Raw genomic sequence first — 72,089 nt, forward strand, 5'->3', positions numbered from 1 at the left:
TGCAAATCAAATAAAGGCATGATATATGACAAGTCTGGAGAATCAATATGAAGATTTGAAGAATCATTCAGGCGAATCAAATTAGAATATTGAAGGTTATATAGTTTTTAATTATAGAGATATTCTTGGGAACAAACAGAATGAAGACCTTGATAGTAGCAGAAGTTACTACTATATTGAAACAGCAAATTTGCTGAGATTGAAGACTCTGATCTAGTTGGGTATAGGTTATAAATAGAATACTTTGTAACCTAGAAAGGGTGACAACCACCGAGCATAAAATATGTAGTCATTAGGGCTTGTCAAGGTAATCCTCCCGGCCTATGGGAAGGTTAGCTATGTGATCCTCGAAGCCTGTATGCAAGAGAAGTATTGTTCTTGGAGGAAGCTTTGAAGTAACTCCAGATTCATGGTTATAGTCAAGGTTCTTAGCTAGGGATTGTCATGGAAGTATGTCTTCCAAACTTTTAGATATTTGGAATTAGAAGGAGATGGATATTAGGCCGTTGCTACAACTCCTGGGACTGGAGAACTGTACAACATCATTGTGATGATTGGAATTGGGATGGGGGTATTCCATTTCTAGGGAGGACCTAGATAGAAGGGTCATTGGGTAGGGATTAAATGAGGAGTTAGCTTGGGACTAGTTTAACTCTGAATTAATACTATTGATAGTGGACTTCATTCCTGGCTTGATATGCCCCCATAGTAGGTGTGATTTCACCGAACTGGGTCAACAATTTCTTATGTCTTTTATATTTCACTTTGGTATATTTCCGTATATTCTTTACTGATTCCTTTTTAGAGATCATTTGTCTTCACATCTTTATCGACATTTGGATCTATCACGCCATAATTTCAATTTGTACCAGAGCAGGCATCATGTTCTATCTCTGGATGATAGTTCTTTGATTTGAGTTCTACATACCTGTTGCACCCCAAAATTTTCCCACTTATTTATACCCAATTGGCTGTCATATAACATTCATGTGCATATCTCATATAGGTCATTCATCTAATACATTCATTTATGTCATAGTTACTGTTCAAGAAAATTGATAAGAAAAGAGCTTCTGTGTGGGAGATGTCTTTGACCAAAAGTTAATCAGGAATTAATTTTGAGCGTAAAGTATGGTTGCTTTGAAGAAATATATTCATTGAAGCTTCTTTGGTGGAAAACTGATTGAGAGGTGAATCAGAAGAGGATTAATTGGGAAATTCATCTGGAATCGGAAAAATCAGGGAAAAGCCGACCTTTTGATCAAAGTCAAAGTCAACTGTCAAATGTTGACTTTTGGTGGAGAAATCGGTCAAAGAAAAGTCAAGGAAATAAATAAAATCAAATTTGTACTAAAGATTACCATTTTGGGAAAGTTGGTTAAAATGGGAAATTTCTAAAAGTGGCAAGTTCTAATACTTAGAAAAATATTTGAGGGTTCTAAACATGGTTGATCAGCTGACTTTGAGTCCCTGTTACACAAGCTTCCAGGTATTATTTTAAGACAAGCTCAACATGAAGATTGTTCATCTCATGTTCCTCTACAACTTTGTAGTTGGGAGGATTTTCATTTGAAGGCTAGATTAAGAGATATGAAGCTAAGAAGTTGGAAGAATCTCATATTTTCAGGCCAGGCTGCTGGGCATTATTCCAGGGCACGCGCGAGACGTTTCGTCGAGCACGTGGTGGGCCAATTTAAAGGCTCATTTTAGGACATTTCAGGAACAATAAAACCTCAAACTTGGTACCTATCTCTTCCTCTCCATATTCTCTATCTAACAAGACAAACATCAGAGAATTTGGTTAAGTATTGAACAAATTATAAGAGCCCCAAGTCACGCCCTAACCGAGTTACATTTTGACAAGGATATGGTCATGGATTTGAAGCTCGCACGCAACATTTCTACGAATAGGTGGTGGGCAAATCTCAGATCCAATTTTAAGGAGCTAAAGGCGTTTGTTATATCTCATTCCACTTGCATCATGTTCTCCCCCATGCCCTCTATCTAATGGTCTCATAATCTTGAGATTCAGTTGTCTGTAGAGAAAGATATAGAGCTTCAAACTCAGGCGCTCGGGCTTGGCATTGTGACGGGCATCAGGCAGACTTCGTGCACGCGCGTCTTCAGTTGTGACACAAGGAATTTGTGGTCATTTTCGTCACACTTGCAGCCACTATATCATGAACTCTCCAACACCAATACTCATCCATCCAATGCCTCCTTTACATTAAGTACAAGTTTGAGTTGAATGGTGGTCTATGATCAGAGATATACATATATGAAGCTGGCACCGTGAGTGTTATTTTCCTGGCAAGACCTCTCAAAATTCTGCAGCATAAAACGCATAAGGACAAACCCCAATGCGTTACTCCAATTGCCTATGCAGTGTTCTGAAGTCATGAAAGAAAAAGAGAACTTACTCTAAATGCCAATCTTGTTCATTAAGTTTGATGAGAAAAAGCTATGATGCTACACCCCATACCATAGGCTACCATACACTACCTCCATATAAACTCCCACTTCACAAATCTCTTCTCTCTCTCATAACTATTCTTCTCTCATCATCCCTCACTCTTTTCTCTCTCACCCTCGAACGACTCTCTCTCACTTCAACCACCACCACCAACCACCACAACAAACTTTTCAACCACCATCACCACCACCATAACCGTTCAATCTACACCATAACAACCTCACTCTCATCTCAACAACCTTCAAACCTCCATTCATTCATTAGTGCCATAGCTCTTGAATTCTCATAACCATGGCATGACCTCCACTATCGAAGCATCATCATCATGTCACCATCATCATTCTTATCAAAAGCGTGAAAGCATCATCATCACCATCACCGCTTAGGAACTTCAAGATTCGTGGAACTCTCTTTCATTTCTTTGAATCAAGATTCGCAACAAGTAAGCTCTACTCCTTTGCATTTAGAAGCATATAGGCCTGGAACCCGTCATCAGGGATTGGGTTAGGATTTATACCACCATGTTTTCATTGAAGATGTTGCATATTGTGTATGGATTCGTTTTTATTGAACATGAATTCGGTTTGTGTAATATAGTTCTCATATGAATGTATGGATTGCGTAGTTGAATGCCTTGTGTCATGAGGATTGCTTTGGTACTTACTTTGTGTGATTTAGGGAGAGTCTTGAATGTTAGGGTTCACATAACTTGTTTCGGTTTGAATGATAGAGAGAGAATTGTAAGAAAATAATCGCAGATCCGCGATCAGCGTGAAAAATCAAGTCGGAAGGTGGCGCCTTTTTAAAATTCTGGGCATTCTGGTTAAGCTCCGGCGGCGGAGTGGTTGGGGAAGACGACCGGAACAGTGTTCCGGCGTCTGGTTCAAAGTGCATGTTTTCTTTTCCGTCGGCTTACGTGGCACTGGTCCATTTGCCTATTTTCCAAGCTTTTTGGTTTTTTTGTCTTATCCACATGATTGCTTAATGAGATGACGCATTCTGATTGGTGGCTTCTGTTTTTTTGTCCTATATGACTTAATATTGTATAGCACCAATTGATATTATGTTGTGTTCATGTTATTCACGTTACACTTAGAAAATAAAAACCCTTAAAGAAAATAAAGAGTGTCACATGCTGTAAATAAATATCATGCTGAAAAATGGAAAAATGGAATAATAAAATGTTAACGGGCCACACGTGTTGATTGGGCCTTAACGCCATTGTTTTCTGCACCCTCTCTTGTCTGGGCCTTAGCGCCAATGAATAGAATTAGCATTTGTTGAGTTTACTTTCTCACCCCCAGTTTCAGGTAGATTCTCATTTACTTAATTTTGTTTTCCCTCTAATTTTTGACTTGTAATTCAATTTCCACTGGAATAAAAAATAAATAAAAATATGTTTTAAATAGAATAATGTGTGTAGAAATTTTTTATATTTTTGTTAGATTTTTAGAACTTAGTTTGTTGTTTTTAATAAATCATTTTCTTTAGTGTGTTCATTGTGTTTTTTAAGTTCAATCGGTTTTGCAAATTAATTTTGTTTAATACCTTAGGAGTAGAATTTGATTGCCATTTTTTGTGTGATATCAGTAGACTCATATACCATATTGTGTGAAAAAAATAAAAGTTTAATTCTATGTTTTGGTTAGGTTTTCATTAGATTTTCTATACCCGATTTATGTACGTTCCTAAACGGATAACCATGTGAATTTGACCTATAATTTGCTTTGCATTTATGCAATTGACTTAGTTTCTTTTTGTACATATAAGTAGGGATGTTTAGAGGACCTAAGAACTGGAGTTGAATTTTTCAAGACATGTTTTCTTATTTTACTTGATTTGTCTTTCTTACATGTACATAACTTACCTTTGGTTAACGATTGCACTATAACTTGTCCGAATGACCTATAATTTTGTATGAAACTTCTTGACTTGTTTTGTGATTGCTTAGACACCTTTTAGAGGTCATTAGCTACTGACTTCCATCATTTGATTGCATTCTTCTAACTTCACTCCTAATTTGAATTCTATTAACTAGTTTTGACCTAGTTTTGTATAGTTTTGTTAGAACTTTGTTTGTTTCAAGTTAATTGACTAACATAGATTGGTATAAGGTCTTGGACCTATAAATGAACTAATTGCTACTGACTTTAAGCTTTGTTCATGTTTTCATTTGCTTTTTGTTTCGGTTAATTGATGTTTGTTCACTAATTGTTAAGTAGCGATTCAAGCGATACTTTGGTAACTCTTTGTGAATATTTTCGTATAGTGCCATATGGCTTTTGTGTTTGATTTAGGACATTTATTTCCTTGATTTGCTACTTCCCTCTCTTCTCATCTTGTTGGAGTTGTAACTCCATTCTTTTGCCATGTTCCCTTAGACTCTTCCTTCTTTGTTAAGAGGAATTGAGATAGGTTAGGACAGTTATCCTTGACCTTAGGGCCATTAGACTTAGATTAGAATAACTTAGATTAGAGAATAGGTTAGTTCCCTTTTTCATTCTTTTTCTTTTTTCAACTTTAAAACATTAATAAATAAAGAGGCGAATCACATTAAGAAAGTGATAGAGAAATGAGTGGGATTTATTCCCTAATCTGTTTCTCAATCACTTAGTGGCATAGAAATGAGTGGGATTTATTCCCTAATCTGTTTCTCGGTCACTACTTAATGGGAGAGAAATGAGTGGGATTCATTCCCTAATCTGTTTCTCAAACATTAATTAATGGGAGAGAAATGAGTGGGATTCATTCCCTAATCTGTTTCTCGAACATTATATAATGGGATAGAAGTGAGTGGGATTCATTCCCTAATCTGCTTCTCGATCATTATACAATTTTATGTGATTCGAATCGCAAAGTAATTTCCCTTAAAAAATACCCAACCAAAAACATTTAAAACACTTAATAAAGGCTCGAATTAAAACAAAGTGACGAAGTGGTGCGAAACCTTGTATTGGGTTTTGTTCATCATGTAGTTACATAAAAAACACAAACCCAAGTTCATTTTCTTTTGCCTTGTTAGGCACCTAAGAACAAGTTAAGTCCTTTCCAAAATTAGGCGTATAAGTCTCCAAAGGTCGAGCATCGTGGATCGTGACCTTAACCGCTGTTCAACTAAAAAACACAAAACAAATGGAAACTATGGAGCCGAACTACGGTCGTTCTGATTCCTGAAAAGGATACGTAGGCATTGGGTCGCGGGGCCTAAGCGAACACAGTTGTAAATAATTCCTTCTTTTCCCCGTGTTTATTTTGCATGCATTCGCATTTAGGTTTTAGACATTAGACACCCTTTAGATAGAAACAAACATAGGTGGATACCATCGAGTACGATGGGCGTGAGGGGTGCTAGCACCTTCCCCTTGCGTAACCGACTCCCGTGCCCTGTTCTCTGGTCGAAAGACCTTGTTCTTGTTCTGAGTTAGGTTTCTGATATTCCTTTCCCGCGATGGGATGAATATATTAGTGGCGACTCTGATTCCATTTTTCGCGGTAGCGACAGCTGGCGACTCTGCTGGGGATGTTGCTAGACCTGTTGCTGGTCCATCCTTAGTGAGTCGATCCTAGCCTATCCGTTTGTTTGTTTATTTACTGGGTGTTTATTTGTTTTTATGTGTATACCTTGTATATATGTTTGCATGTTTACTTTTCTGCTTGCATATCATGTTTATTTCTGTTTGCACATCATGCATATGGATTATATTCTGTGTTCCTTGGGGTCTTCTGTTCTGTTTTGCAGGTTGGGTGGGATGTTCTATGAGGTAAAAGGCCCAATACCCAGGCCAGAGTTGACACATAGGATACCTAGGATAGAGTGGATAGTCATGACGCCAACAGAATGTCAGGTTCTGTTGATTGCGATCATGAGACCCACGACCAGCTGAGACTCGAATGGGATACCGTTGTTGGCATGTATTTGCAACAATGATGGTGTTTCAGGAGAGTTGCTAACGCTGGAGACCTTTTGACCTACCTTGACCTAGATTCACCTGTGAGTGGGGTGGGATATTCATGACAGGTACCGTTGGTGACTGTTCTGTTATGTTGGTGACTATGGTTCTCATGGGTTTGCGGTATCTATGCCGGATTTTGGTCCTGCGACATCCAATCCTGTTCAGAAGAAACATACACTTCTCCTATGTGGGGAGGAGCTTTCATTGCATCATAATCATCATAGCATGTTTAATTTCAAAAAAAAAGAAAGAAAAAAAAGAGAAAAAAAAAAAGAAAGAAAGAAAAAAGAGAAAAGAGATTAACATTCATATGCATGCCATTTTTCAGGTATCCAAAGTCAACACTTCTCATCAAGAATGGCTAACAGTGTGACCGTCAACAAAAAGACTACAAAGCATACCTTCTCTTGCAGTTTCTACCGTGAGGATATAACACCTTTGGTCCGATTGAGCACCCGAGTTACTGGGCAAAATTTGGATGAATTCAGAAAGACTTATGGCCACATTCTGCTTATGTTAACTACTCGTATTGATGAGTGGGGTCTCTACACTCTTCTTCAGTTTTATGATTCTGAGCTGCGTTGCTTTACCTTTCAAGATTACCAACTAGCCCCTACCCTCGAAGAGTATGCACACATTCTTCAAATAAAAGTTCAACATAAGGTTCCTTTTGTGTGTGCACCCGAGAAGCCCAAAATGGATCGCATTGCTGGTGCTCTTTATTTGAGCATGAAGGACGTTAAGGATAACTGGAAGCCTAATGGTGGGACCCATGGATTCTATGTGAAATTTCTGATGAGGGAAGCTGAAACCCTTGCTGATAAGGAAAAGTGGAAAGAATTCAATGCTCTCCTGGCCGTCATGATCTATGGATTAGTGATGTTCCCGAATATTCCAAATTTTGTTGATCTCACTGCCATTTGTCTCTTCATGGATCAAAATCCTGTACCCACTCTGTTGGCCGACACTTATTATGCCATCCATTCTAGGTATGGAAAAAAGGGATCAGTTGGGGGTTGTTTGCCAATACTGTACGAATGGTTTTCTTCACATTTGCCTAAAAGCGGAGCGTTTGTCACTACAAGAGATTCACAGAAGTGGCCCCAAAGGATTATGGGACTTACCGCAAATGATATTGTTTGGTATCACCTCCGAACGGACATTGAGCAAGTTATAACCAGATGTGGAAGTTTTGGCAATGTTCCTCTCATAGGGACAAAAGGAGTTATCAACTATAATCCGAAGCTAGCACTGCGCCAGTTGGGTTTTGTACTGAAGGACAAGCCGTTGGATAAAGAGATATTCGAGTCCGTTTGCTTTGAAAAAGGAACCGATCCAGATGGTTTGGAGAAAGTAAGGAGTGCGTGGAACAAAATTCATACAGAAGACCGAACTACCTTGGGGGAAAGAATGCTATTGCTAAGAAAGCTTATACTGAATGGGTTGAAGAAAGAGTTAAGGAGCGCCTGCTGCCTTTCCCGAAGGTTAGCCCTCTATATGAACAACCACCTGAGATTTTAACTGCCACTGTACCAGCTGAGGAGTACAACCAAGTACATGTAGAGAATATCAGGTTGCGAGAAAAAGGGGAAGACGCTAAAATAAAGTACTTCTTGGTGGATCAGAAAAGGGCTGAATTAGCACATGAGGTTAAAATGCTGAAAGGAGGATCTTCCAGAGTTCAAAAAAGGGCCAGAACTGAAAAGGGGGAAAGAGCTACCACTGTTCGTATTGAGGACCATCAAAGGGTTATAGAAGAAGCGGTGAAGAAAGCAGAAGAAAAGCTCAAGCGAGAGTACAGAGAAGACTTAAGGGCTCACAAGCTCAGAGTAGAGAAAGAGGCTAGGGCCGAGGTAAAGGGTTTGAAAAAGAAGCTTGAAGAGGAAACCACTCAGAGGGTAGCAATCAAGAAGAAGCTTGAAGAGGAAATTACTCAAAGGTTAGCCGTGGAGACACAACTCAAAGGTAGTCATCTCCGTTCCGCTCGACTAACAGAAGAGAATGCAAAGCTCAGAAACCAGATAGCAGAAATGGAAAGTACATCTGAAAAGAATACCCTCCCTGATTGCAAAGGATGTGAGAGCTTGGTGGCCCACTGTGATATGTTAGATGGGGAGTTGTTTCGCAAAGATGTGGTGATTCAAAGTTTTGTCAAAGGAAGAGATCGAGAAGTGACTAAGAAGATGTTTGATGAAACTAAGAAGTGGAGCGACGAGCACTTCAAACAAGGAGGACCTTTGTTTTACACCAAGATGGATTAGTGTTTGAGCTTGTATTTCATGACCACCACCAGGCTTGTTAGATGGGGTCCTTTGTCTTTTCTGTTGTTTGAACTATCTTGTCAATGTATGGGTATGCCCAAACTCAAAAAGAGATTATTAATGAAATTTGGGTCTTTTGTTTCCTCTTGATGTTTATCTTTTGTCACATTGTTAAACATTCTTGATTAATATTAAATATTTTGGATACTCTGAAAATGGCACCTCACATCATATGCACACATGCACCTCATGCACATCATGCACAAACAGGTACATCAGATGGTGTTCTTATCTGACTGATCAGGTTTTCTCTTTCAGCAATTGCACCTCCGCCTACACATCGCTACTACACAAGGGCTAATCACTCACTGCAAATGGATCAGTTAAGGGACGATCTTATCCAGATGAGAACTCAGGTTACTGCTCAGATGGCTCAGTTCATGGAAGTCATGCAAAACATGGCTGATCGCCAAGAAGAACTCAGAATCAGGATGGACACAGTTGCTCAGGTTGTTGCGGACCTCCGCAAAGAAATCCTGCTGATATTCGTGTTAATGGTGAACCTGTGATCGGAGGACCTGGTGTAATTCCTCCTGCTGCTAATCAAGGTAATCCCCGTGGGCCTCCCCAGCCTACTCTTGAAGGACAAACCACACAACAAATCAGAAGGGCTGCTGCTATCCCCGTGTTGGAAGAGGACCGACACGAGGATTTGTTTCCTGAAAGTGAATGGGGGTTTCCACCGGATGCTGGAAGGATGTTTAGAGGTCTGGAGGAAAGGATGAGGGCGATGGAAGGCCAAGGATTGGGTATGGATATCAATGACTTTGGTTTAGTTCCTGGCGTCCGTGTACCACCGAAATTCAAGGTACCCGACTTCGAGAAATACAAGGGGAATACTTGTCCTAAGACACATGTCCGAGCTTACTATCGCAAAATGCATGTGTACTCTGAGGATGAAGGATTGTTGATGCACTTCTTCCAAGATAGCCTGACTGGGGCATCCTTGGAATGGTATATGAGATTGGAGAGAGCTAATATCCGAAGTTGGAGGGACCTAGTTGATGCTTTCATAAAGCAGTATCAGTATAATGTTGACATGGCACCAAATCGCACTCAGTTACAGAATCTATCCCAGAAAGCTAATGAGTCCTTCAAAGAATATGCACAGAAATGGCGCGAGTTGGCAGCTAGAGTCCAGCCACCTATGTTGGAAAGAGAAATGATGGATTTGTTCACCAACACTCTGGAGGGCCAATACTACTCCGCCTGCTCTGCATCCTCAAGTTTTGCCGAGTTGGTTATGATTGGTGAGCGAATTGAAAGTGGGATTAAGGCTGGTAGAATACAGAATCCAAGTGCTGCTAGTTCCTCTTCTGGGGCAGGAGGGAAGAAACCATATAACGGATTTGCTAAGAAGAGAGAAGGTGAAACAAGTGCTACTTACTATGGTAAAGGTAAAGGCCATGTTTATCAACAGGTATCCGCTGTTACTATACCGAGTACTCCTCTTCAACAACAACCACAACAACAGCAAAGGCATCCCCCACGTCAGTATCAGCAAAAGTCGAGGCCACCAAGAATTTTTGATCCCATACCTATGACATATGCACAATTACTCGCTCATCTCTTACATGGGGACTTGGTGCAACTTCGTACCATGGGCCCTCCACCTGCTAAGCTTCCTCCTAACTATGATGCTAATGCCCACTGTGAGTTTCATTCTGGGGCTGCTGGGCATGATATTGAACATTGCATAGGATTCATGCATAAAGTACAGGATCTGCTCGATTCAAAAGCTATTGAGTTCACCCCTACTCAAGGACCTAACGTTGTACAGAATCCTATGCCTTCCCATGGAACTCATGCCGCAAATGCCATCGATATTGTTGAAGACATTTACTTGGTCAAGGATGTTATCAAATTGGGATCGTTGTTGCCATTATTGAAAAAGGAATTATCGAGGATGAGACTATACGCTGGTTGTGGAGAATTCTGTACTGATTGAATGGTCACCTCCTCAGTTTGTGACAAGGTGAAAGATGGGATTCAATAGTTGATAGATAGTGGGTATCTACAGTTTGAGCATGTGCGACATCCAAAGTCAGTCAAGAATGAAATCAATGTGCTATCCATCCCGTATACTCCTACTAAGATCCCGATCCCTGCCAGAGCGCCGCCTTTGGTCATCACGTTGCCTGGTCCCATCCCATATACTAGTGAGAAAGCAATCCCATGGAATTATGGCGGAGAAGTTTTCTACCAAGGGGCCAAGTATGAGATTAAAGCACCGGTTGAGAAGGAAGATGTTGATAATGTTGTTGGCATTGGAAGAATGACAAGAAGTGGTCGTATTTTCAATCCTCCCCAGAATACTCGCGATGACAATGCAGAAGCTCTAGCTCAAGCAAAAGGGAAAAGAGTGGTAGAAGATACGGTAGATCCGGGGCAAAGCTCTAACTCAGAAGATACTGTGGCCAAAGAGATGGAAGAGTTCCTAAAGATCATCAAGAAAAGTGAGTATAAAGTGGTTGACCAGCTGAGTCAAACTCAATCTAAGATCTCGATCTTACAGTTGCTCTTATGCTCCGAGACGCATCGAAATGCTTTATTGAGACTCCTAGGCACTGCCTTTGTCCCTCCTGAGATCTCAGTGAATCAACTTGAAGGGGTGGTGTCAAACATCAATGCTGGTAATGGATTGGGATTCACTGATGCAGACTTGCCCTCCGAAGGTAGAAACCATAATAGAGCTTTGCATATATCAGTGGAATGTAAAGGGACTATGTTATCTCGTGTTCTCGTGGATAATGGATCTTCTCTGAATGTATTACCGAAGTCGTCTTTGATGAGGCTGGACTACTCTGGTGTCGAGATAAGGCCGAGTGAATTGACAGTGCGAGCCTTTGGGGAGGTTGACTTGCCAATAATGATAGGCCCTCAGCTTTTCACTATTACCTTCTTTGTGATGGATATCCACCCGTATTACAGTTGTCTCCTGGGACGTCCATGGATCCATGCTGCTGGGGCCGTGACTTCCACATTGCATCAGAAACTCAAATTTGCCACTCAGGGGAAGATAGTCACGGTATGTGGGGAGGAAGAGCATGTGGTAAGCCATCTTGCGTCTTTCAAATATATTGATGTGGAAGGGGAGGTCCACGAAACACCTTGTCAAGCGTTTGAGGCTGTCCAGACTATCAAGATCCCTTATGTTGAAAAGAAGAAGTTGGAGGCTCCTATGTCTTCACTAAAGGAAGCCAAAGCTGTGGTTGAATCTGGTCATCCTGAAGGATGGGGCCGAGTCTTGGATCTACCAATCAAGCAGGATAAGTGTGGGATTGGATATCAGTTGGGGCAAAGTTCTTCTGATGGGTCCTTCAAGAAGCCCGGAACCTTCGTTCCGATCAAGTTCTCTAGTGCTGGCATTGTTAAGGATCATGTTTGCGCTGCTGATGATGAGGTGGATAGTGATTATGACATTGAAGAATGGATCAAGCCGTGTGTCCCGGGACAGAAGCTTCTCAACTGGTCATCCGAAGACATCATCTCAATTGCTCTTGATCAAAAGTAATAATGTTTGTTTTTGTTTATCATGCAATAATTCCTGTGTTCTGCCCAAGACACAGTGAACATATGTAGGGCCTCATTTGTTGTTTTTCAATGTTAAAATCATTAATAAAAAGACGTTTTTGCATTCAAATATTTTGTTCCCTGTCTTTCGTTTTTACTTTTATATTTATAATTAATCAAAAAAATGGCAACGTTTCTTATTCATCATCATCCCCCCTTCTAAAATAAAGCATAAATCATAATCCATGCAGATCCACTTCTCCTCCAGATTCTATTGACAACGATCTTGCTATGCCTCGTCATGACTTTGACAAACCTATCTACGCCGCTGAAGAAGGGGATGAAGAAGATTGTGAATTGCCCGATGAGTTGGCCAGATTGTTGAAACAAGAAGAGAAAGTGATCGAGCCACATCAAGAGCCTATTGAGACGGTGAATCTTGGCACCGAAGAGACGAGAAGGGAGGTTAAAATAGGGGCTTCTTTGAATGAGAATGTGAAAGAAAAGTTGATTGGAATGTTGAAGGAGTATTCTGATATCTTCGCATGGTCTTACGAAGATATGCCTGGATTAGATACTGATATTGTGGTGCACAGGCTACCCCTTAAAGAAAATTCTCCGCCCGTCAAACAGAAACTCAGGAGAACACGTCCTGATATGTCCAAGAAAATCCAAGAAGAGGTTCAGAAGCAGTTTGATGCAGGTTTTCTTGCTGTAACAGTTTATCCACCATGGGTCGCCAACATTGTACCTGTACCTAAAAAAGATGGGAAGGTACGAATGTGTGTCGACTATCGAGATCTGAATAGGGCGAGCCCGAAGGATGATTTCCCGCTTCCTCACATTGATGTATTGGTAGATAATACTGCTCAGTTCTCAGTTTTCTCCTTCATGGACGGTTTTTCTGGTTACAATCAAATAAAGATGGCGCCCGAGGACATGGAAAAGACAACATTCATTACGCCTTGGGGCACCTTTTGTTACAAGGTCATGCCGTTTGGATTAAAGAATGCTGGGGCAACCTATCAAAGAGCTATGGTGACTTTGTTTCACGACATGATTCATAAAGAGATTGAGGTCTATGTGGACGACATGATTGCAAAGTCCCATACCGAAGAAGAGCACCTGGTTCATCTGAAGAAATTGTTTGAAAGGTTAAGAAAGTTCAGGTTAAGGTTGAATCCCAATAAATGCACCTTCGGAGTGAGATCAGGAAAGTTGCTTGGTTTCATCGTAAGTGAAAGGGGTATCGAGGTCGATCCCGCCAAGGTAAAAGCTATACAAGAGATGCCTGAGCCGAGAACTGAGAAACAGGTTCGTGGATTCTTGGGAAGGTTAAATTATATTGCAAGGTTCATCTCACACCTTACCGCCACGTGTGAACCTATCTTCAAGCTATTGAGAAAGAATCAGGCAATAAAGTGGGATGACAATTGTCAAAAGGCATTTGATAAGGTTAAAGAGTATTTGCAAGAGCCTCCAATCCTCATGCCTCCAGTGGAGGGTAGACCGTTGATTATGTACCTGACGGTTCTCGAGAATTCAATGGGGTGTGTGCTGGGTCAGCATGACGAGTCTGGTCGAAAAGAGCACGCAATTTATTACCTTAGCAAAAAGTTTACCGATTGTGAATCAAGATACTCACTACTCGAGAAAACTTGCTGTGCTTTGGCATGGGCTGCTCGCCGGCTGAGACAGTATATGTTGACTCACACCACTTTATTGATTTCAAAGATGGACCCAATCAAATATATATTTGAGAAACCGGCATTGACAGGGAGGATTGCCCGTTGGCAAATGATCTTGACAGAATATGACATACAATACACTACTCAGAAGGCCATTAAAAGTAGTGTAATTGCTGATTATCTTGCGCATCAACCTGTGGACGATTACCAGTCTATGTACTTTGAGTTTCCTGATGAAGATATAATGTGCGTGGCAGAAACTTCCAAAAGTCAAGATCAAGAGGAAGGACCTGAACCAGGAGCGCGATGGACGCTCGTGTTCGATGGTGCCTCTAATGCATTGGGTAATGGTATTGGGGTTGTGCTTACTTCTCCAACAGGTTTTCATATTCCATTTACGGCCAGGATTTGTTTTGATTGTACTAATAATGTGGCTGAATACGAGGCTTGCATATATGGTATTGAGGCGGCCATTGATTTGAGGATTAAAAATCTCGCAGTTTATGGAGATTCTGCTTTGGTGATTAGTCAGATCAACGGAGATTGGGAAACACGCCATCCCAACTTGATTCCCTATAGAGAACATGTGGTGAAATTGGCTCAATACTTTGATGAGATCACCTTCGATCACATCCCTCGAGAGGAAAATCACTTGGCTGATGCTTTGGCCACTTTAGCATCCATGTTCAAAGTCAAATGGGACAATGAAGCGCCGTCAATTGTGATCAAAAGGTTGGATGAACCTGCATTCTGTGGCGTCATTGATAATGTGCCTAATGAGAAACCATGGTTTTATGACATTAGGAAATTTCTGGAAACCCAAGAGTATCCTGAGGGTGCTTCCCTCACAGATAGGAAAACTCTGAAGAGACTATCTGCCAAGTCTTCATTGCTGGAGGTGTGTTGTACAAAAGGAACTTCGATTCTGTGTTGCTCAGATGCGTGGATAGACACGAAGCAGCAAAGATCATGCAAGAGGTACACGAAGGATCCTTTGGTACACATGCAAGTGGGCACACCATGGCTAGGAAAATATTGAGAGCAGGTTATTATTGGTCGACCTTGGAACACGATTGTTTCAACCATGTGGTGGTATGTTACAAATGTCAAGTGTATGCAGATAGGGTTCACGTACCTCCAGTTCCTCTGAATGTGTTGACATCTCCTTGGCCATTTGCTATGTGGGGCATCGATATGATTGGGGAAATTAAGCCCACCGCCTCTAATGGACATCGTTTCATCCTCGTTGCTATTGACTACTTCACCAAGTGGGTTGAAGCTGCGTCTTATGCAAATGTCTCCAAGCAAGTAGTGACTCGCTTCATCAAGCACCATATAATTTGTCGTTATGGGGTTCCTGAGAGAATTATCACTGATAATGGATCCAACCTCAATAACAAGATGATGAAGGAATTATGCGAGAATTTCAAGATTACGCATCATAACTCCTCCCCGTACCGGCCAAAGATGAATGGCGCAGTTGAGGCGGCCAATAAAAACATCAAGAAGATTGTGCAAAAGATGGTGGTCACTTATAAGGATTGGCATGAGATGTTGCCCTTTGCTTTACATGGTTATCGTACCTCGGTGCGCACTTCCACAGGGGCAACTCCTTTCTCGTTGGTATATGGCATGGAAGCGATTCTTCCGGTGGAGGTTGAGATTCCTTCATTAAGGGTATTAACAGATGTGAAGCTCAGTGAAGCTGATTGGGTCCAGACCAGATTTGATCAATTGAACCTTATTGATGAAAAGAGACTAGCAGCCATATGCCACGGGCAAGCCTATCAAAAGAAGATGAAGAGAGCCTTCGACAAGAAGAGTCGACCTCGACACTTTCATGTTGGTGACCTTGTGCTCAAGAAGATCCTGCCTATTCACAACGATCCTAGGGGAAAGTGGACTCCGAATTACGAAGGGCCTTATGTCGTAAAGAAAGTCTTCTCAGGTGGCGCCATGATCCTCTCAACTATGGATGGCGAAGACTTCCCACTTCCCGTGAATGCTGACGCAGTTAAAAAATACTTCGCATAAACCTGATCAAAAAATAAAAATAAAAGAAAAGGAAAAGATCAGGAAAAAGAATGAAAAAGAAATAAAGTACACCCGCTAAGTTGAAAACCCGAAAGGGCGACTTAGGCAAAAAAGGGGTCCTGGTGGATTGAAAACCCGAAAGGGCGGTCCAGGCAAAAGAGGGACGAAAAGCGAATGACTGCGTCGTGCATTAGATCCTCGAGCATAGTTAGTCACCATAATTGGAGGGCTCACAAGGGCAAAGGATCAATCCACTCATCCATTTCAGAAAGCAAAGCAGAAGGAATATCGAAGATCTGCAGGGCATAGCAAGATTGGAACCCAATGGAATCTTTTCTTACGTTGCCATGTTTGTAAAAGCTGTTTGTTTTCCTTTTTGGTGGCCACCTCCTTAAGGGGCCGCTTCCTGGTGTACTCGCCTATGTTAGGCATTTCTTTTCATTAATAAAATAAGATATTTCACTCAAAAATTCCTACATCGTTTTATTTTTACTGTTTTGCTTACAAAAGCGTCCAATTATTTTGGTAAGCATTGCATTTCTAACATCGAAGTCCTACAAAAAGAACATGAGCTAAAACAAATAGAATTGTTTAAAGATTTTGAGTACTTGGGATGGTGGACGAGGTAGAATCATCATACCTGGGGCATATTTGCTTGATTTGTTTTGCAGGAATCTCCGATCATTCAGCACAGTCGGATGCCAGTACCCACGCTTCAAGAGGTATCAACCAAACAGCTCTGTCGATATGGAACCCAAAGGTCTCCTTTCCCACAAATACCAGAGTTTATTTCTCTGGGGAACTCTCATCCAAGGCTCAAATGCTCCGCAGTGTTGATTAGATTCCCTTATTCTTCGACAAAGATGTGGAAGTTCAAAAAGGGGAGGTGCAAACTTCAAAGTTTCCAAGCAAGATGACGATACGGCCCCTCTAGTGTAAGTCCTCCCCCACAGAAGTGACATACTGGGGGTCGTCCAAGAAACCATCTGATGGCCTCACAAAGTCAAAAAGTCAAAAAGAATCCCCACAGAGTTCATCAGATAAAAGACTTTCTCCGGTGTTCACACGAATGCCTTTATTTGGCACTTTGCATATAGTAATCATTGCATTCACACTGCATCCTCAAAAGCGTAGCGTTCCCATGAATAGGGAGCATTACGCCATGGAAAAATTCAAACATGCATCAATGCATGAGCCAAGTTTGTATGTGATTCCAAGGCACAAAGTAGCATATCCCCAAAAGAAATCTTTCTTTCTCCCTCCAGTGCGGACTGGATACAAAGTCTTTCTTTGTCAAGATCATTACCTTCTTTGGTTATTTCCCGTTTGCAGAGCTCAATCGTTTGGATAACCCACACTTTGTGTGTGGCAATTCGAATGATTGTCACTCTTGAAGAGTTACACCCCGCCTTTTGGCCTGTGGGATTCAGTCAAGTCCAATAATTATTGGCATCTCTTTCAAAAGTCCCATGGTTATGGGCATCCTTCAAATTCTGGTTGTTACCAGCAAAAGTCCTGTTGTTACAGGCATCTTTCAAAATCTGGTTGTTACCAGTAAAAGTCCTATGGTTATAGGCATCCTTTGGTTGAGTCTAGTGGTTACTAGCCTTTTCCTTACAGTCCTGTGGTTACAGGCATCCTTCGGTCAGGTCTGATTGTTATTGGTCCTTTCCTTCAAAGTCTGGTTGTTACCAGCAAAAGTCCTGTTGTTACAGGCATCCTTTGGTCAGTTCTAGTTGTTACTAGTCTATTCCTTTAAAGTCCTGTTGTTACAGGCACCTTTGGGCAGCTCTAGTTGTTACTAGCCTGTTCCTTTAAAGTCCTGTGGTCACAGGCATCCTTCAAAATCTGGTTGTTACCAGCAAAAGTCCTATTGTTATAGGCATCCATTGGTCAGTTCTAGTTGTTACTAGTCTGTTCCTTTAAAGTCCTGTGGTCACAGGCATCCTTCAAAATCTGGTTGTTACCAGCAAAAGTCCTATTGTTATAGGCGGCCTTCGGTCAGTCCTAGTTGTTACTAGTCTGTTCCTTAAAGTCCTGTGGTTACAGGCATCCTTTGGTCAGGTCTGATTGTTATTAGTCCTTTCTTTCAAAGCCCGGTTGTTATCGGCAAAGGTCCAGTAGTTGACTGGCATTTCTTGTCTTATCAAGCATTTAATAGTATCCCTTGTTTGGAATCAGTAGTGGCTGGTGTCCTTTCTCAAAATCAAAATTACAAATATCACCTCAGAGTTGTTACTCCTGAACGCAAATTTTTGGGTTCTTTGGTATTCAATCCACTTACACCTCAAATGTCCAGAATTTGTATCGTTCGTACATTCAGGTCCAAGCAGATTGAATAGGGGCAGCTGTTGCACCCCAAAATTTTCCCACTTATTTATACCCAATTGGCTGTCATATCACATTCATGTGCATATCTCATATAGGTCATTCATCTAATACATTCATTTATGTCATAGTTACTGTTCAAGAAAATTGATAAGAAAAGAGCTTCTGTGTGGGAGATGTCTTTGACCAAAAGTTAATCAGGAATTAATTTTGAGCGTAAAGTATGGTTGCTTTGAAGAAATATATTCATTGAAGCTTCTTTGGTGGAAAACTGATTGAGAGGTGAATCAGAAGAGGATTAATTGGGAAATTCATCTGGAATCGGAAAAATCAGGGAAAAGCCGACCTTTTGATCAAAGTCAAAGTCAACTGTCAAATGTTGACTTTTGGTGGAGAAATCGGTCAAAGAAAAGTCAAGGAAATAAATAAAATCAAATTTGTACTAAAGATTACCATTTTGGGAAAGTTGGTTAAAATGGGAAATTTCTAAAAGTGGCAAGTTCTAATACTTAGAAAAATATTTGAGGGTTCTAAACATGGTTGATCAGCTGACTTTGAGTCCCTGTTACACAAGCTTCCAGGTATTATTTTAAGACAAGCTCAACATGAAGATTGTTCATCTCATGTTCCTCTACAACTTTGTAGTTGGGAGGATTTTCATTTGAAGGCTAGATTAAGAGATATGAAGCTAAGAAGTTGGAAGAATCTCATATTTTCAGGCCAGGCTGCTGGGCATTATTCCAGGGCACGCGCGAGACGTTTCGTCGAGCACGTGGTGGGCCAATTTAAAGGCTCATTTTAGGACATTTCAGGAACAATAAAACCTCAAACTTGGTACCTATCTCTTCCTCTCCATATTCTCTATCTAACAAGACAAACATCAGAGAATTTGGTTAAGTATTGAACAAATTATAAGAGCCCCAAGTCACGCCCTAACCGAGTTACATTTTGACAAGGATATGGTCATGGATTTGAAGCTCGCACGCAACATTTCTACGAATAGGTGGTGGGCAAATCTCAGATCCAATTTTAAGGAGCTAAAGGCGTTTGTTATATCTCATTCCACTTGCATCATGTTCTCCCCCATGCCCTCTATCTAATGGTCTCATAATCTTGAGATTCAGTTGTCTGTAGAGAAAGATATAGAGCTTCAAACTCAGGCGCTCGGGCTTGGCATTGTGACGGGCATCAGGCAGACTTCGTGCACGCGCGTCTTCAGTTGTGACACAAGGAATTTGTGGTCATTTTCGTCACACTTGCAGCCACTATATCATGAACTCTCCAACACCAATACTCATCCATCCAATGCCTCCTTTACATTAAGTACAAGTTTGAGTTGAATGGTGGTCTATGATCAGAGATATACATATATGAAGCTGGCACCGTGAGTGTTATTTTCCTGGCAAGACCTCTCAAAATTCTGTAGCATAAAACGCATAAGGACAAACCCCAATGCGTTACTCCAATTGCCTATGCAGTGTTCTGAAGTCATGAAAGAAAAAGAGAACTTACTCTAAATGCCAATCTTGTTCATTAAGTTTGATGAGAAAAAGCTATGATGCTACACCCCATACCATAGGCTACCATACACTACCTCCATATAAACTCCCACTTCACAAATCTCTTCTCTCTCTCATAACTATTCTTCTCTCATCATCCCTCACTCTTTTCTCTCTCACCCTCGAACGACTCTCTCTCACTTCAACCACCACCACCAACCACCACAACAAACTTTTCAACCACCATCACCACCACCATAACCGTTCAATCTACACCATAACAACCTCACTCTCATCTCAACAACCTTCAAACCTCCATTCATTCATTAGTGCCATAGCTCTTGAATTCTCATAACCATGGCATGACCTCCACTATCGAAGCATCATCATCATGTCACCATCATCATTCTTATCAAAAGCGTGAAAGCATCATCATCATCATCACCATCACCGCTTAGGAACTTCAAGATTCGTGGAACTCTCTTTCATTTCTTTGAATCAAGATTCGCAACAAGTAAGCTCTACTCCTTTGCATTTAGAAGCATATAGGCCTGGAACCCGTCATCAGGGATTGGGTTAGGATTTATACCACCATGTTTTCATTGAAGATGTTGCATATTGTGTATGGATTCGTTTTTATTGAACATGAATTCGGTTTGTGTAATATAGTTCTCATATGAATGTATGGATTGCGTAGTTGAATGCCTTGTGTCATGAGGATTGCTTTGGTACTTACTTTGTGTGATTTAGGGAGAGTCTTGAATGTTAGGGTTCACATAACTTGTTTCGGTTTGAATGATAGAGAGAGAATTGTAAGAAAATAATCGCAGATCCGCGATCAGCGTGAAAAATCAAGTCGGAAGGTGGCGCCTTTTTAAAATTCTGGGCATTCTGGTTAAGCTCCGGCGGCGGAGTGGTTGGGGAAGACGGCCGGAACAGTGTTCCGGCGTCTGGTTCAAAGTGCATGTTTTCTTTTCCGTCGGCTTACGTGGCACTGGTCCATTTGCCTATTTTCCAAGCTTTTTGGTTTTTTTGTCTTATCCACATGATTGCTTAATGAGATGACGCATTCTGATTGGTGGCTTCTGTTTTTTTGTCCTATATGACTTAATATTGTATAGCACCAATTGATATTATGTTGTGTTCATGTTATTCACGTTACACTTAGAAAATAAAAACCCTTAAAGAAAATAAAGAGTGTCACATGCTGTAAATAAATATCATGCTGAAAAATGGAAAAATGGAATAATAAAATGTTAACGGGCCACACGTGTTGATTGGGCCTTAACGCCATTGTTTTCTGCACCCTCTCTTGTCTGGGCCTTAGCGCCAATGAATAGAATTAGCATTTGTTGAGTTTACTTTCTCACCCCCAGTTTCAGGTAGATTCTCATTTACTTAATTTTGTTTTCCCTCTAATTTTTGACTTGTAATTCAATTTCCACTGGAATAAAAAATAAATAAAAATATGTTTTAAATAGAATAATGTGTGTAGAAATTTTTGATATTTTTGTTAGATTTTTAGAACTTAGTTTGTTGTTTTTAATAAATCATTTTCTTTAGTGTGTTCATTGTGTTTTTTAAGTTCAATCGGTTTTGCAAATTAATTTTGTTTAATACCTTAGGAGTAGAATTTGATTGCCATTTTTTGTGTGATATCAGTAGACTCATATACCATATTGTGTGAAAAAAATAAAAGTTTAATTCTATGTTTTGGTTAGGTTTTCATTAGATTTTCTATACCCGATTTATGTACGTTCCTAAACGGATAACCATGTGAATTTGACCTATAATTTGCTTTGCATTTATGCAATTGACTTAGTTTCTTTTTGTACATATAAGTAGGGATGTTTAGAGGACCTAAGACCTGGAGTTGAATTTTTCAAGACATGTTTTCTTATTTTACTTGATTTGTCTTTCTTACATGTACATAACTTACCTTTGGTTAACGATTGCACTATAACTTGTCCGAATGACCTATAATTTTGTATGAAACTTCTTGACTTGTTTTGTGATTGCTTAGACACCTTTTAGAGGTCATTAGCTACTGACTTCCATCATTTGATTGCATTCTTCTAACTTCACTCCTAATTTGAATTCTATTAACTAGTTTTGACCTAGTTTTGTATAGTTTTGTTAGAACTTTGTTTGTTTCAAGTTAATTGACTAACATAGATTGGTATAAGGTCTTGGACCTATAAATGAACTAATTGCTACTGACTTTAAGCTTTGTTCATGTTTTCATTTGCTTTTTGTTTTGGTTAATTGATGTTTGTTCACTAATTGTTAAGTAGCGATTCAAGCGATACTTTGGTAACTCTTTGTGAATATTTTCGTATAGTGCCATATGGCTTTTGTGTTTGATTTAGGACATTTATTTCCTTGATTTGCTACTGCCCTCTCTTCTCATCTTGTTGGAGTTGTAACTCCATTCTTTTGCCATGTTCCCTTAGACTCTTCCTTCTTTGTTAAGAGGAATTGAGATAGGTTAGGACAGTTATCCTTGACCTTAGGGCCATTAGACTTAGATTAGAATAACTTAGATTAGAGAATAGGTTAGTTCCCTTTTTCATTCTTTTTCTTTTTTCAACTTTAAAACATTAATAAATAAAGAGGCGAATCACATTAAGAAAGTGATAGAGAAATGAGTGGGATTTATTCCCTAATCTGTTTCTCAATCACTTAGTGGCATAGAAATGAGTGGGATTTATTCCCTAATCTGTTTCTCGGTCACTACTTAATGGGAGAGAAATGAGTGGGATTCATTCCCTAATCTGTTTCTCAAACATTAATTAATGGGAGAGAAATGAGTGGGATTCATTCCCTAATCTGTTTCTCGAACATTATATAATGGGATAGAAGTGAGTGGGATTCATTCCCTAATCTGCTTCTCGATCATTATACAATTTTATGTGATTCGAATCGCAAAGTAATTTCCCTTAAAAAATACCCAACCAAAAACATTTAAAACACTTAATAAAGGCTCGAATTAAAACAAAGTGACGAAGTGGTGCGAAACCTTGTATTGGGTTTTGTTCATCATGTAGTTACATAAAAAACACAAACCCAAGTTCATTTTCTTTTGCCTTGTTAGGCACCTAAGAACAAGTTAAGTCCTTTCCAAAATTAGGCGTATAAGTCTCCAAAGGTCGAGCATCGTGGATCGTGACCTTAACCGCTGTTCAACTAAAAAACACAAAACAAATGGAAACTATGGAGCCGAACTACGGTCGTTCTGATTCCTGAAAAGGATACGTAGGCATTGGGTCGCGGGGCCTAAGCGAACACACTTGTAAATAATTCCTTCTTTTCCCCGTGTTTATTTTGCATGCATTCGCATTTAGGTTTTAGACATTAGACACCCTTTAGATAGAAACAAACATAGGTGGATACCATCGAGTACGATGGGCGTGAGGGGTGCTAGCACCTTCCCCTTGCGTAACCGACTCCCGTGCCCTGTTCTCTGGTCGAAAGACCTTGTTCTTGTTCTGAGTTAGGTTTCTGATATTCCTTTCCCGCGATGGGATGAATATATTAGTGGCGACTCTGATTCCATTTTTCGCGGGTAGCGACAATACCTTCAGTGTTTCAATCCTGTTTTGATTTTTGTTATCTGAGTGAGTTCTGCTTCCGTCAAAATCTCTATGAAATGCAGAATTCTCAAGAAAAAAGAAATGTTTGTGTTGTTGAATCTAATCCTATTCTTCCTCTAACCGTGTTGTTGAATATAGTCCTATTCCTCTTCTAACATCATACAAAATGGACAAATTCAATCTCTCTCTCATAAGTACTTATATCTTTATACATAACTTTACAATTATGTTAATTTAACTGTTATTTACATTATTTGTTTTAGGGGATTCAGGTTCCCATTCATATGATTTTTGGAAAGTACGTGATCATTTTATAAAAAAGGTGTTCCTTGATGGTACAACGATGAAGAAGATTGAAGTCCAAAATATCCATTAGCAGTATTTATTAAAAGATTTTGGTGAAATACTTAAAAGGTAATCCAAAACAGATAGGCTTGATGGTACTGTGGGTAATGGAGATGAAGATGGAAGTGATACATAAAGATTAAAGGAGATTCTGAATTCAATTAAGGAGATCAAAAAGTTGTTGTTGCTAGAGATCAAGTGGTTGTGATGCTTGAGATTGTGGATTACTTCTCTGATTATTTCTATTATTTCTTTCATTTTTTATTTTTTAAAAATTAATATAGCTTTATGTTTAATTTTTTATTTTTTAAAAAATAATATAGTTTTATGTTTAATGTACACTTATTTTCAATTTTCAATGCATCATGTTCGTTTTCTTTGTTTGTTCCAAAGCAATGATAATCAAAAACATCGATTAATTCATTTCTTTTTTTTACCATATTCATTCCTTTTTTACCTTTCAATTAACATATAAAAATGTTTATATAATAAATAATGAGTATAAAATAATTTTATTGTGAGTGTGTGTTTTGTGTTTTGTAGGTACCAAGCCAATGCATCCATTAAACAAGGCAATTGCAACATTTCTGTAAGATGAAATTGATTTCTCTCCTAGATAAATCGATTTTCATACTATATTTTGCATCAAGATCCCATTTTGGATAGAGTTAAATTGATTTCCCTTCTGGGTAAATCGATTTTCATACTGCATTTTGCGCCAAATTATCCTTTTGAACAAGAGGAAAACGATTTCCCTCTTGGGTAAATAGATTTCATGCAACAAGTTTGGAAAAAATGAACAATTCTCAAGCTTAGTGATCTTTAGTACCATTTTTGGGAGAATATTCTTGATCTCGTAATTCCATGCCTCATCATGATTAAATCCTATCATACACCTTAATTTTATGACATGTGCACCATTTGATTATTAGAACCAATCTCATTTACTTGATCCTTTGTTATTTCCCACCAGTTTCTACCTCATTACTATAATTCCCTTCATTAACCTCACTTTAATCCCATTTTCTTACCAATTAAATTCAAATTAATCTCCAAGAGACAATTACCAATTTGCCACTAATCTCACTTCTAATTCTATAAATAGAGGCATCATCCTCTTCATTTCACATGCTTGGAGAGCCAAAAGAACTCTTGCAATTTCTCTTCTTATCCTTTCCCAAATCACGCAAAGCTCTTCTTCCATAAAAAGTTAGTGAGATTCAGATTGAATCTTACTAATCTTTGAACTAAACCTTCATCCAAACACTTTTTCTTCATCAATTGTTAGTAGATCAAAGCATTTGGTGATTGCTCTTGAAGTTGATTCAAAGTTTGTGCAAGAATTGGTAAATCTCTAGATTCACTTCCATCCTTCCAGATGTGATCCTATGCTGATTATGTGTGCTACATATATGGTGTTATTTTGGTGCTATTTGATGGTGATTTGATGGTATTTACATGCACAATTGTATCCAAAATCACAAGGTATTTGGTGTTATGTTTAAATAAGATTTTCTCCTTTAGAAGCTATTTTTCTAAAAAATACACAGGGTAAATCAATTTCCCTCAGGCTGAAATTGATTTCATGCTGTTCGTTCCCTATTTTTTTAAACTGCAGTAGTGAAATCGATTTCCTTCTTGATGAAATCGATTTTACGCTGACAGAATGTTGTTTTTTTCCTTTTTAAACTTTTTTTTTGGTTCTTACTCTTCTCTTACTCCATTCTTTTGATATTTTCTTTGAATTATAAGTTTAGAGGTCCTATTCCTCTTCAAAGTTAATAGACTTAGGGCGTTGATGAGATGAAAATCCTAATCCGCAATATTAAGTGATTGAACTTGAAGATGGAAGGAACCTTTAATGTAATTCCATATTTTCTTCTCTTTTATTTTGGTCGATGAAAATCTTTGATTTCATTGGAATTCTTTTGGATTCTTGATGAAGACAAGACCGTTACCTCTTTTCTTTTTGTGCGGTATTGCTTTCGAAGAATGATCTACATATCATTTCTAGCATGCATTAACACCCAAATTGTTGACCGGCCTCGTTGTAGGGTAACTTCTATATAAGTTACTTGGCGATCTGCTAAACATAGCGCGAAATTATCCCAAAATCAGAAAAATATCAAATATGGAAGAGATTGTTTGCGGTTGGTTTAAGACTTATGGAAGTTTATCGTGTAGTCACTTTGATTCTATCAAGCTTCTGATGAACTTTCATTGAATTTAAACCTGAGATCATCATTCACTCACCATTGATCTTCAAAAAACTAACAACTAACAAATTAGAATTAACTTCACTTTCCGCTCTTTATTATATTGCTCTTTATCTTTTTACACTTTGTGCTTTTATTTCCTCGTTTATCCTTCATCATGTTTATGTTTCCGTTATTTTCCTTTTGTCCATTTGGACGTATGTTTATGTTTCCGCTATTTTCCTTTTGTCCATTTGGACGTATGTTTATGTTTCCGCCATTTTCCTTTTATCCATTTGTACCATATTTTATCTTTTGTGCTTAAAATACTAATAACCAACTTAAATAATAAAAAAAATACTTAAGGCTCTCAATGGACTATTGGTTACTATCCCGAGTATTTTGGATATCTGGACCTTTTGGACTTAGCACCTATAGACCTTGTCTTGCTGTTTTTCTGTCTGAAAGTCCTTGGAGTTTAATCTAAGGCATTGGGTTGTTTTCTTTTTGTGTATGTAGGTATTTCCTCAAAAGTCCTTGATGGTTAATTCCAAGGCATTGTGATTAGGAATCCATCTATACACGCCGTTACTCTGCCTAATTTTCATCAAGAGATTATGATGTATTCCAAAGGCTTGGTGCAAGTTGTGCTAAAGATAATCAAGTTCATCTGGATCCCCAATTGGTATTCTATTGGTTTAGTGTTGGTAGTATAAAGGATAATAAATCTACCTAGACTCTTAATGTCAATTGTTGGCTTCTTATTTGGTTAGATCGCTCTTTTCCTTAGCTTTTATTTTATGCTTTAGGATAGTCCCTTCATATCCTACCCTTCTTAGATTTTCAAAATCTTTTCCCTTCTTCCAAAACCTTCTTATGTTTGCAAACTCTTTTAAAAATATTTCTTTAAAAATATTTTTCCCCTTGTTGGCATTTCTTTCAAAGTTTAGACACGATTTATTATTGTCGTGAGTTGTGAGACCCCATGATTTTGATATTGATTGATATGATGGAATCTTTTCCACTTAAGAGATCTAGCGGCATACTTGTTGATTTTATCCAAGTTGGAGACCTTCTTTCATTTGTGACGTAAATGATCCATTTGTTCTCATGTTTAAGATCAATGGCTGAGTATTCTCTCCTACGATGATAAAGTGTTTATTCCTTTTAAAAATCACCCCTTTTAAGTGGAACTACATTAACTCTAACTTCTCCATTGCACCGAGGAGGTATGTAGGCACAAGATGTAATGTCTTGCCGAGCTTATTTCAAAAATCAAACAAACATTTCTTTTGCACACAATATCTTTTAATAAACATAGATTTTCAAAAAGATTCCTGTCGAGTACCACAGATATGAGGGGTGCTTAAAACCTCCCTCTTGTATAATCAACACCCGTACCTAAGATCTCTTTTTTATTTCAAAAACATCTTTTTGGATTTATTTCGCTCTTTTCCCATTTCTTTTGGAAACAATAAAGCGTGGTGGCGACTTTCAATAAAATAATGAGTCAAGTCAACCAATGACTTTGATCTCATATTTTCCCCGTTACCATGAGCATTATTCACGTGTATGGAACTATTCATGGTAACTGTTTACGTCACTGTTCATAAATATATATTTTATTAAGAAAATATTGTTCATCATATAAATACAATGAACATTCTTACACTAAAATTTTACACTGTATGCTTACACCAGTTAAAATACAACAAAGACGTGTACTCATTTGTATTGGCGAAACAATGAAAAAATATTTATTAAATATAATAAAAAATCAATTCGTAAGAAAGTACGATGTAGTTGTCACATTTTATGTAAAAATATCACTCCTTATTTGGTATAGGAGTTAGTGTAAGAATAATATTGTAATTTTAATTGACAAAGTTAAATAAGTTGTGCAAGGCAAACCCAAAGTTAGCTTCATCCATGTTATTTTTTTAATCATTTATTTTACGAACACATTATTTATCATTTTATCACTCAAACCAGCCTTGTAAATTTTTTGTTAAACCTATAAGATAATAAATTCAATCCAATAGTAATTGCAGTTCTTGTGATCAATATTTGTTAGCTCCTATCATTTTTTTTCTATTTGCAATGATTTAGTACATTTTCTAAATCAACATCACTTTTCCTCTAAATTGCTTTATCTTTCTAAGACTCTTCATCTCAGAAGAAACCTTAATGTACGTTCATTTGAAACTTCTCAATTCCAACTTCTAAATTTCTCCTTTGGTGGGGATAAATTCAAAATAAACTTCCCACATATAAAAATATATTGGTCAGGTATGCATGTTCCTTCCCCTTGTAGCTTGTTCCCCAATCAAGTTGAGGCTAACTAGCATCTTACTTTTATTGTTACTATTCCATCAATATCCGAAATCAACTTTAAAACATGGTAGGTGTATCAAACATCATTAATTATTTGGTTAATTTATGGAGCATGTTGAAAAGGTCTTAGTCTCTACAATGTATAATAGTTATATTGTCTACTAGAATTAAAGGTGGATTCATTAATTATAATATTCAAGGAAAATATAGTATCTCAACCATCATTTCAAATGTAGCTCTCTTATAAAATAATGGTTTTTCTATCTTGAAAGCTTTTAATATTAAAATGAATTTCATAAAATGTTCAATTGGATAAAATGCAACACTAGTAGTGTGTCAATTAGCATCTGTTGTGAAAAACGATGTCAAAAACAAAATATAATAGGAATTAGGGAAGATAAGAAGAACACAAGAATTGATTATAACTGCGTTAGCTGGAGATATCGATTGAAGAATATGTTTCTTGAAGAGTTAGAGTTCAAAGAATAAATGGCTTTTAATGGCCGTTTTCGAGGATGTTATTCATGATGAAGATGATTGAAATCGAAGCTGAATCGAGAGAGATTGTCTTCGATACTTAAGTGTTTATCGAAATACAAGAGTACTGAAGCTTGTAGTATTTCGTTGCATTCTCACTAAAGATCACGTTGCCACATGTCGAAAGAGGATTCAGGCGGGAGGATTTAAATTTCGAAATATTCAGTGTAACCGAACTAGGACAGATGGCATGTGAGAAACGTGGCATTTCGTTAACGTAGGACCTTTAGGGTCGAATTAGTATAAATAAGGGTATTAGTATCAGGATCTGGTGTGTTCATTTTGTACAAATCACTCACAAATCACTCAAGTATCAAGTGTTAAGAGAAAGAGTTCGCTAAGAAATGTACGTATGACACCAACACTTTAAATATGTTTGTATTTCTATTTACAGAATCAAAGTATCTTTAAATTTCCTTTACTCTTTCGCTTAGTCTTTCTTTTGATCCAAGTTTCTTTACTTTCTTCGATAAGTCTTTACATTCTTGTAATTTATATTTCTTTTACGTTAAAATCACATTTACGTTCATTACCAATTTACTTTCGGTAGTTTATTTTGTTAGTTTATTTCGCAAATTATTTATATGTTCATACCATAAACAAGTTCTCGACGCAAAAGACCAACAAACACGAACCAAATTATCTCGAAAGACAACTATTTAGCTATGTCCTAGGATCAATCTAGTCGATCCTGCGAGTAACCAAAGTATATTTATAGTTTGGAGGACTAGCGGTTGTTTATCGGAAATCCCCGTAAACAAATTGGCACACCTGGTGGGATTGTGTCAAACAGTTTTTCATTAATTTGTTGTTTTGTTTTTGTCTAGAATATATCAAGACCTTGTATGAACCTTAGGAACGGTAAATTAACCAATAGTGCACAACCGATTCCTAAACGAAGGTACTACAAGAAAATTGTCAATTCGACCACTGGAAGGAGAAATCAAGATCCCCCACAACGGTCAGGAACAGTAGCAGTAAGTACTACAAATGTTTCGACTTCTATGTCAGAAGCACAGGAGATACTCCCTTGGACAGGGTTTGCGGCCATAGTTAGTTCTCAGGCCATGCTCGAAAATACATCAGTGCCAACTGGGACAGTCCTAGTGTCCAGTTAGACCAATGTGCCTCACTTTACAGGCACAACAGAAATACCACATTTTGTGGCAAATTTCACCAATCAACAACAAACCCCAAGACCATCGTCATGATCATTCGACGGTTGGAGACCTGGAAATCTCTATGGAATTCCGTTTTCATATATGGCATGATTACACGGTGCAGGACCTACATATACTCATCCTAGTGCGACGACATTTTCGCCTAACGCTAGTTCAGTAGGTCGAAGCGCACAGAATATAGGCCCATCGGGCCAAATGCCTCCATTAACTACCAATAGTCAAGCGATATTTAGGCACGAGATGGATGCAAGTAACGATATGGTGGGTATTCTTGCTAGAGAAATGGGATCGATTTTTCTCCGTTGGTAGCAAACATTGCCAGGACTAACCAGGATAATGTAGAAACATACCAAAAAATATCTTCACAAATAGGACGTATGGAAGATTTCATGGGAGTCCCTTAAACATCTACTAGGCGAAGAAATAACCAGTCTACTTATCAAGAAGGTGACTCAGTCCTAGAACCTATTCAAGATTTAGTTCAGCCAATTAGGCAAAGGCCAGTAGAAAGAAATCAAGTAATAGACTTAGAAAATCAGAATCGAAGGACCAATACTTGTCAACAAGAAGTTCTCCAGGAACAACCTAGACTAGTTGTGGTAATCATGGACGAACATCCAGATGAAGTACTACATAGGGTTAGGAGAGACAATATGGCGACAGAAAATAACCTAACCACCATGATAGAAAGAATTATGGCCAATAATGTCCATAATATAGGACTTCGACGTCCAAATTAAACTTCCCCTGTAGTGGAGTATATTCGGCAAACTGAATTACCAAGGGGTACCAAAGTGCCCAAATTTACAAAATTTTCAGGGGATACTAGTGAATCGACTGTGGAATACATATCCCGATATTTAACAGAGGCTGGTGATTTAGCAAGAAACGAAAACTTGAGAATTAAATATTTTTCTAGTTCGTTAACAAAAAATGCTTTCACATGGTTCACCACCTTACCTCCGAATTCCATAGACACTTGGGCACATTTGGAGAGGATGTTCCATGAACAATTCTATATGGGCCAGACCAAGATAAGTTTGAAAGAATTGGCTAGCAATAAGAGGAAATTCACGGAACCCATAGAGGACTATTTTAATAGTTCCGTTTGCTAAAGTCAAAATGCTCCACAGTCATTCCACAACATGAATTAGTCGAAATGGATGCATGCGGTTTAGACTATTCAATTAGAAAGAAATTGGATACTCAATATTTGAGAGATATGGCCCAATTGGAAGATAGAGTTTGACAAGTCGAACGATTAAAAGCTGAAAAGGCCAAAGCAAACAAGAAGGAGAGAGTGGAATATATTGAGGCTGAAGACGCTGAAGGTGAAACCTTCGAAGATTCATACAGTTTCGGAGAGGTCGAAATAGACTTAGCTGAATTAAAAGAAGCACCCCCATACTCTTGTAAACTGCTCACTCCTTTGAATGGGAAAAATCCTGTCGAAAATGACAAGAATGACAAATTCCCAAAGAGAACTTACACTTTTGAGTTCACTAATTGTGATGAAATATTTGATTTATTAGTAAAAGATGGCCAGATGATAGTGCCTCCTAATTCCAAAGTTCCTCCATTGGAGCAACGGAAGAAACGAGGTTTTTGCAAATATTATGGTTTTTTAGGCCATAAAACCTCACAGTGCTTTCTTTTCAGGGATATAATTCAAAATGCTATCAAGGATGTGAAGGATAGAAAAACACTTAGAAGGGGGGGGGGGGGGGTTGAATAAGTGTAGTCTAAAAACTTGAACGATATAAACAAATTGCACAGTTATTTTTATCCTAGTTCGTTGTTAACTAAACTACTCCAGTCCACCCCCTTGGAGTGATTTACCTAACCTGAGGATTTAATCCACCAATCTCAACAGATTACAATGGTTTTCCACTTAGCCCACGACTAAGTCTTCTAGAGTATCCTGATCACAACCTGATCACCCCAGGAACAATTGCTTAGACACAAGCTAAGACTTTCTAGAGTATCCTGACCACCACGTGATCACTCTAGTTACAACTGCTTAGACACAAGCTAAGACTTCCTAGAGTATCTTGATCACACTTGATCACTCTAGTTACTTACAAATTAATGTAATCATTTCTAAGAGTATTATAATGCTTCTGAAAAGCTATAATCACAACAGTGATATTTCTCTTAAAGTTTAAGCTTAATCTCACTAATATATTACAACAGCAATGTAGTGAGCTTTGATGAAGATGAAGTTTGTGAGCTTTGATTTGAACAGCGTTTCAGCAAGTTAGTATTCACAGAATTCGTCAGAATCGGTAACCTTGCTTCTCATCAGAACTTCATATTCATAGGCACTTGAGAAGATGATCGTTGGGAGCATTTAATGCTTTGCGTATTCCGTACAGCATTGCATTTAATGTTTCACTCTTTTGTCAACTACCTCGAGCCTTGTTTACGCTGTGTCTACTGACGTTGCCTTTAATAGCTTCTAACGTTCCTTTTGTCAGTCAGCGTAGCCTTCCATCTTGTACTTGCTTCTGATCTGATGTTTGTGTATACAACGTTTGAATATCATCAGAGTCAATCAGCTTGGTGTAGAGCATCTTCTTGTCTTCTGACCTTGAAGTGCTTCTGAGCGTGATACCATGAGAGCTTCAGTCCTTCTGCTTCTGAACTCAAGTTCTTCTGATGCTTCCATAGACCCATGTTCTGATTCTGCTTTGACCATCTTCTGATGTCTTGCCAGACCATGTTCTGATGTTGCATGCTGAACCTTCTGAGTCAAAGCTTCTGAGCGCTGATTTGTGCATATTCTTTATATATATTTCCTGAAAGGGAAATTGCAGTGTATTAGAGTACCACATTATCTCATCCAAAATTCATATCCTTGTTATCATCAAAACTAAGAATATTGAACAGAACAAATCTTGTTCTAACAATCTCCCCCTTTTTGATGATGACGAAAACATATATAAATGATATGAATTTGCGATCAGAAAGACCAGACGGCTAAAGACAATTACACAGCTAAAGTATAAGCATGTGAATATGTCTCCCCCTGAGATTAACAATCTCCCCCTGAGATGAATAATATCCCCCTGAAATTAATACTAGAAGAATTTTATAAATAAAAGACTTCCCTGAGTATTCCAGTAGAGACGTTCACATATGCTTGATCTTCAGAACATTCATGACTTCTGATTCTTGCTTCCATAGGACAGCTTCAGAACTTGAATTTCTTTAGATCCTCAGAACATCCACAGCTTCTGATTCCTGCTTCCATCGGACAACTTCAGAACTTGAATTTCTTTGATCTTTAGAACATTCACAGCTTCTGATTCCTGCTTCCATAAGGACTGCTTCAGAGCTTGAATTTCTTCTTACATCACTTCATGCTAGATTGTATCAGAACATTGTTGAATGTACCAGAGCATCATCAGAGAATCTCTACATCCTGAAATGATACAGAACAAAGCTAAACGACAAAAGTCAGCATGAATGAGTCAGAAACATAGAATATGTTTCAGAACACATAATATGTATCAGAGCCACATAATATGTATCAGAACAAATAGACATAATGTTTCAGAGCATATTCTGTCATCAGAAAATCTGAACATTCTTCCTTCTTGCTTCTGATCTTGAAGCTTTCTAGCACTCAGCTTGCTTCAATTTTCAAAAGCTTGACTCTTTATAGAATTGCTTTTCTTTATCTCGTTGCTTCTTATGTTGAGCTTTAAAGAGAATCTTCAATTCATGCAACAACAAAACCTAAAGCATAGAACTTTGCAAGTTCTGTTAGAAATGTGGGGCCTTTTTACCCGGTAACTGATAATATTTAATCAGATCATTTATCACATTTTCTCCCCCTTTTTGTCATAACATCAAAAACATAAAAGATTCAGATGAAAAAAAACAAAAGGAAACCGATGGAAGAAAAAGATAATTTTCATTTAGGCTCAAGAAAACAGAAGTACATAAGTACAAGAAGATAAGCAAGAGAAGATGCATAAAACAGATGCAGCAAAGAAAAAACGAAAAACAAAAACAACTAAGGCTCAATCTAAGATGACCCTAGCTTCGACAAGATCTTGGCCAGCATATCTTGAACCCCATTGTTGTGCTCATTCTGCCTCTCCATGAAAGCTCTTAACTCAGCATTGACTGAGCTTTGCTCATCCTGGTTCTTCTGAATAACTTCCAGAGTCCTTGCAAGACGGGAAGGTTCATCAGAAGGAGCTTCACAGCTTCTATCCACAGGGGTGGCATTGTGATCTGTAGCTTCCATTGATAGATCATTTGCAGGGTTTTCCTCAACAGGAACTGTTTCAGCAACGTGATCTTCTACATCTGCTTCTTGCATAGAAGCATCTTCATATTCTGCAGCCGGAATCTCAGAATCTCCATTCTCAAGTGCCTGAAGAATGGCAGCTTGATTCCTAAGGGCTGAAGGACCTTCAACTTCTGGTGGGTCAACAACTTCTGGAATGACCAAGCTTGGGTCTTCCTTAGAAGGGTTTTCCCTCAGAAAGTCAAAGAGAGTCTTGAAATCTCCGAGCAGAACAGGATATTGAGGTCTCCAGACCACAATTTCCCTGCAAGGGTTAGCTTCCAATGCAGCAGCAAGTCTTGCTTCTTCCAATTCATCCACAAAGGACTTCTCCTTAGCAGCAACACAATTTCTGAGAGGATGGTAGTATATACCATTATCACCCTCCAGAAGGTAACCAGGGTAACCAGGGGCAGCAGCCACTAGTTTCTTCTGTACTCCCATTGCTTCTAATTGAAAATCCTTGCGAAAGCTTCTCCAGAGATTTCTTGTAGAAACATCATCCAAACCATTTAGGAAGGCATCCTTCAGAAGGTCTAGACTGCTAATCACCTCATGTCTGAAAAGTTCCAGGTAGGCATAGGGTTCAGGTTCAAGTGGATTGAAGGTGAATTTGTAGTCAGGGTAGAGAAGGCAGTAGGGTTTGGATTTTCTGGTAGGTAAGGGATGGGATATAGAGGGTGGAGGTGCAGTGGATGAGGAAGAAGGGACATCTGGGGAAATGATTGATATTTTTGTGGATGGAGTAACAGAAAATATAGGTTGTGAAGAGGATGGAGTATTTATGAAGGGGATTGGTGAGAAAGATTTATCAGAAGGAGTTGGGGGAAGAATACTTAGAGGTGTGGGGTTTAGAATGGGAGTGGAAAGAGATGATGGAGAAAGATTTGGTATAGTGAAGTTGACTTTTGGTTCAGAAGGAGGTGAATGGGGAGAAGGTTTAGGAACAGAAGGAGGTGGAGTAAAAACCTGCCTGGTGACGTATTCAGAAGAAGCATAAGAAGATCTGGTGTTGTGAAAAGAGTCTCTGATCCTTTTTTGCCTGTATTCAGAAGAGTCCACCTTGTAAGGATCATAGGTGACCTCAACTTCTTGGCTTTCTTAGCCTCATCTTCTCGGGCCTTTCTTTTTAGCCTTGCCTGTTGTTCCTTCTGATCCTTCTTCAGAAGATCAGCTTTGGACAAAAGTACTCTGCCACGGATCCAAGCAAGATCAGCTTCCTAACACAATCTTCCAGGTAAAGTTTGACAGCCTGATGAAGTTCTTTATGAAACAAAGAGACAAAACCTTCAACAACAACTCTTCTTGACAAAATGTCAGGAAAGCTTGTGCACACAGAAGGTACATTCTGGATGAGCTCTAGTCTGAACAAATCCACACCATTAAAGATGGGACCCTGAACTACTCCAAGATAATGGGACGCATCAAGTGTTCTGGTGGAGTCCAGCACTTTGCTTTCAGTCAGAATGTCTGAAATCATCCTTCCGAAAGGAATAGTTTTTCTAGGAACATGAGGGTACTTTACCCTTTCATCTTCTCTTGATTCAAATATAGAAGTCTTCAGATTCTCAAATAGAATGTGAGAGATGTTGAGTTCTATCTTGCTGCTGTGGACCTCCGTTTTTTAATCCGGGCCATACCTCTGATCTGTAGAGATACGTGAACTGACTCTTTTTTATCGCTTAATGCTTTCGCATTTTTGAAAATTCACATGATTAATTAAATTAAAATGAAGAAAAAAGATGAAAATAGATTTAAACCTAGAAATTAAGTTTAAAATATGTACAAAATATTTGTCAATTAATTTTAAAACAAAACTAATTTTTTTTGGAATTTTTGGAATTTGATTTGAAATTGATTTAAGTTAATTAAAACATAATTATACAAATAATTATACAAATAATTAAAACTTAAAGAGAAAATTATTCAAAATATGTACAAAATTAGTTTATAATATATAAACAATATTTAACATTAAGAACAATTTTTTTTATGATTTTTTGATTGGTTAGAATAATTAAAAAGCAAATATATAAATATATACTAATTAATTATACAAAATATTGAAATTTTGAAGGAAAATAAAATATTTTTATTTCAGAAAATAATATATTATTTTAGAAGTCTAAAAATATTTTTTGTGTATTTTTTTGGATTTTTAAAACTATTTTTAATCAATTTAACAAAGAAATTAAAATAAAAATAGAAAATAAAAGGATACTGATCAGGTGTGGAAATTAAATAAGGTCCATGGGATAGGTCCTCATTCTGATGCGTTGGATGGATAATAAATGAAATTAGATGGCTCAGATTGTGAGGGTCCACCAATTATGACGCGCCTGCAAACACTGAAACCAAGGGTTAAGTTTAAAAAAACGCGCGCTTGCTGTCCAATGAGGTGAGGACACCTCATCATCTTCAACCTCTCGCCAGGACTTTTAATAGCGCTTTTTTATCAAAAGCGCTGTAATAGATGAAGCTTAAACCTGGAAAATAACGAATAGGGGTTAGACATAAAAGAAATTTGGCGCGACCTATCCATTCAACTCGTCTGATCCATACGAACTCAATGGTACCACTTAGAACCTCTAATTTTGCCTATTTCAGAAAGCCCTAATTTTTAGGTTATGAACCCTAAAATGGTAACTTCGTGTGTAAGCGTCTAAAACTCAATTAAAGTTCCATAAATGATCTACACACCACACCAAGTCCAAATATATGTCTACATCTTGCTAGATATGCGTGTGTTATGAGATACAAGTTAGTTTTAGTTTGAGCAAATCGTGACCTGTGTAGCTCGATTCAGTGAGGTTTAAGGCTTGCAATTGATTGGGATAGTTTCAGTGAGGCTCAGAGATGATGTTTGAATGCTTAGTTTGTATTGAAATTGACTGAAATTAAAAATTCGAATTTGAATTTTCTTTGAAATTTTTTTAAGTGGTTACAAGTGTATTATGAGTAAGGCTTTGTTTCTGAACTTGTCTCTTTTGTTATTGAAGTAAGCTAGCCTATATATAAGCATTGAGTGCTTAGAATTGAAGCTAAGAAGCATCTAGTTGCCTTTGTGGAATTCTTGAATTTTTTATATTAAAAAGCTTTGAATTATTGACCAAGTCTTCTTGCCTTCAATGCACTTGCCTTGCTCTTCAATTCTCTGCAGAAAGATGAAGATTCCTTGGGTGAGTCATGCTTGGAAATTAAGCTACCCATTATCCATTCATTTTTCCTTTTAATTTAATCTTAAAATAAGAAAAAATCAAGCAAAAATGGATGAAAAATTTTATGGGCTTAGTCTTGGTCGTGGGAGGCCCATAATAACATGGCATACATGTTTGAACCATGAAAACTTGGCCCCATTTGGAAAAAATGCATTTTTGAGCAATGTTGATTTTATGCATTTTCCAAAATTTAGCCAACTTCAACAAGGTGTAAATCCCTCAATTTTTGTCATATGAAGGAGATCTTGCACTTTTTAGAAACCTCAAAGAGTCCTCTAACCAATGTCTTTGGTCTCATGTCAAAATGATTTTTGATGCTCCTTGTGTGTCCTTTTGAAAAAAGTGTCTTTTTGTTGACTTTGAAAATGACCTGTAATGTCTTTGATCATATTTTTCAAATGGTGAATCCAATGACCATGGGATCAATGGCATTTGAAATATAATTGAATTTCCTTCAAAATGAGCTTTGGTTTGAATTTTTTTGGATGAAGGATGAGAGAGTTATGATCAGTCAAAGTTGAGTTGACTTTTCAGGCAAAAACCCTAATTTTGAATCTTAGGGTTTTGTTGATTTTTGATCTTTCCTTGATGAATTATGATCATCCAATGATCAAATGATGAATCCTTTGACAAAATATGGACTTTGACAAAAAATTTCATTTTTGACTGTCTGTTGACTTTTTGGTCAAACGGGTCGTCTGTTGACTGTTTGAGCTGCTGACGGTGCGTCTGAGTGAATTGAAGTTTGAAAATTTGTATGATGGTACTTTGAGATATATGGATGTGTATGAAATCCATTTGAGCTCTCAAAAACTTGTTTCTCCTGTAAAAACAAGAAAACCCTAGTCAGGGACTGTTTATGTAGGAGACAGTTCAGCGTACCTGATTTTTGTGCAGTGTTGAGTCTCTGCTAATCGCGTGATATTCAGAAGACTTCTAGAACAAAAATCTTGGAATTTTGAATTGTGAAAGATTGATTTGATTGATGGTACAAAACACTGAGAATTGTACTGCCAACAGTTTGGCTGTCAACTGACTGTCCAGGTATTGATGTAGCAGTTAGAGTGAAAAATCAACAGTCAAAGTTAATTTTCTTTTTTGTTGTTTTTGTTTTACGTTTTATGTGAAAAATGAAAGTTTATTTACATGACTTGTTAGAAAAACACAGACATAATAAATAACTAATATTTATTGTATGCGGGCAAAATTACCGATAATAACCCTGAAAATCATTTAATGCACAGAAAAATGAATATTTGACTGGCAGAAAACACATAAAATATTATCTGAGTAATTAAGCAATATTATGACAAATAGTACAACATTTAATACTGACAGTACAAATATTACATACTATATTGAACAGTACGACGAATAAACGGTACATTTAAGAAATAAGAAATACGGCAAATTTTAAGAATGACGATTGATAACCCATGCTACAAATAGTAACATGTAGATGATTGGGAGCATAAGCATCCCAGGTCCACAGTGTTCCGGGCTATGCAGACAGAAGAAAGACATGATCACCGTAGCAATGGTGATGACCATAAGAAAACACGTTTCCCACCGCTTCGCCATTTTGTCGGGGAAGAAGAAAGGATGGATTATGAAGTGGAAATTTGAGAGATGAATTAGAATTTGATGTGAGATTTTATGGAAGAAAATGGGAGGTATTTATAGAATGGAAAGAAGGATAGAGACGTTGGGGAATGATGTGATTCCGTACAAAAGGAAAATTTGAGTGGAAATAAGATTTGAAAGAAAGTGGAGATAGTGTTGGGAAAAAGAGAGATTTGATTTTTGAAAAAGAGATTTGAAAAGATTTTTGAAAATAATGGAATATAGTACAAAAATTAGTGGGAAACAAAAGATAATAATAATCTACTTGTTACCAGTACAGTCTGAGTTTCCTGATTCTGCGCCTGCAAAAAGATTTAACTCTGTACCAATTGTGTCAGTACTATTTATCTGTAAATAAATAAATAGCATGTGTGAAGTAATAAACAGTATTTGGCGTTTGCGTAAGAATAAATTCAACTGCAAGCCAAATTACTGTATAAGAAAAATTCTAAAAACTAAGTATTTCATATGTCAGGATATTTGTTGAAATAAAAATCCATGATTATATGAGACTCTTAATTTTCAGATTGGAGTTTTCTTAAAAAATGATGCGGGCAAATTTTGGGGTATAACAGTTGCCCCTATTCAATCTTCTTAAACCTGAAGAGATTGTCTGAAATCTGAAGGTAGAAGATGATTGAATATTTAGATGCCCTGAAAATTTGCACTTACCTTGATCAGAAGAGATGTTGGAAGTTGCATTTGAATGTCGTCTGCGAAATGTTGTTGGCAGATTGGAACATTACCTGAGATGGGCTTTCAGATGCCACCTGGTAAATGGGTTGAGGGTTTGTTCATCAGAATGAATCCATTGATTATATCTTGATGAAGGATTTGAAAGTCTTTGTGTTGACTGTTTCGGAACCGTCCAAGGTTACCGCTTTAAGTCTTGGAGGATAATCGTTACGGAACTTGTCCAAAGTTTTTCCGATTTAGATTTTGGAAGTTGATCATTGTGGAACCGTTTGAGGTATCGCTTTAGATCTGCAATGTTAGATCGTTCTCGAACCGTCTGAGGTATCGCTTTAGATCTTCAATGTTAGATCGTTCTGGAACCGTCTGAGGTATTGCTTTAGATCTGCAACGTTAGATCGTTCTAGAACCGTCTGAGGTATCGCTTTAGATCTGTGATGCTAGATCGTTTTGGAACCGTCTGAGGTATCGCTTTAGATCTGTGATGCTAGATCGTTCTGGAACCGTCTGAGGTATCGACTTTGATCTGTGATGCTAGATCGTTTTGGAACCGTCTGAGGTATCGCTTTAGATCTGTGATGCTAGATCGTTTTGGAACCGTCTGAGGTATCGCTTTAGATCTGTGATGTCTGTTTTTGAGTTGGTAAGTGATCAGAATGAATCTTCGGCTTGATTATATCTGAGAGAACTGTTCATGGAATTCAGGTGAACACTGCATGTGATTGAGAACATCTTTGTTGAAGATATCCGTCTACCTGAAAAATCAAGTTAATGATATGCAATGTTTATGATGCATGTAAATGTGAGATATTCCCGGAGAAATATGCATGGGATGTTATGTATGAATATGCGCATGATGCATGATGTATGAATATGATGTATGAATGTATGAATGTATGAATGTGATGTCAAGCTTCTATTTGGGAAAATAAATTTCCGCCAGTCATCTGGATATGACTATATTGTGATCGTTGATGATCTTTTGTCTTGTTTGAGTACCCTTGGCTGGGGAAATTCTTTGAGAACCCTGGTATCCTGTTGAAGGATCTTTGAATATCTCTTGGGAATGAAAGGTAGCTGGAAGTTCTGATGCCCTTTCAAATGGGAATGAGGAAGATGCATAATCCTCCGATGCACTATCTGACCAAGTCCGGGTGCGGGGATCACACCTTCTGAAGATAGTAATCTGGAACAACCCTGCTGGGGGATAAGACTTCTTTTGAAGAGAAAATCTTTTTGAGGAATTTGCTGAGAAATGCGTTTCTCTTGGTGGTTTTCTTCTGATGGGATGATGTCCAGATAATTGGGACATTTCCTGAATGCTATTCCTGTTTTTCCTGGTAAACATCAATCATATTCAAATGCACATGTTCATTCAAAATTATCATTGGGACGCTTACGTATTTAAACAGAAAAAGTGAAAATGGTGATTTTTGAGCCTAAGCTGCATTGATTTTTGAAAAAGAGCCATGATAGGCTGGTTAGCACAAGGAGACAACAATCCTAGAAGTAGGAAACTGTCAGAAAGTTTTGGAAAATATTTATAAAGATAAATAGCTATGTGAAAACGATCCAGTCAAGTTTCAACTCTGCTATTGCCAATCTGTCTTCGAGCATCTCATCCCTTACTTGTTGGAAGAAAGTGATTGGACTGATCGGTGTCTTTGAGATGTTGAATCTTGATGTTGAGTAGGCAGCTGAACGGAACACAGTTGTATGCTTCATTCCCTAACTTTTGCCTAGGCTTCCCTTTTAGGTTTTCAGCCTACCGGGATAGTATTTGTTTAGTCTTTAACTTTTGCCTGGACCGCCCTTTCGGGTTTTCAATCCACCGAGACGCTCATTTTTTGCCTAAGTTGCCCTTTCAGGTTTTCAACTTAGTGAGCTATTTTTTTTTCTTTTTAAGAGAAGTATTTTTTGACTATGTCAGCATTCACAGGATGTGGGAAATCGTCACCATCCATGGTGGTAAGCAACATGGCGCCGCCGGAGAATATTTTCTTGATTATGAATGGTCCCTCGTAGGTGGGAGTCCATTTGCCTCTGGGATCACCTTGTGGTAAGATGATGTGTTTGACAACCAAGCCACCAGTTTGGTATGCTTGACTTTTGACTTTTTTGTTGAAGGCTTTGATCATACGCTTTTGGTATAGCTGACCATGACAAATTGATGTGAGATTTTATGGAAGAAAATGGGAGGTATTTATAGAATGGAAAGAAGGATAGAGACGTTGGGGAATGATGTGATTCCGTACAAAAGGAAAATTTGAGTGGAAATAAGATTTGAAAGAAAGTGGAGATAGTGTTGGGAAAAAGAGAGATTTGATTTTTGAAAAAGAGATTTGAAAAGATTTTTGAAAATAATGGAATATAGTACAAAAATTAGTGGGAAACAAAAGATAATAATAATCTACTTGTTACCAGTACAGTCTGAGTTTCCTGATTCTGCGCCTGCAAAAAGATTTAACTCTGTACCAATTGTGTCAGTACTATTTATCTGTAAATAAATAAATAGCATGTGTGAAGTAATAAACAGTATTTGGCGTTTGCGTAAGAATAAATTCAACTGCAAGCCAAATTACTGTATAAGAAAAATTCTAAAAACTAAGTATTTCATATGTCAGGATATTTGTTGAAATAAAAATCCATGATTATATGAGACTCTTAATTTTCAGATTGGAGTTTTCTTAAAAAATGATGCGGGCAAATTTTGGGGTATAACAGCTGCCAATGCAGAAGAGAGTGTACTTGTGATCCGGACTGATGTAGGCGGAGGGTGAGAACATCTTCTTTCTGTGGTGAAGAGAACCCAGAATAATCTCAGCCCATACCTGATAAAACGGCCTCAAAGTTCCCATTCTATGAGAATCAGCTCCGAAGGCAAGAGAGATTTGATTTTCAACTTGATACCAGTTAACCGTTCCAGGTTGAAGACTGAACCAACCTTCTTCATCATTCAAATTGTACAGCTTCCTGATGAGCTTTTCAGTGATAACCACTTCATGCCCTAGCACGAAGGAAATGATAGCAGTTGGGGTAACCGTTGCATGTACCCAGAAATCCTTCACAAGTTCAGGATAAATTGGTCCAACCAATCTATCAAGATATTTCGACCATCCTTGCTCCAATATTCTGACGTCACACAGAAAACCATTTGCTCTGAGGTTGTTGAAGTCCACAGCAGATTCACAAAGAACTTCCAGTTCGTCAGTGGGAATCATGCATGTTTTCAAAGGAGCATACCCATATTTGCGTAGAAGAATCTGTGTAGAAGTGAGTCTTTCTGCTGGGTTTGATGAACTTGAAGATGAGTTCATGATGATTATGCTTTGAGATCAAATCAGAAACTAGGGTTTGAAAACAAATGCAACGAAAGAGATACACAAAAGAGAAAGGGAGAAAAAAAAGAAGAAATGAGGATGAAGCGGGTTATTTAAACGATTTGAAAGAAAGAAATTAAAATAAAGAGAAAAGAAAATTGTTTTGAAAGAAATTGATTACAAGAAAAAGAAATCATTATGCATTTAATGAGAAATGACATTAGGAGAGAAAACGTGGTAAATGAAATGATTTAACACAGTTACCTAGGTCAGCGTCTTTTCAACTGCACGCTTGTACTGACCGTACAGACACGCGTTCATTTTCAGATACTCATAGATGACAGCTGTATTGTTTTGAAAAAAAATAACTGTACATCTTCTGATTCTGATCACTGCTTCTGATTGTCATTCTTTAGAAATGATCTAGTTCTGATAGGATCATCTTTCTTCCCAAGGATTACATCTTCTGAATGAGCTGATGCAAGTCTAGATGATCTTCTGACTATTGGCTCTTCAGAAATCCTGAGATTCTCTAAAGATGCAACAACTTGATCTTCTAATCCATTGCTTCTGAGACTTTCAGCTCCTGGGTCTTTGCTTCTTGGTTCTACAGCTTCTGATATAACAATATCTATATCTGCAAAATTCTCAAGCTGCTTTGGTTTTTCAAGACCAAGATTATCATCAAACCTAATATTGATTGATTTTTCTACAATCAATGTTTCAGTATTGTATACTCTGTAGCCTTTAGAGCGTTCAGAGTATCCAAGAAGGAAACACTTTTGTGCTTTAGAATCAAACTTACCAAGATGATCTTTAGTATTCAGAATGAAACACACACATCCAAAAGGATGAAAATATGAAATGTTGGGCTTTCTGTTCTTCCACAATTCATAAGGAGTCTTATTTAGAATATGTCTTATAGAGATTCTATTCTGAATATAACACGCAGTGTTTATTGCTTCTGCCCAGAAGTGCTTAGCCATATTGGTCTCATTGATCATGGTTCTGGCCATTTCTTGTAGAGTCCTATTCTTTCGCTCTACAACTCCATTTTGTTGTGGAGTTCTAGGGCAAGAGAAATCATGGGCAATACCATTTTATTTGAAGAACTCCTCAAATAATCTATTCTCAAATTCACCACCATGATCACTTCTGACCTTTATGATCTTGCACTCCTTCTCAGATTGGATCTGAGTGCAGAATTCAAAGAACACTGAATGAGACTCATCCTTGTGTTTTAAGAACTTTACCCATGTACAGCGGCTATAATCATCTACGATGACTAATCCATATTTCTTCCCTCTGACAGATGCTGTTTTGACTGGGCCAAACAGATCAATGTGCAAGAGTTCTAACGGCCTTGAGGAAGAAACAACATTCTTAGACTTGAATGCAGGTTATGAGAACTTGCCCTTCTGACATGCTTCACAAAGAACGTCTGATTTGTATTTCAGATTAGGGAGTCCTCTGACCAGATTTAGTTTGTTAATCTGAGAAATCTTTCTCAAACTAGCATGTCCTAATCTTCTGTGTCAGACCCATTTCTCTTCAGAAACAGACATAAGGCAAGTCACCTTCTGATTCTCAAGATCTGAAAGATCAATCTTATAAATTTTGTTCTTTCTCTTGCCTGTAAATAGGATTGAGCCATCCTTCTGACTTACAGCCTTGCAAGACTTTTGATTGAAGATTATATCATAACCATTATCACTTAATTGACTTATGGACAATAAGTTATGCGTTAATCCTTCTACAAGAAGTACATTAGTTATGGAAGGAGAGTTACCAAGACTTATGGTTCTAGAGCCAATGATTTTGCCCTTCTGATCTCCTCCAAACTTGACTTCTCCACCTGGTTTAAGCACCAGGTCTTGGAATGTAGACCCTCTTCCCGTCATGTGTCGCAAGCACCTAGAGTCCAGGTACCATGACATTTTTCTTTTTGTCCTCTTTGCAGCCAAGGATATCTGCAACAGAAATTATCTTCTCCTTAGGTACCCACAATTTCTTGGGTCCTTTCTTGTTAGTTCTCCTCAAGTTCTGATTGAACTTGGGTTTAGCATAATATTTAACAGGAGGAACAACATGATATTCTTTAGGTTTGTCATCATGATATTTCTTAGGATGTGTCACATGCTTCTAGGTGTGAACAGTGTTAAAGCTCTGTGCATGTGAAGTGAGCCTAATATCATGTGCATGGCCATATTTGAACTAATCATACAATGGCTTGTATGTGATCTTCAGATCATCAATAGGTTTAAATTTGTGTGAGGTATCACCCTCATAGACAAAGCCAAACCTTCTGTTTCCATAAACACCATATATCTTAGAAGCAAGATGACTTCTGCCAATACTTCTAAATAAGAACTTTCTGAAGCTCGAGTCATATTCTTTCAGAATATGATTGAGACTTGGAATGATTTTTCTGTTTCAGAAGGAGATCCACTATCTTTGGATAGATTTAAAACTTTTTCCTTCAGTTCAGAATTTTCCACTTCCAGCTTCTTAGTTTCAAATTCAAACTGCTTCTTCAGCTTTTTGTATTTGATACTAAGATGAGCCTTGAGTTCCAGAAGTTCTGTTAAACTGGAAACTAACTCTTCTCTAGATAGTTTAGAAAATACCTCTTCAGAATCTGATTCTGATGTAGATTCTGATCCATCATCTTCTGTAGCCATCAGCGCGAAGTTGGCTTGCTCTCTTTCAGAGTCTGATTCTGATTCTGATTCAGAATCATCCCATGTTGCCATAAGACCTTTCTTCTTATGAAACTTCTTCTTGGGATTCTCCTTCTGAAGTTTTGGACATTCATTCTTGAAGTGTCCAGGCTCATTGCACTCATAGCAGACAGCCTTCTTCTTGTCACATCTTCTGTCACCAGAAGATTCTCCTTGTTCAAATCTCTTTGAACTTCTGAAGCCTCTGAACTTCCTTTACTTGCTCTTCCAGAGTTGGTTTACCCTTCTGGAGATCATGGACAGTTCATCTTCTTCTTTTGATTCTGATTCTTCAGAATCTTCTTCTTTAGTCTGAAAAGCTTTAGTGCATTTTTTAACATTAGATTTTAATGCAATAGACTTACCTTCTTCTGAGGCTCGTTTGCATCCAGCTTTATTTCATGGCTTCTCAAGGCTTTGATAAGCTCTTCCTAAGAAACTTCATTCAGATTCTTTACAATCATGAATGCTGTTACCATTGGACCCCATCTTCTGGGTAAGCTTCTAATAATCTTCTTTACATGATCAGCCTTGGTGTAGCCTTTATCCAGAACTCTTAATCCAGCAGTTAGCGTTTGAAATCTTGAGAACATCTTCTCAATGTTTTCATCATCCTCCATCTTGAAGGCTTCATATCTTTGGATTAGAGCAAGAGCTTTGGTCTCCTTGACTTAAGCATTTCCCTCATGGGTCATTTTTAATGACTCATATATATCATAGGTCGTTTCCCTGTTAGATATCTTCTCATACTCAGCATGAGAGATAGCATTCAACAAAACAGTCCTACATTTATGATGATTCTTGAAACGCTTCTTCTGATCATCATCCATTTCTTGCCTTGTAAGCCTTACGCCACTAGCTTTCACTGGATGTTTGTAACCATCCATCAGAAGATCCCATAGTTCACCATCTAGACCAAGAAAGTAACTTTCCAGTTTATTTCCAATATTCAAAGTTTTCACCATCAAATACTGGTGGTCTAGTATAACCATTGTTACCATTATATTGCTCAGCAGAGCCAGATGTAGATGCAGGTGGGTTTGTTGGAATTTCACCAGCCATCTTTTACTGAAGCGTTTTTCTCTTCCTGAATCTTTTCTAAACACGGTTAAATGCTTACACCTTAGAACCGGCGCTCTGATGCCAATTGAAGGATAGAAAAACACTTAGAAAGGGGGGGTTTGAATAAGTGTAGTTTAAAAACTTGAACGATAAAAACAAATTGCACAGTTATTTTTATCCTGGTTCGTTGTTAACTAAAATACTCCAGTCCACCCCCTTGGAGTGATTTACCTCACCTGAGGATTTAATCCACTAATCTGAACAGATTACAATGGTTTTCCACTTAGCCCACGACTAAGTCTTCTAGAGTATCCTGATCACAACCTGATCACTCCAGGAACAATTGCTTAGACACAAGCTAAGACTTTCTAGATTATCCTGACCACCACGTGATCACTCTAGTTACAACTGCTTAGACACAAGCTAAGACTTCCTAGAGTATCCTGATCACACTTGATCACTCTAGTTACTTACAAATTAATGTAATCAATTCTAAGAGTATTACAATGCTTCTGAAAAGCTATATTCACAACAGTGATATTTCTCTTAAAGTTTAAGCTTAATCTCGCTAATATATTACAACAGCAATGTAGTGAGCTTTGATGAAGATGAAGTTTGTGAGCTTTGATTTGAACAGCGTTTCAGCAAGTTAGTATTCACAGAATTCGTCAGAATCGGTAACCTTGCTTCTCATCAGAACTTCATATTTATAGGCACTTGAGAAGATGACCGTTGGGAGCATTTAATGCTTTGCGTATTCCTTACAACATTGCATTTAATGTTTCACTCTTTTGTCAACTACCTCGAGCCTTGTTTACGCTGTGTCTACTGACGTTGCCTTTAATAGCTTCTAACGTTCCTTTTGTCAGTCAGCGTAGCCTGCCATCTTGTACTTGCTTCTGATCTGATGTTTGTGTATACAACGTTTGAATATCATCAGAGTCAATCAGCTTGGTGCAGAGCATCTTATTGTCTTCTAACCTTGAAGTGCTTCTGAGCGTGATACCATGAGAGCTTCAGTGCTTCTGCTTCTGAACTCAAGTTCTTCTGATGCTTCCATAGACCCATGTTTTGATTCTGCTTTGACCATCTTCTGATGTCTTGCCAGACCATGTTCTGATGTTGCATGCTGAACCTTCTGAGTCAAAGCTTCTGAGCGCTGATTTGTGCATACTCTTTATATATATTTCCTGAAAGGGAAATTGTAGTGTATTAGAGTACCACATTATCTCATCCAAAATTCATATCCTTGTTATCATCAAAACTAAGAATATTGATCAGAACAAATCTTGTTCTAACAGGATGGACGTTTGAAGTTCGCTGATAAGGGAAAGAATCACATGAAAGTCGATGATGATCCCCTGAATGTCGCTGACACCAACTATGCCGAACCAGTCGACATCAATATGGTAGATGTGTCTGAAGTTGACATTGCTTAATGGGAGATGATTTCGACATGAAAGAAGGCTATTGAGAGCCTAAACAACAAGGTAACCTTCAATACTGATGTTGAAGAGTCATTCGAGACAAAGATCACCGAAGGCCTTAAGGAGAAGACTAGTAAGGCCACTGAAGACCTCAGAGTGAAACTCCAACAGATAAGGATTTCTGATGTTCCCCCGGAAGACGTCAATCTGGTGAATGTTGGGAAACCTTTATCTCAGATCGAGGAACTAGAGAAATGTCTGGTGAAAGAAAGAGAAAAAGGAAACTATGGAAATCCATAGGCAAATGAAAGCTTGAAAGATTATCTCTGGAGGTGTCACGAGAAAAATGTTGGACGGATGCTAATGTGTCCAAGGTGCTTGATTATGCTAAATCTAAGGGTCTAAGCTAACTATGAAAGGGTCTAACGAAACAAGATGCAGGGGCACTGGAGGCAAGGAAACCAATTGCTGAAGGTTTATCCAAGGCCAGAAGAAAGATTGGTGAGTTTCTTGGTTCGATGTCACAAGGCAAAGACAGAGATCGTTATGTGTCCCAGATGTGGGGCAAACTATGATAACCTAGTGGCGTAATCATTCGAAAGGGTGTTATTCACTACTGGTTGGGAAGCTCAAGGACTCTTCCCTAACATGTATGTGTTCGACAATCGAACACCATTAAGAAGGCTGATAATCCTCATCCTAAGGCTCGAAGGGTGACATTAAAACTTCCTGCAGACATACCCATGGATAGATGGAGACAAGCTGGCGTAGGAAATAAAAAATGGCGAAGTTTGGACCAAGGTGGACGAACTGAAATGGCTTATAGAAAGCAGTTCCATAAGTTAAATCGAGAGATGTACAGGCTTGAGAATTACAAAGGTAAGAATCCACTATCCAGATCTCAATAGAGGAGACACCAGAAAATGAAGAAAGCCCAGAAGGAATCCAAGGCGAAAGATGTTGGTGAATCCAACAGTACCAAAGTACCAATGCAGGGGGAAGGTCAAGAAAACTTCCGGTAGAACGCAAATTGTTCAGTTCTGAAAATGAGAAAGAAGAAGAAAAGATGCACTCTAGTCCTTAGAAAGAAGATGATAGGATGACTAATGATTTTGATTCATACGGAGTGTCATCCATAAACTTCAACTGCAATGTGGTGTCTGTTGTTCCTCACGAATTTTACCAAGAGACGGAAGTTGAAGATTGCGAGAAAGCTAACACAGAAGAAATGGCGAAACACATACACGTGTGTTACTATGTGCTGAATAATGGGGTTGTTGAAGAACATAATGCATTCTTCAAAATACCTGACCAAGGTATGAGGAATCATCTCAAACCCCTCTACATAAGAGCTAAAATTGAAAATGTGGGCATTAACAAAGTCCTAGTTGATGGAGGGACAGCGGTAAACCTGATGCCCCAATATATGCTGAAAAGTATTGGCATGTTTGAAACTGACATAAGGCCGCATAATATGGTTTTGTCCAACTATGAAGGAAAAGTATGACATACCTTGGGAGTGATCCAAGTGAACTTAACTGTGGGTTAAGTCACAAGGCAACCTATGTTTATGGTTATACCAGCAAAAGCAAATTATAACCTTTTGTTGGGAAGAGAATGGATCCATGGGGTTGCTACAGTACCTTCGATAATGCATCAAAGGTTATCTATCTGGAGAGAAGGTGGTGGAGTTGAAAATATAGAAGGAGATCAAAGTTACTATATGGCTAAAGTCAACCAAGTCAACAAAACTACTTACGACATAAACTTAGCCAACATAAGGCCATGCAATGCAGCAGAAGATATATACTCTCCAAATAGAAATGTTGTGTATTATCTATCCTTACACCGAAATGGGTTCCAATGGAACAGATAAATATTGGACGGTCCAGAAGACACAGAACCTATCGAAGAATTACCAGGGATACGGCCAACTGGTTGGGACAAATACGTTGATGATGCCTGAGTCATCTTTCTTCGAAAATATTTTGGCTTACATAGCCGAAAATAAAAGGAAAGCGGCTCTTGAATCCGAACTATCAAACATAACTTTCGAAGCCACACAAAAACAATCAGAAGTACCAGGTCCCGGGATACACTTTATCCCGCAACCACCTGACGTTACAATCCATGACGAACAGGTTTCAGGCAACGAAATAGGTCAAAGATTAGACGCAATCTATGATGAAGAACCTTTAGGGTTTAAAAAAGATCCAATGGCACCAAATATAAAGATCTTAGCTCAAGATCCACTCGAAGAAGTAAATATTGGAGACGAGAGTCAAAAAAGGGTAGCATATATCAGCACAAAACTGGAGCCATCCTTAAAGTCAAAAGTCATTGCGTTACTAAAAGAAAATAAGGATTGTTTCGCCTGGGACTATGATGAGATGCCTGGTTTAGGGAGAGATTTAGTCGAATTGAAGCTGCCCATAAAAGAAGGGAAGAAGCCCATCAAACAGACTCCTAGAAGATTCGCACCAGAAATCCTCTCGAAGATTAAAGCAGAGGTCGAGAGACTTCTTCGTTGCAAATTCATTAGGACTACGAGCGACTCCAAAAGATGAATATCCTATTCCTATGGCAGAGATGTTAGTAGACTCAGTCGCAGGCTTCGAATATCTAAGTATGCTAGATGGATATTCAGGATACAATCAAATTTTCATTGCAAAAGAAGATGTGTCCAAAACAGCTTTTCGTTGTCCTGGGGCAATAGGTACCCATGAGGGGGTTGTTATGCCTTTTGGCTTATAAAATTCTGGGGAACTTATCAAAGAGCAATGAATTCTATATTTCATGATTTTATAGAAACATTCATACAGGTGTACATAGATGATATTGTTATAAAATCTGTTTCAGATGACAATCATCTTGATCATCTTAGCCAATCGTTCGAAAGAATGCGAAAACATGGCTTGAAGATGAATCCCCTTAAGTGTGCTTTCTTTGTGCAGGCTGGAGATTTCCTGGGCTTTGTAGTCCACAAAAAGGGAATAGAAATTAATCAGAATAAAATGAAGGCTATTATGGAAACAAAACCTCCATTTATGAAGAAAGAGTTGCAATCATTATTGGGAAAGATAATTTCTTAAGATTTATCTCTAATTTAAGTGGGTGTATGCAAGCTTTTTCCCCTTACTTCGCCTGAAGCAAGGAAGGTTCGAATGGAAAGCTGAATATCAAGAAGCTTTTGAGAAAATCAAGCAATATTTGATGCACCCACCCATTTTGTCCCCCCCCCCCCCCGAATGGAAAGAAGCATATGAGACTTTATATCTCAGCTTCCGACACTACCATAGGTAGCATGTTAGCACAAGCAGATGAAAATGGTATCGAAAGAGCCATTTATTATTTAAGTAGAGTACTCAATGATGCAGAGTCTAGGTACAGTGCCATAGAAAAACTCTGCCTTTGTTTATATTTCTCTTGCATAAAACTCAAGTATTATATAAAGGCAGTTGATGTTACGTTTCATCCCATTTTGATGTTATTAAACACATGTGTCATACCCCAATTTTTGACCTAAGATACCACCTCATATCATTACATATGCATCATTTGCATCTCTAACAAATTGCATAGCTTGTGTTTGCTACTTGTGACTCAGCAGGATTTAATCAGGAAATCACTCATCAGTACAAGTAACAACCAATTAGGGTTTTGTTCTCCCTTCATCTCAAATGAATCATCTTCATCTACAATCAATATTTGGTCCTCAGAGATTCATTTCAACAAGCTCAAAGGCTCTGAATCAACCAGATTAGGGTTTTGACTGAAGATAGCATACTCCTGACTTTTGCTCAGAATTTGATCTAATGACTTGGGACATGACCTCAAGACCCCAAGTGCATCATTTTGACCTAATCCATTGGCTCAAGACATCTCCTACACAAGGATTGATCAACAGAGAAATTTCAAATCATCAGATTAGGGTTTTGAACTATCAGGGACTAAAATCAGGGATCACATTTGGGAAACCCTAAAAACCCCCAGGAAGTCAATCAAAGGTTTCAATCATCCTCAAATAATCCCTATGACAATATCCCATGGAAATTGCATCTCAATTCAAGATCCACAGTCATCAATTTCATCAGGTCGACGATTAGGGTTTTTGACCTAATTCATTAAACAACTGACTTTTTAATCAGGACATGGTGCCACAACTCAAACCATGGCTCAATATCCTCTAATGCTTCAATGTGATCCATTCATACCATTCATTTGATGAGGATAGCCTGTTTCATTTGAAATCTCCAGAAACGCGATTCGTCTGAAAAAGTCAACTGTACAAGATCACCATTGACTTTTGGGGAATTTTGGTCAACCATGACTTTTGAAGTTTTAAATCATCAATATATGATATGAGAAGTCATTTGATCAAGAAAAATCAAGAAAATCAATCAAGAATCAAAAAGTCAAAAGTTTGACTTTCCATACTTAGAAAAATTTCTAAGTGTTTTTCATGGTTTTTTCCAAACTTTGGAAGGGAATAACTCAAAATTTCACCTACAAACTGAAAAAAACTTCCAACATGAAAGTTGTAGATTTTGATCCAATGAACAACTTTGACACATATAATTTTTTCCCATAAGATCAACCATTTAAGAGATATGGAGCTTCAAAGTTGGTACTTTTTGAAAACTTCACTTAAAACTTCATTTTTCTCAAAGTTCATGGATCTTTTTCACCCATTTCCTTAAAAGTCTTGAAGAAACTTTCAACTAGGGTTTTGAAGTATGCAACATGAGCTTTCCAAAATGTCCAAGAGCATGGAAAAATATGGAGTATAGCCATGGCTTTGAATTTTGACATTAGTGAACTTTTCACTTAGAATTTCATGCCATTTTCACTAAGTTATGCACTATTCTACCAAATGATCCAATTGATGACACATAGAGGCAATAATTGAAAGATATTTCTGGTTTGAGATCAGAATGGAAAGAGATAAGAAGCATAGAGAAATAACCATGGTTTAGTTACTTTTAACCATATGCATTAAATGTGAAAGATTCCTTTCTATCCCTTAAGCCAAATCATCAAACTTTGAAGCAAGTTGCAAAGCTCTGAGTTCAGACTCTTTGGCCTATAAATAGAGGTCCAAACTCCATTCAAAAACACACCAAAGTCTCACAAATTATAGGCTTTCTCTTTCTTTCTTAGAATGCAAGTTTCTTAAGTTTCTAAGAGGTACAAAACTCAACCTCCAAACCCTTGAAGTTATGGCCAAAGTGATGGTTCTAGCAACTCATAAACATCATATGGGATGTGTTTGAACCACTCACACACCCCAAATCACCCCAAAACTCAGATTCACTCTTCAACCTCCATATGAACACATAAAGAGCCTTATCATGCCAATTTTCATTCCAGATCATTTCTGTCCAAATTAACACTTCCCACACCTCACATATATCACATATAAGCTACCTAAACACTCATCACCAACCTGAAACATCAGAATCATAGAGCTCGATTCACACTTAGGCTTAACTGCAGATCGGGTACCTCCAACTACTCCAGGTGTTTTCAATTCACTCCAAGCATCCAGACACCTTCCATAAGGTTCATTGAAGCTGTCCAGATCAAGCAACAACATCTGTAACACCTCCTTCGCAAAATTCAATCTCCAGCTTGGCCGTTTTTGAGGTAAGTGTTCATGAACTTCAAACTCTATCATACATGCATCATAAATGCAAGACTGAGTTACCATCTTGTTTCTGCACCATCACTGAATAATAACCCTCAATCAATTGCATCATATCATGATCATACACGATTTCACAAAGATTTGTCATATTAGGGTTCTTCGTGTTCATCAGAGGATTAATCATCTTAGAGCAAAAATAAATGAAATTAAAGGTCATCATCATGTTCCTCGTCCAAAACCGAGTGAGATAGACCCTTTGATCGATCAAAACAACACAGTTTTGAAGAATTTTGAAAATCAGTTAGGGTTGTGTTCTTGGCGCCAGATTTGGTTTGGGAAATTCAAATTCTTGATTTAAAATATATTTTGTCAAACGCGTATGTTTAACAAGCCACAAGCGTGGCTCAGTTGGTCCATGTTTTGGCTGGTGAGAGAGAGGGCGTGAGTTCAAGCCCTAGTGGAGACAAAACCAATTTTTTTTGCAACCTATTTTCTTTCATTTTTTAACAAACTTCACCAATTAATTTAACCAATCAAAATTCATTATTTTCACTTCATTTTTTTTACACTCTTTATTTAATATACATATTTTGACAATATCAAAAAAAAACACAAAAAAAGATTTATTTAATATGTTTTTAATTAGGTTTAAAATGATACATTTTTAAGTGTTTTTAAATACTTTAAATATTGTTTTTCATTTAATTTTCAAACTTAATCACTTGTAAATATTTTTTGAATAAACCCTAATCATCTAAGTGTTAATTGAAGACAATCTTTTTGTTTATCTTGATTAATTTGACTTCTTTCAAAATTCAAATCATTTTAAAACGAGCGATCGCGATTCTTTTCAAAAACGATAAACCATTTCTTTTTGAAACTATTTGATTAAATCTTTTTAATTGATCAATTGATTTTCAAAGCGATGTGGGGCCTCTCGAATATTAGAGAGTATAAGTCCCTTTCGTCTTTCTTTGTACAGTTTTTTTTAACAGAAAACTTTTTCCAAATTACTTCCAAAACAGTTTTTTAACAAACAAATCTTTCAACTCTTTTTCAAAAACCATCCACCATGTTTTATGAAAATAAAACATGGTGTCGCTACCGCGAAAATTAACAGAGTCGCCACTAACATATTTATCCTGAAAAGGAAGGGAATGCCAGCAAACCACAAAACAAAACAACGGTCTCACGACCAGAGAAAAAGGGTAAGGGAGTCGGTTACGCGAGGGGAAGGTGTTAGCACCCCTCGCGCCCATCGTACTCGATGGTATCCACGCATGTGTCTAAATCTATGGGTGTGTAATGAATCTACGCTAATCTGGACTAAAATGAATGCAGAATGTAGGGAAAAGAAAGGATTATGCTCGCACGGGCCCTACCCCGCTGCCTACGTATCTGTTTTGCAGAATCAGAGTTACCGTAGCTCGGCTAACTAATTTTTGTTTGTTTTGTTTTTTTTAGGTGAACGAGTTTCATCACACTCCGCTGCTCGACCTTTGGAGACTTATGCTTGGGAATGGAGCGGAAATAACAAGCTCTTAAGAAAAGAAAATCAAAGAGTGTGGTTTGTGTTTTAAAAGATGCATGAGGAAATCCTAATCTAAGGGGGAAAGCTTGCTACCTAATGTTATCATACAAAGGGTATCAGTCCAAACTAAACTAACAACTTACGGGAAAAAGGGGAAGCACACAATAATATCACACAAACGAGCATCCACTCGTAAAGCAAACAAACCAACGGTACTGACCGAGTGGTAGAAAAGCGGTCCCGCCATAGCCAAGGGGAGCAGCTCAACCCAAGTCAACCAAGCATTAGACCTCGTGAAAATGATCGGGCCATAGACAAGAGGGCGGACCCCTCTCAGCAACCAAGCCGTCACGGATCGTAAAGGAAAACGGTGCGTGCGTACACCGAGCGTCAACGTCGAGCGACGCGAGCTATAAGAAAGGCGGGGGTCCGGCTACATGAACCCTTTTCCTGACATACTCGATAACAAGATCTTGTGCAGGTTCAGAAGCGAGCAACGCGAGGCGTGCGCATAATGAACAGACTCGATGAGACTAGGCGGGGGTTGATTGCTAACCCTTTCCGCATGCCTTCCATGAGGACTTAACGGAGTGCCATATAGGACTTATTACACCGTGACTCCCTGCCGCAAAGCACAAATGTAAACACACCAACAAAAACAGAGCCTCTTTCGAGGGCTTGGCCAGATGCATGTCTAAGTCCTACTTCTCATGTTAAAGGATGATGCGGGAAAGCGATAAAGTGCGAGAGAAATAAAATGAAACGGGATCAATACCAAACGGATGATGATCCGTAAACTAAGTGAAGCAAAGCGAAGAAAGTAGAATCCCTCAAGCGAGCTAGCAAAGCAAAAGCAAATGGTCAGCACACCGATTAGCCATAAAGCACACAAAGGTTGACTCGCGCGTCGAGCATAATCACGATACACGTGCAAGAGTAACAAGCAAACCAAACAAGCAGATATAAAGCAATAAGATCGTGTCTCCAAGTCGAGAGCACGATACGAGTCAATGAGATATAATCGTATTCCTCAAGTTAAGCGGAACACTCAAGCAATGAGTATCAATCGGTGACCTTCCAAAAGCCTTGCACACTAGCACACAAGTTAGAGATAACAAACATCGCAATCGGAATTGCGTTCTTATTATAAACCGAAAGAAACGGGCAAGTAATGTAAATATGAAATGGACAATGAAACATCAAAGAGAAATCAAACATGAATGATCTACAAATTAATGAAAACAAAGTATCTAGCTAGATAATACATCTCATAAGCTTTCCGACGATATGAAGAACGTGCAAATCGGAGTTACGAGCAAAAAGTTATGCAAGATAGAAGTTAGCAAAGAAAAACACAAAAATTGCACTCAGGAACCGGTTCCCACCTAGGGACAACCCGGTTCCCCATACAAAAAACCAGAGGCAGAAACTGGGAACCGGTTCCCATCTAGGGACAACCCGGTTCCTGGTACAAAAACACAGAGAAGGGCCAAATTAGCAAGCTGGGAATCGGTTCCCACCTAGGGACAACCCGGTTCCCCATACAAAAATACAGAGTGCAAAAATTGCAGGAAGCCAGGAACCGGTTCCCACCTAGGGACAACCCGGTTCCCCATACAAAAACACAGAGAACGCAAATTTCAGAAAGCTGGGAACCGGTTCCCACCTAGGGACAACCCGGTTCCTGGCACACAAACAGGGGGTAAAAACAACGCAGGAACCGGTTCCCACCTAGGGACAACCCGGTTCCTGGTGCAAAAACACAGAAAATCAGCAATTTTGGATTGAGTGGGAACCGGTTCCCGCCTGGGACAACCCGGTTCCTGGCGTGTAAAAACAGAATTTTATGCATTTTAAAGGCCTTGGAGCCATTCGCACTCAATCCAAAACGTACCAATTAAGCACAAACAAACATCAGCATCATAATATACATGCATCCACACATCAAATGATCCTCATGTCAACAATTATGCTAAGTGCGACGCGTCAAATAAGGCAAATATCGAGCAAAAGTGCATCACGTGCATTTATACAAACACGTTGAGTACATCGCAAGCAACACACATTATCAACAACAATTATACACACAAATTCACCAACAAATCACGAATCCGAACACGGACAACACAATTCAACATCCACGGATATCAATTACACAACAATGAACATCAAATCCAACCACAATTCACATGAACACGATCAATACGAGCAAAAATACGCAAATTCACCGATCAATCATTATCAATCATCCATTAATCAAGAACAAAGAGTAGATCTAGATTTGAATTCACATGATAAACAACAATTAAGCACTTAATTCAAGGTTCAAGGCTTACCGAATGAAGATCTAACCGAAGCGCGAACACGAACACGATACGAACGCGAACACGACACGAACGCGACGAACTCGAACAAAATCCGGAGTGTGAGAGAGAGGGAGGCGCGCGCAAGATCCAATGAGGAGAGAAGAATAGAAATCCGAACTTCGATCTTGATTCTTCAATCCATGTTCTTGATCTTGATGAAATTTGATGAAAATTGATGAAAGTTTTTATGTAATTTGTGGTTTTGATTCAAGAGAATTGAGAGAGAATTGAGAGAATGTGTTTGTGAAGAATTGGTGAGTTGAAATTATGAGAGTCCCCCCTTTATTTGTGAAGAGCAAAATGTTTATATATTGTCAACGCGAAATGTCCAAATTGCCCTCGGTGCGTCTCATTTTGGCTCGTTTTTAAGGAAACTCGATTCGGCTCTGAATTCCGGAACGAAACCGATGCCATTATGAAGATGACCAAATTTGTGACCCGTCGCCGCGAGAATCACCTCAATCCGATAAGCGATGAAGAAAATACGCCGGTTTGAATGACGAGAAACGTCGATTCATCTGGCGCAACTATACGAAATTTTATGCGTACCACTCAAAGAACTCGATAAAACCTTAACTTCGGCTCAGAATCTGAACAGGCATGTGTGACGAAGAATCGAAGCTAACGAAATTTCTGAGAGAATGCCGCCGGAATGGACTTCATACGATAAAAATCGAAGAAGTTATGAATTTTCGAACTCGGCGCGACATACCCGAAGACACACTTTTTACCGAAACAACGCGACGATCCTTAAAATTCTGGGAATTTTCCATGCATAATTGGCCTTCGGTCCGAACATATGAAATCTTAGTAATGATGCCATGGAGCTCCAGTTAAATTTTCAAGCGAATCCGGCGAGCGGATTAGGAGATATGAATTTCCCGAGGTACAAAACCCTACATTCAGCACTATTTTTCACTATGAAACCTCAAGTATTTTGCAAATTTGAAAGCCTTCCTCAAAGAATTGGCTCTCGAGCTGAACACGAAAGTTGTAGATATCGTCGAAACAGTAGGGACAGCGCGGGAACTTAGCTTGTATCACCTTCCAGATAATATTTATGAATTTTCTCGTACTTTCACCGTTTTAAGCCATTCTTTCACACTTTACTTCCTTAACACATGCAAACTCTTTATCATTTTCCTTTCATTTTTGAATGACGAAATAAACGTCATTATTAACTTATAGCTCAAATAAAGAGGGCAAATTTTGGGGTGCAACAGCTGCCCCTATTCAAACTTCTTGAACCTGACGAGTGAGAAACGAAAGTTTCGAACCGTTGAGGTGGAAGGAGGTTGAATACCAGAATGAACTCGAAAATTTGCGCTCTTGATCAATAGAAGATTCCATCTCGTAATAAGAAGGAATGTACCACCCCGTGAGCAGGGGGAAAAAACTTCAACTGATCTGGATAATAAATATGCTCCAACTTGTGAAAAAGGAGGAACGGGCACCCACAGGCAGGGGAAAACACTTCAAATGATCTGGGCATCAAGAGAAGGAACATCTCGACTGATCTGAGTATCAGGCGTAGCAGATGTCTCCGAACTTGCATCGGGATAGATGTCTTAGGTCGATCTGGGAATCGAAGGAGATACGCCGGTTGATCTGGACATCAACGGGTAATAGGTATCTCTGATCTGGGAATCTGGGCAGACATCTCTTCTGATGCAATTAAATCATCAGGTAGATATTCCTACTAATCTGGGAATTAGCGGCTAGCTCCTTCGTAAGACCACGGGGATCCGGAGGCGGTTCCTTCAACTGAAATGGAAATCAGGATAGGAACAATATCTCTTCCGAACTGTGTACGCCGGGGAAAGAATGCCTTTAAACTGATCTAGACATGATGCCAGAAAATAAGTAGGACAATCTTCATCTGAAAGACAAAGTCGATCAGGCAAACATCTCCATCTGATCTGATGATATCAGTGGCTTGCTCCTTAGTAAGATCACGGGAGATCCGGAGGCGGTTCCTTCAACTAATCTGAAACTGGATATTAGGATAGGAACGGATGTTTCTTCCGAACTGTGTACGCCGGGTAAAGAAAAACGTCCTCAACTGATAGTAAAGTATCAGGACTGGGCAAACGAGTTTCTTCTTCTGAACGAACTAAATCGTCAGGGAGTAGATATTTCCAACTGATCTGATGTATCAGAGGGCTCGCTCCTTCGGAAGATCTTGGGAGATCCGGAGGCGGTTCCTTCAACTGAAAGTCTGATTTATCAGGAATGGGAACAAATATCTTCCACCGATCTGGGGGCATCGGGAATAGGAATGTCTTTGAACTGATCTGAGCTGTGCCAGAAAATAAGTAGAATAATCCTCTTCTGATTCGAAATATCAGGATGAGCGCCTGTAAAGAATAGGCGAATATTGCTCTCTAGGGAGCATTTGAATCTGGATAACTTTCCTGTAGAAAGAAACAACAGATATGATACGGGTTATGCATGATGTATGTATGAATGTGTATGGAATAACGTTTCCGAGAAGGAAGACGCTATACACTTTTGAGAATGCAATGCAAATGATGCATGATTCGAACGTTGCTTGGGGAGACAACGGAGGAGCACTGAATTGCTGAAGAAGTCCTGGAGAGATTATGGAACTCTGCGGGGAGGACAAGAGGAGTGACCAAGGGTCACAAACTACGAGCTGACAGAGATGAATCAGAAATCTGCTGGAGACGATCAAATCTGGACGCGAGCTCTGATTGGGGAATAATCTTGCTTGAAGATACGAACATCCCGATTGAATGCTTGGGGAATACCCTTGCAACTTCATTGGAGAAGCAAATTCTCGACATACTGGGGATGAAGAGATAAGAGCAAGTCGTGGAGATAACTCTGGTGAGGAGTAACCAACTTGCTTGGATAGGACGCATTCCGCTGGGGCAATCCTAGATGGGAACAGATTCTGCTGAGGATGCATATGAATCTCTGCTGAGGAAAAAAACTCAGTGAGGGGAGATGAACGCTTCTGCAAAGCAAGCTGCTGAAGATATGAGAGATCCGCTGGGGATAAGGAACTTAACATAAGAACCTTTTGTTTAGGCAACTCCACTGGGGAATAAGATGACTCTCCTGGGGAAAACAGGTCCATCTGATGGAGAGTGATGCGCTCTACTGGGGAAAGAGAGGCACTCGGGCAAGGATCCTCATTAAGAGCTAGCTGGGGAGCTCAGACACCATCCCATCATGATTCAACTGGGGAGAAAGCATTCTGCCGGGGAATAAGACTTCCGGAGCATGGAGAATGCATTAAGATGTACTTTGCTGAGGGTATGAGAATCTTGGAACAAAGAAAGTCTCTTCTGAAAGTACTCAGCTGGGGAGTGAGAATCTCTCATTAGGAAGCACTCGGCTGGGGAGTGAGAATCTCTCATGATTTAGTCCGTCGATATGTCGATACGAAGCGCTTGCAAGCATGTACCTGCGAGACAAACAAATGAACATGCCCCGGGATATAGCATGGTATCTTGTCCTGCCATCCTGATTACACAAAACTTCGAAGTAGATTCAAAGGTTATATCATTTCTAATCATGTATTGTAAAAGCAATGCAGTTTTCATATGCAAAGTTTAACACAAACTCAGGACGTTTTATGCAAACAAAACAGTAAAAGAAAACAACTTTTGAGATGAAAGTAAGTTTAAAACATGCCCGAAAGAGGGCGAATACATTTCCGAAGCAGTTCCTAGTAAGAGGTAACCACACATTTATTGAGCACAAGAGAAATGGCAACGTGAAACGGATATCCATTGGTTTCGATCCCGCTATCATCTTTATAACTCTGACGTTCTCATCTCCTTGCTTTGGAAGACCGTACTTATTAGGATTGATCGCTGCCCGACTTACCAACTGACTGGTGACATTACTGAACTTGTGGACCCGACGGGGTTTGAGGGTGCCTTTAGGGATTTGAGCTGCCAGGTGCAAACTCAAGAACACGGAGTCTTGCTTATCCCTCGGTCGGGAGCCCTAAACAAAGTGATTGGATGTTGTGCATGCTTTAGGGATTTGAGCCGCCAGGTGCAAACTCAAGAACACGGAGTCTTGCTTATCCCTCGGTCGGGAGCCCTAAGCATGTATGAAGAGTGATTGCCAAGGTGGCATGCGAGATGTAGTCGTTCGCTTTTGTCCCTTTTTTGCCTAAGCCGCCCTTTCGGGTTTTCAACTTAGCGGGTATATTTGTTTCTTTTTCATTCTTTTGCCTGATTCATTTTCTTTTTTTTTTCTTTCTTCTTTTTTTTTCTTTCTTCTTTTTTTTTCTTTCTTTTTTTCTCTTTTTTTTTTTTACCAGGTCTATGCGAAGTATTTTTTGACTACATCTGCGTTCACAGGGTGCGGAAAGTTCTCGCCATCCATTGTTGCAAGCATCATGGCACCGCCAGAGAATACTTTCTGCACAACAAAGGGGCCTTCATACGTCGGAGTCCACTTGCCTCGTGGATCGCCTTGAGGAAGAATGATTCTTTTGAGTACCAGGTCGCCTGGTTTGTAGCTTTGGGGTCGCACCCGCTTGTCAAAAGCTTTTCTCATCTTCTTTTGGTACACTTGACCATGACCAATAGCTGCTACACGTTTCTCATCAATGAGGTTCAACTGATCCAATCGATTCTGTACCCATTCTGACTCGTCAAGCTCGACGTCTTTCATGATCCTCAGGGAAGGAATCTCAACTTCAACAGGCAATACCGCTTCCATGCCATAAACAAGTGAGAAAGGAGTTGCCCCAGTAGATGTACGCACAGAGGTGCGATAGCCATGCAAGGCGAAAGGGAGCATCTCATGCCAATCTCGGTAGGTCACTACCATCTTTTGCACAATCTTCTTAATGTTTTTGTTGGCCGCTTCAACAGCGCCATTCATCTTTGGACGATACGGAGAAGAGTTGTGGTGTTTGATCTTGAAGGACTCACAAAGCTCCTTCATCATCTTGTTATTGAGATTCGATCCATTATCAGTAATGATCTTCTCAGGAATCCCATAACGACATATTATGTTGTGCTTGATAAAGCGAGCAATCACTTGCTTGGTGACATTCGCATAGGATGCGGCTTCAACCCACTTGGTGAAGTAATCAATGGCAACCAAAATGAAGCGATGTCCATTAGAAGCAGTAGGCTTAATCTCTCCAATCATGTCAATGCCCCACATTGCAAAAGGCCACGGAGAAGTCAAGACATTCAAAGGCACAGGCGGCACGTGCACTTTATCAGCATAGATCTGGCACTTGTGACAAATTCTGACATGGTTATGACAATCAGTTTCCATAGTGGACCAATAGTAACCAGCCCTCAAGATTTTCTTAGCCATCGTATGCCCACTAGAATGGGTACCAAACTCGCCTTCGTGCATTTCCTCTATGATTTTCGAAGCTTCTTCCTTAACAGCACATCGAAGCAACACACCGTCATGATGCCTCTTGTACAACACCCCACCGTTGAGGTAAAATTTAGCTGCAAACCTTCTCAGACACTTCTTATCAGTCACCGACGCTTCGGGAGGATACTCTTGAGTTTCGAGGAACTTTTTGATATCATGATACCATGGATTACCATCCAATTCAACATCAGCCTCAAAGCAAAACGCTGGTTCGTCCAACCTATTGATGGTGATGTTAGGCGCTTCATTGGCCCACTTCACTTTGAACATGGAAGCCAAAGTAGCGAGAGCATCAGCAAGATTGTTCTCTTCTCTAGAAATATGCTCGAATGTGATCTCATCAAAATACGGAATGAGTCTCATCACATGCTCCCTGTATGGAATCAGATTCTGATGGCGAGTTTCCCAATCTCCATTGATCTGGCTAATGACAAGATTGGAATCCCCATAAACTTTCAAGTACTTGATTCGCAAATCGATCGCAGCTTCGATACCATAGATGCAAGCCTCATACTCAGCCATGTTATTGGTGCAATCAAAACAGATTCTGGCTGTAAACGGAATATGAAAACCTGATGGAGAAGTAATTACAGCTCCAACACCATTCCCGAGTGCATTAGAGGCACCATCGAACACGAGCGTCCATCGCGATCCTGGTTCGGGTCCTTCCTCTGGGCCAGGAATGTTACAATCTCTGATGTACAGAACATCCTCATCGGGGAATTCAAACTTCATCGGTTCATAATCTTCAACAGGCTGGTGTGCAAGATAATCTGCCAACACACTACCTTTGATGGCTTTCTGGGTAGTATACTGGATATCATATTCAGTCAAGATCATTTGCCACCTGGCTACTCTTCCGGAAAGAGCGGGCTTCTCAAAAACATACTTGATAGGATCCATCTTGGAAATCAATAAGGTAGTGTGAACCAACATATACTGCCTCAGCCGGCGAGCAGCCCACACCAAAGCACAGCAAGTTTTCTCGAGCAGTGAGTATCGGGATTCACAGTCGGTAAACTTTTTGCTAAGGTAGTATATTGCATGCTCTTTTCGGCCAGACTCGTCATGTTGACCCAACACACATCCCATTGAATTTTCGAGAACTGTGAGGTACATAATCAAAGGCCTTCCTGGAACTGGAGGCATTAGTATCGGAGGTTCCTGCAGATACTCTTTCACTTTTTCAAATGCTTTTTGACAATCATTATTCCACCTGGCCGTCTGATCTTTTCTTAGCAACTTGAATATTGGTTCACAAGTGGCCGGAAGATGAGAGATGAATCTAGCAATGTAGTTCAACCTCCCTAAGAAACCACGAACCTCTTTTTCTGTTCTCGGCTCAGGCATCTCTCGTATAGCTTTTATTTTTGCAGGGTCGACCTCAATACCTTTTCCACTAACAACAAAGCCCAACAACCTTCCGGATCGCACTCCGAAAGTGCATTTGTTTGGATTCAACCTCAGCCTGAATTCCCGAAGCCTTTCAAACAACTTCTGCAAGTGAACCAGGTGCTCTTCTTCAGTATGAGACTTTGCAATCATGTCGTCAACATACACTTCGATCTCTTTGTGAATCATGTCATGAAAAAGAGTCACCATGGCACGCTGATACGTTGCCCCTGCGTTTTTCAACCCAAAAGGCATGACTTTGTAGCAGAAAGTTCCCCACGGTGTGATAAACGTTGTTTTCTCCATGTCTTCTGGTGCCATCTTGATCTGGTTGTACCCAGAGAAGCCGTCCATGAAGGAAAACACTTTGAAAGGAGCAGTATTATCCACCAACACATCAATGTGAGGAAGAGGAAAATCATCCTTTGGACTCGCCCTATTCAGATCCCTGTAATCAACACACATCCTGACCTTTCCGTCCTTCTTAGGCACAGGAACAATATTCGCAACCCACGGCGGGTAATTCACAACTTGCAGAAAGCCAGCATCAAACTGTTTCTCAACCTCTTTCTTAATCTTCTCAGACATATCTGGGCGAGTCCTTCGAAGCTTCTGCTTGACAGGAGGACTATCTTCCTTGAGAGGTAAGCGGTGTACTACAATATCTGTATCGAGACCAGGCATATCCTCATAGGACCAAGCAAAGATGTCCGCATACTCTTTCAACATAGCAATAAGCCTCTGCTTCACGTTATTCCCAAGCGCAGCCCCTATCTTGACTTCTCGGACCTGCTCTTTAGTGCCAACATTTACCATCTCAATTACCTCCTGATGCGGCTGAATCGCTTTCTTTTCTTGTTTCAATAATCTGGCCAACTTATCGGGGAGATCACAATCTTCATAAGCTTCCTCCTCGGCTTGGTAGATCGGATTGTCAAAATCATAACAAGCAATAGCGGAACTGTTACCAATGGAATCCGTGGTAGTGGAACATCTGCATGATTGATGTTTTTATTTTAGTTTTATTTTTTTATTAAGCTATGTGCAAGTGTGTGCAAAAACATTGCCATTTAAGGGAAAAAAAATTAAAAAAGAAAGACAAAGAGCAAAACATTTGAATGCAAAAACGTCCTTATTTCATGATTAACTTTGAAAATGCGAACTGCATGGCCCTACAAATGATTCACTACGCCTTGGGCAGAGCGTAGGAATTATGGCATGATAAGAAAAGTAAAAACAAAGAAATTACTCCTGAGCTTGTGTAACTTGGATGACTTCTTCAATTGTCCAGTTGCGAGGTATCTCCCCAGGAATACTTGGGCGGATCCAGCTATCAAAGTCACAGTCACTATCCACCTCTTCACCATCGCCAATGGCGTGAACCTGACCGTCTTGAATGACACCCCCACTCACAAACTTGATCGGGCTAAGGATATTAGGCTTGGGCGATGCGTTCTGCTTTCCAGGATTGAAACCGAGACCATTCTTGTCAAATTTGGGACGCACGTCAATTACTTGCCCCCAGCCTTCCACTCTTCCAGTCTCAGCAACAACTTGAGCATCTTTCAAAGAGGACATAATCGTTTCTGGCTTTGTTATTTCATAAGGAGGAGTTCTCACAGCGTTCACAGCTTCAAACGCTTGAAACGGAGTCTCATGTATTTCACCTTCGATCTCTACATATCGGAAAGAGGACAGGTGACTCACGATATAATCTTCTTCACCACAAACCGTCACCACTTTACCGTCAACAGGGTATTTCAACTTCTGATGAAGAGTGGATGTCACAGCACCAGCCTTGTGAATCCATGGTCGTCCCAACAAACAACAGTAAGCGGGTTGAATATCCATCACATAAAAGGTTGCAGTAAAAATCTGAGGACCCACTTGGATGGGTAGATCTACCTCCCCGAACACAGACCTCCTCGAACCGTCAAAGGCGCGCACTATCAACTCACTAGGCCTTAACTCAACACCAGCATAGTCAATTCGCATGAGAGCTGATTTAGGCAGCACATTTAAAGAAGACCCAGTATCAACCAGAACGCGGGACAAGGTCGTCCCCTTACACTCAATCGAAATATGCAAAGCCTTGTTATGGTTTCTCCCTTCTGGCGGAAGATCATAATCTGTAAATCCCAAGCCATTCCCAGCAGAGATGTTATTGGCTACCGCTTCTAACTGATTCACAGATATTTCATGCGGGACGTAAGCACCATTCAGAATTCTCAAGAGAGCATCTCTATGACCTTCTGAACACATCAGCAGTTGCAAGATGGAGATCTTTGACTGGGTCTGACCCAACTGCTCTTCAACCTTGTAATCAGACTTCCTGATGATTCTCAACAGTTCCTCCACATCCTTGGAAGACACAGCACTATCAGGTGCCCCGTTCTGAGTTGGAGGATTCTGGACATCAGTCACTACTTGCTTCCCTTTGGCCTTGGCCGAAGCATCTGCATTGTTCTGAACAAGCTGAGGGGAGAACACCCTACCACTGCGAGTAATTCTACCAGTACCGGCAAAATTATCAGTGTTTGCAACTGAGGCCTCAACAAACTTCTCTTTAGATGGCTCTCTTTCCTCCTTCGTGCCATAGTAATATACATCTGAACCATAATGCCAAGGGATGGCCTTCTCACTCTCATATGGAATAGGCCCTGGTACAGCAATCATCAAAGCTGCTGGTTGTTCCTCATACGGGATACTGAAAGGCATCTGAATAGGCACTTGGATACATATTGGAGCAACCGGCTCATAAGGAATTGAGATCACAGACACTTCACCATCATTTCTCTTCGCATTTCTCAATCTTCGATAGAACTGAAGAGGACCCTCATCAATCAGCTTTTGTACCATACCTTTCAAGTCATCACAACCTTCGGGTTGACTTTTGCACTTCTCACAATCAACACCACAGCCTGGGAAGATGCCGCTATTAATCAGATGTTGCTTCACAGATACAAGAGGGAAGGTCAAACAGCTCACATCAGATACAACACTTATCTCTTCACTCTCAATGGCGTTTACACCCGAACCTCCGTGAGCAGGCATCGGATTATTGACAATATTGGGTGTAGGAGTAAACTGAATTATCTTTTGATCCAACAAGTCCTGGACTTTATTCTTCAACGCAATACACCTCTCGGTATCATGCCCAGCAGCTCCCGAATGGAAAGCACATCGTGCATTTGCATTGTAATTCGGAGATTGTGTGTCTGGAGCATTCGGAGCATCTCTCAAAGTAATCTTCTCAATATTGAGCAAATGTTGCAACACTTGAGCATAAGTCATAGGAATCGGATCAATCTTTCTGTGAGGTCTAGTCCTGGGAGGATAACGATCATTACTGGAACGTTGTCCTTGGTGTTGTTGTTGTTGTGGTACTGGGATCATGACAGCATTAATCTGTGAATTGCTTCTCCCTGAACCCCTCCTTCCATATATGGCATCCGCATTTCCTTCTTTCCTTCGAGCATAACTCTCAGCTTGTTTCTTACCACTAGGAGTATTAGAAGAAGCTCCCAACTGAATTTTCCCCATCTTTAGACCCATCTCAACACGTTCGCCATATCTCACCATTTCAGAAAAGTTGGTTGAAGCACTACAGGCCAAGTAATAGTGTCCAGACAAAGTACTGGTGAACATGTCAATCATCTCACGTTCAGTCATCGGTGGCTGAACTCTTGCGGCTAACTCACGCCATTTCTGAGCGTACTCCTTGAAAGATTCTTTAGATCCTTGAACCAAACTCTGCAACTGAGTTCTATTGGGCGCCATGTCAACATTGTACTGATAGTGCTTAATGAAAGCCTCCACAAGATCTCTCCAAGAATGAATATGAGTGCGTTCGAGTTGAACATACCACTCCAAGGAAGCCCCAGCCAAGCTATCCTGGAAGAAATGCATTAGAAAACCCTCATCCTCTGAGTATACTGACATCTTGCGATAGTAAGCCTTGACATGAGTCATAGGACAAGTCGCCCCATTGTATTTGTCAAAAGATGGCACTTTGAATTTCGGTGGAACCCTCACACCAGGAACCAGCCCCAAGTCATTGATATCCATGCCTAACACCCCTTTGCCTTCGACAGCTCTGAGACGTTCTTCAATCAGACGATACCTCTCAGCTTCCTCAGGTACACCATCCGCACTATGCCTCGATACCTGATCAAAGTTTTCAACATTGAAATCCAAATTATCACGGTTCTGATTATCTCTCCTTCCCAACAGACGAGACGGAGGTGGAGGTGGAAACCCATGATTCTGATTGAAAGGATTATAGTGCCCTCCCAAACGATCAAACTCATTCGGATCATGATGATCATCAATCCTTCCAGACACATCGTCAAACAGCCTCGAATGTCCTCCATTCTCAACCCTTCTGGAATTCTCGACGAGAACTCGCAAGTCATCCTGCCCCTTGGTCACATTAGTCAATGCTTCCATAAACTGCGCCATCTGCGCATTCATCTGCTCTGTCAATTGAGCTATCATCTCAGCCATTTGTTCCTGAATCTGTTCCATCTGCCTTCTCTGATTGCTCCTAGTCGGATACGGATGATTAGCCGTCTTAGAACTCCTTCTGGTAACAAAACAGCGAGACATAAGATATAAGACCTGCAAAACCTGCAAATATATGACATGTATGATATATGAATGATATGCATGAAATGTTTGTCAATTTTCAGGTATCCAAGAGTTCATCCCACTTTCAGATAGGACATAGCAACCCTGATACTGAATATATTTGAATAGCAATCCACACACGAGAATAATTCAGCAAACTGAGCATACTTCATTCAAACATAACAGAGAATTTGAGTTCATACAAACAGGCACATAACCGTCACGAAGCGCTCATGAGGCATACAAAAGAAATCCAGAACATCAAAACGCGCCCCATCCAACAATCCTGGACATGGGTGCCAAACATCAAGAATACACATCAAATCCACCCCACAGTGATACTAGGATCACCCGGCAACAGAATGAGCTCCTCCATCTCCTATCCGCTGGGACCGGAGGCTTGCAAGCTCTTCTTCAAGTCGAGCTGACTTGGCATTTTCTTCCATCAACTGTTGTTCTGAATCCCGCATCCTTCTCTTGCTATTGCTTTCGGACCTTCGCAACTTCGCACATTCCTGCTGTTTTCGGTACAGGCTTTCTTCCATCAAGTCATGAGATCGCCTTTGAGCATGTGCCAAGTTTGAACCTTCACCTTGCGCATGCTTGAGCTTACGAGCCAATTCCGCCTTTTCGCGATCTTGAAAATACCTCTCCAAGCCAACCTCTCGGTCCTTTGATTTCAACTTGATGTTGTCTGCTTCAGTTTGAATATAGAGTTCAGCCGCAACAGTATCAGATAAAACCACGGGAGGTTGCTCATACAATGGACATGACCTCGCAAATGGCAATAATAGATTTGCCACTCTTGCTTCAACCCACTTTCGGTAAGGACCCATGGCAATAGGAACTTTCTTGCTCAAAGTATTTTGATCTCTCTTGTGAACTTTAGTCCAAGCATACGCTATCTTTTCTAACTCCAGGGGGTCTTCACCATCAGCAAAGTACACTGATTCAAACGCTTCTACATCATCCTGAGCCCTTTCCATTGCATATCCCAATTGACGATAGGCGAGTGTGGGATTGTAACTAATGCAACCTCTGGTTCCCATGAGAGGAACGTTGGGATATCGACCGCAACTAGTGATAATGCTCCAAATCTTCCCCACACAATAGTTCCACCTGATATCATAAGATGTGAGGTTAACAATCCTATCTGACCACTTAAGAGAACTCTTCTTGAGCACAAAAGGTCCTCTCATCGGCAAATGCAACATGAACCACCGATACAACAATGGAAGACAAGAACTAACAACATATCCTCCTTTCTTACTTCTCGCATGGATCGAAAAAAGAGCATCCGCAAGCAACGTTGGAACGGGGTTTTTGTTCATAAAGACACAAATCGCCGCCAAACTCACAAAGTTTTCTCTTGATGGGAATAAGACAACACCATAGATCATGATAGCAAGCAAACGACTAAAATCAACCCACTGCTCCTTTTTAGCCGCATCCTCAGCCTTACTAATCAAAAAGCAAAGATAGAAACCAGAAACACCTCCCGATGACTTCCAATTTATTTTCACCTCCTTTATACCCATGTGAAGAGCTTCAGCTACCTTTTCATAACTCACAACTTCGGGAACTCGAATGAAAGGTACATCATCAGTGATCCGTATGTTGAGTATGTAAGAAAACTCCTCGAGTGTTGGCACCAATTGATAGTCTTGAAATGTAAAACATCTCAAGTGCGGATCATAGAACTGAAATAAGGTGATCAAAGCCATTGGATCGAAAGATGTATTGAGGATGGAGAGCAAATTTCCATAATCATGATTGAAGTCACGGAGAACCTCCCCTTCCAACCGAGAACTCAAACCAATCAACCCCGCAACATCAATACCCGGAATCTTATAAGCTCTGGTGTGCCTTGTACGCTCTTTGACAGTATCAGTGGGAATGTCCATCTTCAACTTGGGTGAACTCCTGAATATCCCTGAAAATATGACATGCAAATGCTTATTATTATACTTTTTTTTTGCGTTTCTTTTGGAAATAAATATGCTATGATGCAAAGTGGTGGGGCTTGTTGCCGCCCACCAGGCATTCTGGACTGCCGGTAACACACGTAATACAGAGCCAAAGGTTCGTCCCCCAGATGGTATACCATACGGTACATAGAATGTCAACCCACGGAACCAACATCCATAGAACATAGATCATCACTCGAACTAGAACCATAGTACCCCACGAACAGGGGCCAACAGTAACCCTCGAACAAGAACAGTGGTAACCCTCGAACAAGAACAGCGGTAACCCACGAATAAGAACAGCGGTCACCAACAATGTACCTGTTAAGCAATGATTGATTCCCGCCCCACTCACGGGTAAATCTAGGCCAAGGTAGGTCGAAAAGCCAACAGAGGATCGAATGTAGGCGTTATCATACGATATTGCCTCATTCCACCAAGCTCTGCCCGTGGATACGTGATCAGATCAATCAGGCATACGCCGTCTGTCCGTCACGGCCACTCTAGTCCTAGTTCCTATGGTATCACTCATAGCCTGGGTATTGGGCCTTTTACCTCTTGAAACACCCACCCAACAAACAGAGATCCAGACAGTCCAGAATATGATGCAGAAAAGTAAAAGCGCACATAGAATGCAATGCAAACAGGTAGATATGCAAAGCAGTAAAAACACCCAAAGATAAACACACAAGCGCTAGGATCGACTCGCTAGGTCCGGACCAGCAACAGGTCAAGACTTCCCCAGCAGAGTCGCCAGCTGTCGCTACCGCGAAAATTAACAGAGTCGCCACTAACATATTTATCCTGAAAAG

At 39.4% G+C, this 72,089-nt stretch overlaps 3 protein-coding genes across 3 annotated transcripts; 1 reads left to right on the top strand and 2 right to left on the bottom strand.

The window, feature by feature from the left end:
• Positions 1–6,783: 6,783 nt before the first annotated feature.
• LOC131625607 (uncharacterized) lies at positions 6,784–48,657 on the top strand. The gene is made up of 7 exons (XM_058896454.1): positions 6,784–7,089; positions 7,171–7,910; positions 8,992–9,123; positions 9,219–10,669; positions 10,751–12,150; positions 48,232–48,339; positions 48,397–48,657. Exons 1-7 carry the CDS (start codon positions 6,784–6,786, stop codon positions 48,655–48,657), a joined length of 4,398 nt encoding a protein of 1,465 aa, XP_058752437.1.
• Positions 48,658–65,337: 16,680 nt separating this feature from the next.
• Positions 65,338–69,187, bottom strand: LOC131625608 (uncharacterized). Its single transcript, XM_058896455.1, has 6 exons — positions 69,026–69,187; positions 68,261–68,848; positions 67,040–68,209; positions 66,640–66,745; positions 66,197–66,357; positions 65,338–65,346 (listed from the first exon to the last, which is right to left on the bottom strand). Exons 1-6 carry the CDS (start codon positions 69,185–69,187, stop codon positions 65,338–65,340), a joined length of 2,196 nt encoding a protein of 731 aa, XP_058752438.1.
• Positions 69,188–69,657: 470 nt separating this feature from the next.
• On the bottom strand, positions 69,658–71,214 carry LOC131625609 (uncharacterized). Its single transcript, XM_058896456.1, has one exon. The coding sequence runs from the start codon at positions 71,212–71,214 to the stop codon at positions 69,658–69,660; it is 1,557 nt and encodes a 518-aa protein (XP_058752439.1).
• Between the last annotated feature and the right edge of the window lie 875 nt (positions 71,215–72,089).

The sequence above is a fragment of the Vicia villosa genome, unplaced genomic scaffold (assembly GCF_029867415.1).
Source record: "Vicia villosa cultivar HV-30 ecotype Madison, WI unplaced genomic scaffold, Vvil1.0 ctg.000227F_1_1, whole genome shotgun sequence".
Taxonomy (NCBI): Eukaryota; Viridiplantae; Streptophyta; class Magnoliopsida; order Fabales; family Fabaceae; genus Vicia; species Vicia villosa.

Bases quoted from the DNA above. Each gene is read 5' to 3' on its own strand.
- LOC131625607 (XM_058896454.1), top strand. From the start codon at position 6,784: ATGGCTAACAGTGTGACCGTCAACAAAAAGACTACAAAGCATACCTTC. The intron at 10,670-10,750 runs GTTGTGGAGAAT...AATAGTTGATAG, and splicing joins GAGGATGAGACTATACGCTG to ATAGTGGGTATCTACAGTTT. The intron at 12,151-48,231 runs GTGGATAGTGAT...TTGTTCTAACAG, and splicing joins TTTGCGCTGCTGATGATGAG to GATGGACGTTTGAAGTTCGC.
- LOC131625608 (XM_058896455.1), bottom strand. From the start codon at position 69,187: ATGGCTGAGATGATAGCTCAATTGACAGAGCAGATGAATGCGCAGATG. The intron at 66,746-67,039 runs GTGGAGGAACTG...ATTGAGTGTAAG, and splicing joins GTGCTGTGTCTTCCAAGGAT to GGGACGACCTTGTCCCGCGT. The intron at 66,358-66,639 runs GTGAGTTGATAG...TCCGATATGTAG, and splicing joins TGGTGTTGAGTTAAGGCCTA to AGATCGAAGGTGAAATACAT.
- LOC131625609 (XM_058896456.1), bottom strand. From the start codon at position 71,214: ATGGACATTCCCACTGATACTGTCAAAGAGCGTACAAGGCACACCAGA.